Genomic DNA, 60,948 nt, shown 5'->3' on the forward strand with positions numbered 1-60,948 from the left:
AGAGTGTGAGTGTGTGGGGTCAGACGGTGAGTGTGTGGGGTCAGACTGTGAGTGTGTGGGGTCAGACGGTTGTAGTGTGGGGTCAGACGGTGAGTGTGAAGGGTCAGACTGTGAGTGTGTGGTGTCCGAGGGTGAGTGTGTGGGGTCAGATGGTGAGTGTGTGGGGTCAGATTGTGAGTGTGTGGGGTCAGGGTGTGAGTGTGTGGGGTCAGACGGTGAGTGTCTGGGGTCAGACGGTGAGTGTCTGGGGTCAGACGGTGAGTGTGTGGGGTCAGAGTGTGAGTGTGTGGGGTCAGAGTGTGAGTGTATGGGTCAGACGGTGAGTGTGTGGGGTCAGAGTGTGAGTGTGTGGGGTCAGACGGTTGGTGTGTGGGGTCAGACGGTGAGTGTGAAGGGTCAGACTGTGAGTGTGTGGGGTCAGACGGTTGGTGTGTGGGGTCAGACGGTGAGTGTGAAGGGTCAGACTGTGAGTGTGTGGTGTCCGAGGGTGAGTGTGTGGGGTCAGATGGTGAGTGTGTGGGGTCAGATTGTGAGTGTGTGGGGTCAGGGTGTGAGTGTGTGGGGTCAGACTGTGAGTGTCTGGGGTCAGACGGTGAGTGTCTGGGGTCAGACGGTGAGTGTGTGGGGTCAGAGTGTGAGTGTGTGGGGTCAGAGTGTGAGTGTGTGGGTCAGACGGTGAGTGTGTGGGGTCAGAGTGTGAGTGTGTGGGGTCAGAGTGTGAGTGTGTGAGGTCAGGGTGTGAGTGTGTGGGTCAGACGGTGAGTGTGTGGGGTCAGACGGTGAGTGTGTGAGGTCAGACTGTGAGTGTGTGGGGTCAGAGTGTGAGTGTGTGGGGTCAGAGTGTGAGTGTGTGGGGTCAGACTGTGAGTGTGTGGGGTCAGACTGTGAGTGTGTGGGGTCAGAGTGTGAGTGTGTGGGGTCAGACGGTTGGTGTGTGGGGTCAGACTGTGAGTGTGTGAGGTCAGACTGTGAGTGTGTGAGGTCAGACTGTGAGTGTGTGGGGTCAGACGGTGAGTGTGTGGGGTCAGACTTTGTGTGTGTGGGGTCAGACTGTGAGTGTGGGGGGTCAGACTGTGAGTGTGTGGGGTCAGACGGTGAGTGTGTGCGGTCAGACGGTGAGTGTGTGGGGTCAGATTGTGAGTGTGTGGGGTCAGACTGTGAGTGTGGGGGGTCAGACTGTGAGTGTGTGGGGTCAGACGGTGAGTGTATGGGGTCAGACGCTGTGCAGGTGTGCAGGTACCTGGGCCCAGAATTGTACCCAGTACTCCAGGTGTGGCTGTACCAGTGCCCAGAATTGTACACATTACTCCAGTTGTGAGGGTATGCGGGCCTAAAATTATCGCCAGTACTCCAGGTGTGTGGGTACCAAGGCCCAGAATTGTCCCCAGTTCTCCAGGTGTCGGGTTACCAAAGTCCAGAATAGTTCTGGGATCCATGTGTGGGGGTACAAGGGCCCAGAATTTTACACAGTAATCAAGATGTGGGGTACCAGTGCCCAGAATTGTACCCAGTACTTCAGATGTTGCTGTACCAGGGCCCAGAATTGTACCTAATACTACAGGTGTGCGGGTAACAGTGCCAGAGTTGTACCCAGTACTTCAGGTGTGGGAGTACCAGGGTGCAGAATTGTACTCAGTACTCCAGATGTGGCTGTACCAATGACCTGAACTGTACCCAGTAATCCAGGTGTAGGGGTACCAGGGTGCAGAATTGTACCCAGTGCTCCAGGTTTCAGGGTACCAGGGACCATAATTGTACCAGTACTCCAGGTGTGACAATGCCAAGGCCCAGGATTGTACCCAGTACTCCAGGTGTAGGGGTACCAGGGTGCAGAATTGTACCCAGTACTCCAGGTGTGTGGGTACCAGTCCCAGAATTGTACCCAGTGCTTGAAGTGTGACTGTGCAAGTTGGTGTGGGACTGGAGTCACATGTTGGCCTGTCCAGGTAATGACGGCAGGGTCCCTTCCCTAAAGGACATTGGTTAAAACCTAGTTGGGTTTTTCTGACAATCCGACTGCTTCATGGTCACTTTTACTGATCCCAGCTTTTTATTTCCTGATTTTTTTAAACTGAATTCAAATTCTCAAACAGCCAGAGTGGGATTTGAACTCTCGTTCTCTGGGTTATCAGCCCAGGCCCCTCGGTTACATATCCCTAACATTATCACATTGCCTTTACCCAGAGTGCAGGAAGGCCTGGTTCTCAACAATGGCACAGGAATGATTCGAGATCAGTCTGTGGTGGAGCCTCTTGGACAATCCACCGAGCAGTCGTCAGAGACTGTGTGGAAAATCACTGGACAGGGCCCTGAGATCTCGGTTCAAAGGTCATCCGCCATCAAACACAAACAAAAAAAACAATCTCTCAGAAACAGGAAGCTGACACTTCCTGAAGATAAGCTGGACTGTGTAAACAAGGGTGTGAGGGGAGGTGAGGCGTGTCAGGACTGTGGCTCGATGTTGTTCTGCCTTCGCTCTCTCTTCACCGTGAAGTAGTGGAAGGATTCGTGGGCTGATTAACCGTCTGACAGGCCGCGAGGTGGACACTCCTTCCATGGTCATAACCAGCTTTATTCCAACCAATAGGGTGGCTGGTCCGAAACGGTGGGGGGAGGGTTTTACTGTCTCTCCATACGATGAAGGAGGGTCACCCACACCCACCAGACTCGAGTATTCCGCTCAATGTCAACCCATAACCCCGGTCTCCACTTGTCGGGACTTCACCAAGCAGGCCAGCTTTCCAGAGTATTCCACCATGATGAGGTACCACGTCTGACAATCTCGTGGCCGCGTCACACAATCGCGTGCCCACCTGCCCGTGGTCCTCCGATGTGCGTGGGCGGCATGCAATGGATGTCACAACCCCCTCCCCAGGACTCAGAAAACCTGCCCTCGCGAGTGAGCCCAGATGCTAAGTTGTGGCCAGCTTTCGACTGTGGAAGGCAGCGCATCTCCCGTCCTCAGACTTTTCCACAGGTATCGCAGGACAACAATCAGGAGCAGGAATCCCTAGTTACTGTTTCCCTCCCAGCCTCAGGGTCACAGAAACAGAGACACACAGAACAGAGAGAAACATAGAACAGAGAGAAACACACAAAGAAACAGGAAAGCACATAAACAGACACAGAAACAGAGACACAGAAAAAGAGCGATACTCACACAGAACAGTCACACTCAAAAACAGAGAGAGACACACACAGAGAGGACAAATCGAAAAACACAGAAGCAACTAACACACAGAAAATGACAGAGAAATCTTTTCCATATATATGAGATTATAGTTAGCTGTCAGTTTCTACATTAGGTTGTGAGTGTGTGGGGTCAGAGTGTGAGTGTGGGGGGTCAGACTGTGAGTGTGTGGGTTCAAACTGTGAGTGTGGGGGGTAAGACTGTGAGTGTGGGGGGTCAGACTGTGAGTGTGTGGGTTCAAACTGTGAGTGTGGGGGGTAAGACTGTGAGTGTGGGGGGTCAGACTGTGAGTGTGTGGGGTCAGACTGTGAGTGTGTGGGGTCAGAGTGTGAGTGTGTGGGGTCAGTGTGTGAGTGTGGGGGGTCAGACTGTGAGTGTGGGGGGTCAGACTGTGAGTGTGTGGGGTCAGACTGTGAGTGTGTGGGGTCAGACTGTGAATGTGTGGGGTCAGAGTGTGAGTGTGGGGGGTCAGACTGTGAGTGTGTGGGGTCAGACTGTGAGTGTGTGGGGTCAGACTGTGAGTGTGTGGGGTCAGACGGTGAGTGTGTGGGGTCAGACGGTGAGTGTGTGGGGTCAGACGGAGAGTGTGTGGGGTCAGACGGTGAGTGTGTGGGGTCAGAGTGTGAGTGTGTGGGGTCAGACTGTGAGTGTGTGGGGTCAGACTGTGAGTGTGTGGGGTCAGATTGTGAGTGTGTGGGGTCAGACTTTGAGTGTGTGGGGTCAGACGGTGAGTGTGTGGGGTCAGACGGTGAGTGTGTGGGGTCAGACGGAGAGTGTGTGGGGTCAGACAGAGAGTGTGTGGGGTCAGACGGTGAGTGTGTGGGGTCAGACGGTGAGTGTGTGGGGTCAGACTGTGAGTGTGTGGGGTCAGACTGTGAGTGTGTGGGGTCAGACGGTGAGTGTGTGGGGTCAGACAGTGAGTGTGTGGGGTCAGACAGTGAGTGTGTGGGGTCAGATTGTGAGTGTGTGGGGTCAGACTGTGAGTGTGTGGGGTCAGATTGTGAGTGTGTTGGGTCAGACTGTGAGTGTGTGGGGTCAGACTGTGAGTGTGTGGGGTCAGATTGTGAGTGTGTGGGGTCAGACTGTGAGTGTGTGGGGTCAGACGGTGAGTGTGTGGGGTCAGACGGTGAGTGTGTGGGGTCAGACGGAGAGTGTGTGGGGTCAGACGGTGAGTGTGTGGGGTCAGACGGTGAGTGTGTGGGGTCAGACGGTGAGTGTGTGGGGTCATACAGCGAGTGTGTGGAGTCAGACTGTGAGTGTGTGGGGTCATACAGCGAGTGTGTGGGGTCAGACTGTGAGTTGCGGGGTCATACAGCGAGTGTGTGGGGTCAGACTGCGAGTGTGTGGGGTCATACAGCGAGTCTGCGGGGTCAGACTGTGAGAGTGCGGGGTCAGACGGTGAGTGTGCGGGGTCAGACGGTGAGTGTGCGGGGTCAGACGGTGAGTGTGTGGGGTCAGACGGTGAGTGTGTGGGGTCATACAGCGAGTGTGTGGGGTCAGACTGTGAGAGTGTGGGGTCAGATTTTAAGTGTGTGAGGTGAGACTGTGAGTGTGTGGGGTCAGACAGTGAGTGTGTGGGGTCAGACTGTGAGTGTGTGGGGTCAGACTGTGAGTGTGTGGGGTCAGAGTGTGAGTGTGTGGGGTCAGACTGTGAGTGTGTGGGGTCAGAGTGTGAGTGTGTGGGGTCAGAGTGTGAGTGTGTGGGGTCAGAGTGTGAGTGTGTGGGGTCAGACGGTGAGTGTGTGGGGTCAGACTGTGAGTGTGTGGGGTCAGACGGTTGGTGTGTGGGGTCAGACGGTGAGTGTGAAGGGTCAGACTGTGAGTGTGTGGTGTCAGATGGTGAGTGTGTGGGGTCAGATGGTGAGTGTGTGGGGTCAGATTGTGAGTGTGTGGGGTCAGGGTGTGAGTGTGTGGGGTCAGACGGTGAGTGTCTGGGGTCAGACGGTGAGTGTCTGGGGTCAGACGGTGAGTGTGTGGGGTCAGAGTGTGAGTGTGTGGGGTCAGAGTGTGAGTGTATGGGTCAGACGGTGAGTGTGTGGGGTCAGAGTGTGAGTGTGTGGGGTCAGACGGTTGGTGTGTGGGGTCAGACGGTGAGTGTGAAGGGTCAGACTGTGAGTGTGTGGGGTCAGACGGTTGGTGTGTGGGGTCAGACGGTGAGTGTGAAGGGTCAGACTGTGAGTGTGTGGTGTCCGAGGGTGAGTGTGTGGGGTCAGATGGTGAGTGTGTGGGGTCAGATTGTGAGTGTGTGGGGTCAGGGTGTGAGTGTGTGGGGTCAGACTGTGAGTGTCTGGGGTCAGACGGTGAGTGTCTGGGGTCAGACGGTGAGTGTGTGGGGTCAGAGTGTGAGTGTGTGGGGTCAGAGTGTGAGTGTGTGGGTCAGACGGTGAGTGTGTAGGGTCAGAGTGTGAGTGTGTGGGGTCAGAGTGTGAGTGTGTGAGGTCAGGGTGTGAGTGTGTGGGTCAGACGGTGAGTGTGGGGGGTCAGACGGTGAGTGTGTGAGGTCAGACTGTGAGTGTGTGGGGTCAGAGTGTGAGTGTGTGGGGTCAGAGTGTGAGTGTGTGGGGTCAGACTGTGAGTGTGTGGGGTCAGAGTGTGAGTGTGTGGGGTCAGAGTGTGAGTGTGTGGGGTCAGACTGTGAGTGTGTGGGGTCAGACTGTGAGTGTGTGGGGTCAGAGTGTGAGTGTGTGGGGTCAGACGGTTGGTGTGTGGGGTCAGACTGTGAGTGTGTGAGGTCAGACTGTGAGTGTGTGAGGTCAGACTGTGAGTGTGTGAGGTCAGACTGTGAGTGTGTGGGGTCAGACGGTGAGTGTGTGGGGTCAGACTGTGAGTGTGTGGGGTCAGACTGTGAGTGTGGGGGGTCAGACTGTGAGTGTGTGAGGTCAGACTGTGAGTGTGTGCGGTCAGACGGTGAGTGTGTGGGGTCAGATTGTGAGTGTGTGGGGTCAGACTGTGAGTGTGGGGGGTCAGACTGTGAGTGTGGGGGGTCAGACTGTGAGTGTGTGGGGTCAGACGGTGAGTGTGTGGGGTCAGACTGTGAGTGTGTGGGGTCAGACGGTGAGTGTATGGGGTCAGACGCTGTGCAGGTGTGCAGGTACCTGGGCCCAGAATTGTAACCAGTACTCCAGGTGTGGGGGCACAAGGGCCCAGAATTGTACCCAGTACTCCAGGTGTGGCTGTACCAGTGCCCAGAATTGTACACATTACTCCAGTTGTGAGGGTATGCGGGCCTAAAATTATCGCCAGTACTCCAGGTTTTTTGGGTACCAAGGCCCAGAATTGTCCCCAGTTCTCCAGGTGTCGGGTTACCAAAGTCCAGAATAGTTCTGGGATCCATGTGTGGGGGTACAAGGGCCCAGAATTTTACACAGTAATCAAGATGTGGGGTACCAGTGCCCAGAATTATACCCGGTACTCCAGATGTGTGGGTAACAGGGCTCAGAATTGTACCCAGTACTTCAGATGTTGCTGTACCAGGGCCCAGAATTGTACCTAATACTACAGGTGTGCGGGTAACATTGCCAGAGTTGTACCCAGCACTTCAGGTGTGGGAGTACCAGGGTGCAGAATTGTACTCAGTACTCCAGATGTGGCTGTACCAATGACCGGAACTGTACCCAGTAATCCAGGTGTAGGGGTACCAGGGTGCAGAATTGTACCCAGTGCTCCAGGTTTCAGGGTACCAGGGACCATAATTGTACCAGTACTCCAGGTGTGACAATGCCAAGGCCCAGGATTGTACCCAGTACTCCAGGTGTAGGGGTACCAGGGTGCAGAATTGTACCCAGTACTCCAGGTGTGTGGGTACCAGTCCCAGAATTGTACCCAGTGCTTGAAGTGTGACTGTGAAAGTTGGTGTGGGACTGGAGTCACATGTTGGCCTGTCCAGGTAATGACGGCAGGGTCCCTTCCCTAAAGGACATTGGTTAAAACCTAGTTGGGTTTTTCTGACAATCCGACTGCTTCATGGTCACTTTTACTGATCCCAGCTTTTTATTTCCTGATTTTTTTAAACTGAATTCAAATTCTCAAACAGCCAGAGTGGGATTTGAACTCTCGTTCTCTGGGTTATCAGCCCAGGCCCCTCGGTTACATATCCCTAACATTATCACATTGCCTTTACCCAGAGTGCAGGAAGGCCTGGTTCTCAACAATGGCACAGGAATGATTCGAGATCAGTCTGTGGTGGAGCCTCTTGGACAATCCACCGAGCAGTCGTCAGAGACTGTGTGGAAAATCACTAGACAGGGCCCTGAGATCTCGGTTCAAAGGTCGTCCGCCATCAAACACAAATAAAAAAAACAATCTCTCAGAAACAGGAAGCTGACACTTCCTGAAGATAAGCTGGACTGTGTAAACAAGGGTGTGAGGGGAGGTGAGGCGTGTCAGGACTGTGGCTCGATGTTGTTCTGCCTTCGCTCTCTCTTCACCGTAAAGTAGTGGAAGGATTCGTGGGCTGATTAACCGTCTGACAGGCCGTGGGGTGAACACTCCTTCCATGGTCATAACCAGCTTTATACCAACCGATAGGGTGGCTAGTCCGAAACGGTGGGGGGAGGGTTTTACTGTCTCTCCATACGATGAAGGAGGGTCACCCACACCCACCAGACTCGAGTATTCCGCTCAATGTCAACCCATAACCCCGGTCTCCACTCGTCGGGACTTCACCAAGCAGGCCAGCTTTCCAGAGTATTCCACCATGATGAGGTACCACGTCTGACAATCTCGTGGCCGCGTCACACAAACGCGTGCCCACCTGCCCGTGGTCCTCCGATGTGCGTGGGCGCCATGCAATGGATGTCACAACCCCCTCCCCAGGACTCAGAAAACCTGCCCTCGCGAGTGAGCCCAGATGCTAAGTTGTGGCCAGCTATTCGACTGTGGAAGGCAGCGCATCTCCCGTCCTCAGACTTTTCCACAGGTATCGCAGGACAGCAATCAGGAGCAGGAATCCCTAGTTACTGTTTCCCTCCCAGCCCCAGGGTCACAGAAACAGAGACAGGCACAGAATGGAGAGAGACACAGACAGAAACAGAGAGATACACACATAAACAGAGAGACAGAAACAGAGACACACAGAACAGAGAGAAACATAGAACAGAGAGAAACACACAAAGAAACAGGAAAGCACATAAACAGACACAGAAACAGAGACACAGAAAAAGAGCGATACTCACACAGAACAGTCACACTCAAAAACAGAGAGAGACACACACAGAGAGGACAAATCGAAAAACACAGAAGCAACGAACACACAGAAAATGACAGAGAAATCTTTTCCATATATATGAGATTATAGTTAGCTGTCAGTTTCTACATTAGGTTGTGAGTGTGTGGGGTCAGACTGTGAGTGTGGGGGGTCAGACTGTGAGTGTGGGGGGTCAGACTGTGAGTGTGGGGGGTCAGACTGTGAGTGTGAGGGGTCAGACTGTGAGTGTGGGGGGTCAGACTGTGAGTGTGGGGGGTCAGACTGTGAGTGTGGGGGGTCAGACTGTGAGTGTGGGGGGTCAGACTGTGAGTGTGAGGGGTCAGACTGTGAGTGTGTGGGGTCAGACTGTGAGTGTGTGGGGTCAGACTGTGAGTGTGTGTGGGGTCAGACAGTGAGTGTGTGGGGTCAGACAGTGAGTGTGTGGGGTCAGACTGTGAGTGTGTGGGGTCAGACAGTGAGTGTGTGGGGTCAGACAGTGAGTGTGTGGGGTCAGACAGTGAGTGTGTGGGGTCAGACAGTGAGTGTGTGGGGTCAGACAGTGAGTGTGTGGGGTCAGACTGTGAGTGTGTGGGGTCAGACAGTGAGTGCGTGGGGTCAGACTGTGAGTGTGTGGGGTCAGACGGTGAGTGTGTGCGGTCAGACTGTGAGTGTGTGGGGTCAGACGGTGAGTGTGTGGGGTCAGACGGTGAGTGTGTCGGGTCAGACTGTGAGTGTGTGGGGTCAGACAGTGAGTGTGTGGGGTCAGACAGTGAGTGTGTGGGGTCAGACAGTGAGTGTGTGGGGTCAGACTGTGAGTGTGTGGGGTCAGTGTGTGAATGTGTGGGGTCAGACGGTGAGTGTGTGGGGTCAGAACGGTGAGTGTGTGGGGTCAGACTGTGAGTGTGTGGGGTCAGACGGTGAGTGTGTGGGGTCAGACAGCGAGTGTGTGGGGTGAGGGTGTGAGTGTGTGGGGTCAGACAGTGAGTGTGTGGGGTCAGAGTGTTAGTGTGTGGGGTCAGACGGTGAGTGTGTGGGGTCAGACGGTGAGTGTGTGGGGTCAGACGGTGAGTGTGTGAGGTCAGTGTGTGAGTGTGTGGGGTCAGACGGTGAGTGTGTGGGGTCAGACTGTGAGTGTGTGGGGTCAGACAGTGAGTGTGTGGGGTCAGAGTGTGAGTGTGTTGGGTCAGACGGTGAGTGTGTGGGGTCAGACGGTGAGTGTGTGGGGTCAGACAGTGATTGTGTGGGGTCAGACAGCGAGTGTGCGCGGTCAGACGGTGAGTGTGTGGGGTCAGACGGTGAGTGTGTGGGGTCAGACTGTGAGTGTGTGGGGTCAGACTGTGAGTGTGTGGGGTCAGACTGTGAGTGTGTGGGGTTAGGTTGTGAGTGTGTGGGGTCAGAGTGTGAGTGTGTGGGGTCAGACGGTGAGTGTGTGGGGTCAGACTGTGAGTGTGAGGGGTCAGACTTCGAGTGTGTGGGGTCAGACTGTGAGTGTGAGGGGTCAGACTGTGAGTGTGTGGGGTCAGACGGTGAGTGTGTGGGGTCAGAGTGTGAGTGTGTGGGGTCAGACTGTGAGTGTGGGGGGTCAGACTGTGAGTGTGTGGGGTCAGACGGTGAGTGTGTGGGGTCAGACTTCGAGTGTGAGGGGTCAGACTGTGAGTGTGTGGGGTCAGAGTGTGAGTGTGTGGGGTCAGGGTGTGAGTGTGGGGGGTCAGACGGTGAGTGTGTGGGGTCAGACGGTGAGTGTGTGGGGTCAGACTGTGAGTGTGTGGGGTCAGACGGTGAGTGTGTGGGGTCAGACGGTGAGTGTGTGGGGTCAGACTGTGAGTGTGTGGGGTCAGACAGTGAGTGTGTGGGGTCAGACAGTGAGTGTGTGGGGTCAGACTGTGAGTGTGTGGGGTCAGACTGTGAGTGTGGGAGGTCAGACTGTGAGTGTGTGGGGTCAGACGGTGAGTGTGTGGGGTCAGAGTGTGAGTGTGTGGGGTCAGACTGTGAGTGTGGGGGGTCAGACTGTGAGTGTGTGGGGTCAGACGGTGAGTGTGTGGGGTCAGACTGTGAGTGTGTGGGGTCAGACTGTGAGTGTGGGGGGTCAGACTGTGAGTGTGTGGGGTCAGACGGTGAGTGTGTGGGGTCAGATTGTGAGTGTGTGGGGTCAGACTGTGAGTGTGGGGGGTCAGACTGTGAGTGTGTGGGGTCAGAGGGTGAGTGTGTGGGGTCAGAGTGTGAGTGTGTGGGGTCAGAGGGTGAGTATGTGGGGTCAGAGTGTGAGTGTGTGGGGTCAGAGTGTGAGTGTGTGGGGTCAGAGTGTGAGTGTGTGGGGTCAGACTGAGTGTGGGGGGTCAGAGTGTGAGTGTGGGGGGTCAGAGTGTGAGTGTGTGGGGTCAGAGTGTGAGTGTGTGGGGTCAGAGTGTGAGTGTGTGGGGTCAGAGTGTGAGTGTGGGGGGGTCAGAGTGTGAGTGTGGGGGGGTCAGAGTGTGAGTGTGTGGGGTCAGAGTGTGAGTGTGTGGGGTCAGAGTGTGAGTGTGTGGGGTCAGAGTGTGAGTGTGTATAATCCTTTTCCGTCAGACTATGAAATGTGTCTCCTGCCTCTCACACTGTGCCTCGATCTGCCAAGTCATGTTGACCCTGGGTCATTCCCTGTAACTTTTGCTGAGTCACGCTCTCTCAGCACCTTTCCAAGGCCCTCCCCCCGCTCCTGCTCAGGCTCCTCCCGGTTGCTAACACTGACATTTAATCAGGAAGCACTCCCAGGAATGAGCAGTGTGCCGGGAGTCCCCATACTGTGTTACAGCAGCCACTGCAGAACAGCTTTCCCTGGTGACTGGCCCTTACAGGTAAGCTTCACTGCTGGATTGTCTAACCTGGGGATATTGCTATCCTCTTCTCCCCCTCCACCCTGCCAGTGCTTGCCTTTCACTCGGGTCTATTCCCCTGCCCTACATACTCATTCGTCACGTGTGCCTCTGTACAGTGAATGCTTGCTGGCTATTCGACTGTGGCAGGTCTCACACTAACCTCCTCCATTGACGTCACAGGGTGGTGATCAGGAGCGGGAACTTTGGCTGATTTCCCCGCGCCCCCACCCCTAACCCTGAGGCACTGAGGCCAACTGTTTCCACCTCAAGCCCCCACTCCCCCAGCATCTGAGCTCAGCCAACTCAACACAAACCCAGGGTCCGCCCCAGACCCCACAGATCCATCTGACTCAGGACCACTGCGAAGGGGAGCGGGAGGAGTGGTTACACATGGCGATGGGGACTCTTTTAGGAAATGAAACATTCAAAAACCTTATGGGCTCATTTTCTCAGTCCCCACTCGCGGTACTGGGGGGAGGGGGTGGGGACGGAGAGTCGCTCGATGGAGCGCAGTATCAGAAACACAAGCGCGCTGTCCACCATTTTCCACTAACGGTCAGAACCGAGAAACACAGAAACAGAGAGATAGAAACAGAGAGACAGAAACAGAGAGACACAGAAACAGAGGGACAGAAACAGAGAGAGACAGAAACAGAGGGACAGAAACAGAGAGACAGAAACAGAGAGACAGAAACAGAGAGACACAGAAACAGAGGGACAGAAACAGAGAGACACAGAAACAGAGGGACAGAAACAGAGAGAGACAGAAACAGAGAGAGACAGAAACAGAGGGACACAGACACAGAGAGACAGAAACAGAGGGACAGAAACAGAGAGACACAGAAACAGAGGGACAGAAACAGAGAGAGACAGAAACAGAGGGACAGAAACAGAGAGAGACAGAAACAGAGAGACAGAAACAAAGGGACAGAAACAGAGAGACACAGAAACAGAGGGACAGAAACAGAGAGACAGAAACAGAGAGACACAGAAACAGAGGGACAGAAACAGAGAGACACAGAAACAGAGGGACAGAAACAGAGAGAGACAGAAACAGAGAGAGACAGAAACAGAGGGACACAGACACAGAGAGACAGAAACAGAGGGACAGAAACAGAGAGACACAGAAACAGAGGGACAGAAACAGAGAGAGACAGAAACAGAGGGACAGAAACAGAGAGAGACAGAAACAGAGAGAGACAGAAACAGAGGGACAGAAACAGAGAGACAGAAACAGAGAGACACAGACACAGACAGGGGCACACACACAAACAGAGACACACACAGAAACGGAGAGACACAGAAACAGAGGGACACAGACACAGAGAGACACAGAAACAGAGGGACAGAAACAGAGAGAGACAGAAACAGAGAGAGACAGAAACAGAGGGACAGAAACAGAGGGACAGAAACAGAGAGACACAGAAACAGAGAGACAGAAACAGAGAGACACAGAAACAGAGAGAGACAGAAACAGAGAGACACAGAAACAGAGAAGACAGAAACAGAGCGACTGAAACAGAGAGACACAGAAACAGAGAGACACAGAAACAGAGAGACACAGAAACAGGGAGACACAGAAACAGAGAGAGACAGAAACAGAGAGACTGAAACAGAGAGACACAGAAACAGAGAGAAACAGAGAGACTGAAACAGAGAGACACAGAAACAGAGAGAGACAGAAACAGAGAGACAGAAACAGAGAGACACAGAAACAGAGAGAGACAGAAACAGAGAGACAGAGAGACACAGAAACAGAGAAGACAGAAACAGAGAGACAGAAACAGAGAGACACAGAAACAGAGAGAGACAGAAACAGAGAGAGACAGAAACAGAGAGACACAGAAACAGAGAGAGACAGAAACAGAGAGACACAGAAACAGAGAGAGAGAAACAGAGAGACAGAAACAGAGAGACACAGAAACAGAGAGACACAGAAACAGAGAGAGACAGAAACAGAGAGACACAGAAACAGAGAGACACAGAAACAGAGAGAGAGAAACAGAGAGACAGAGACAGAGAGACAGAAACAGAGACACAGAAACAGAGAGTGTGAGTGTGTGGGGTCAGATGGTGAGTGTGTGGGGTCAGACGGTGAGTGTGTGGGGTCAGACGGTGAGTGTGTGGGGTCAGACGGTGAGTGTGTGGGGTCAGACGGTGAGTGTGTGGGGTCAGACGGTGAGTGTGTGAGATCAGTGTGTGAGTGTGTGGGGTCAGACTGTGAATGTGTGAGGTCAGTGTGTGAGTGTGTGGGGTCAGACTGTGAGTGTGTGGGGTCAGACTGTAAGTGTGTGGGGTCAGACGGTGAGTGTGTGGGGTCAGACGGTGAGTGTGTGGGGTCAGACGGTGAGTGTGTGGGGTCAGACTGTGAGTGTGTGGGGGGTCAGACGGTGAGTGTGTGGAGTCAGACGGTGAGTGTGTGGGGTCAGACGGTGAGTGTGTGGGGTCAGACGGTGAGTGTGTGAGGTCAGACTGTGAGTGTGTGGGGTCAGACTGTGAGTGTGTGGAGTCAGACGGTGAGTGTGTGGGGTCAGACGGTGAGTGTGTGGGGTCAGACGGTGAGTGTGTGAGGTCAGTGTGTGGGGTCAGAGTGTGAGTGTGTGGGGTCAGACGGTGAGTGTGTGGGGTCAGACGGAGAGTGTGTGGGGTCAGACGGTGAGTGTGTGGGGTCAGACGGTGAGTGTGTGGGGTCAGACGGTGAGTGTGTGGGGTCAGACTGTGAGTGTGTGGGGGGTCAGACGGTGAGTGTGTGGAGTCAGACGGTGAGTGTGTGGAGTCAGACGGTGAGTGTGTGAGGTCAGACTGTGAGTGTGTGGGGTCAGACTGTGAGTGTGTGGAGTCAGACGGTGAGTGTGTGGAGTCAGACGGTGAGTGTGTGGGGTCAGACGGTGAGTGTGTGAGGTCAGACAGTGAGTGTGTGGAGTCAGACGGTGAGTGTGTGGGGTCAGACTGTGAGTGTGTGAGGTCAGACAGTGAGTGTGTGGAGTCAGACGGTGAGTGTGTGGGGTCAGACTGTGAGTGTGTGGGGTCAGACTGTGAGTGTGTGGAGTCAGACGGTGAGTGTGTGGGGTCAGACTGTGAGTGTGTGGGGTCAGACTGTGAGTGTGTGGGGTCAGACTGTGAGTGTGTGGGGGGTCAGACGGTGAGTGTGTGGAGTCAGACGGTGAGTGTGTGGCGTCAGACGGTGAGTGTGTGGGGTCAGATGGTGAGTGTGTGGGGTCAGAGTGTGAGTGTGTGGGGTCAGACTGTGAGTGTGTGGGGTCAGACTGTGAGTGTGTGGGGTCAGAGTGTGAGTGTGTGGGGTCAGAGTGTGAGTGTGTGGGATCAGACGGTGAGTGTGTGGGGTCAGACTGTGAGTGTGTGGGGTCAGAGTGCGAGTGTGTGGGGTCAGAGTGTGAGTGTGTGGGGTCAGACTGTGAGTGTAGGGGGTCAGACGGTGAGTGTGTGGGGTCAGACGGTGAGTGTGTGGGGTCAGACTGTGAGTGTGTGGGGTCAGACGGTGAGTGTGTGGGGTCAGAGTGTTAGTGTGTGGGGTCAGACTGTGAGTGTGTGGGGTCAGACTGTGAGTGTGTGGGGTCAGACAGTGAGTGTGTGGGGTCAGACGGTGAGTGTGTGAGGTCAGAGTGTGAGTGTGTGGGGTCAGACTGTGAGTGTGTGGGGTCAGATTGTGAGTGTGTGGGGTCAGACGGTGAGTGTGTGGGGTCAGATTGTGAGTGTGTGGGGTCAGACGGTGAGTGTGTGGGGTCAGACGGTGAGTGTGTAAGGGCAGAGTGTGAGTGTGTGGGGTCAGACTGTGAGTGGGTGGGGTCAGATTGTGAGTGTGTGGGGTCAGACGGTGAGTGTGTGGGGTCAGACGGTGAGTGTGTGGGGTCAGACGGTGAGTGTGTGGGGTCAGATGGTGAGTGTGTGGGGTCAGAGTGTGAGTGTGTGGGGTCAGACGGTGAGTGTGTGGGGTCAGACGGTGAGTGTGTGGGGTCAGACGGTGAGTGTGTGGGGTCAGACGGCGAGTGTGTGCGGTCAGATTGTGAGTGTGTGGGGTCAGACGGTGAGTGTGTGGGGTCAGACGGTGAGTGTGTGGGGTCAGACGGCGAGTGTGTGGGGTCAGAGGGTGAGTGTGTGGGGTCAGAGGGTGAGTGTGGGGGGGTCAGAGTGTGAGTGTGTGGGGTCAGAGTGTGAGTGTGGGGGGTCAGAGTGTGAGTGTGTGGGGTCAGAGTGTGAGTGTGGGGGGGTCAGAGTGTGAGTGTGAGGGGTCAGAGTGTGAGTGTGTGGGGTCAGATTGTGAGTGTGTGGGGTCAGAGTGTGAGTGTGAGGGGTCAGAGTGTGTGGGTTCAGAGTGTGAGTGTGTGGGGTCAGAGTGTGAGTGTGTGGGGTCAGAGTGTGAGTGTGTGGGGTCAGAGTGTGAGTGTGTGGGGTCAGAGTGTGAGTGTGTATAATCCTTTTCCGTCAGACTATGAAATGTGTCTCCTGCCTCTCACACTGTGCCTCGATCTGCCAAGTCATGTTGACCCTGGGTCATTCCCTGTAACTTTTGCTGAGTCACGCTCTCTCAGCACCTTTCCAAGGCCCTCCCCCCGCTCCTGCTCAGGCTCCTCCCGGTTGCTAACACTGACATTTAATCAGGAAGCACTCCCAGGAATGAGCAGTGTGCCGGGAGTCCCCATACTGTGTTACAGCAGCCACTGCAGAACAGCTTTCCCTGGTGACTGGCCCTTACAGGTAAGCTTCACTGCTGGATTGTCTAACCTGGGGATATTGCTATCCTCTTCTCCCCCTCCACCCTGCCAGTGCTTGCCTTTCACTCGGGTCTATTCCCCTACCCTACATACTCATTCGTCACGTGTGCCTCTGTACAGTGAATGCTTGCTGGCTATTCGACTGTGGCAGGTCTCACACTAACCTCCTCCATTGACGTCACAGGGTGGTGATCAGGAGCGGGAACTTTGGCTGATTTCCCCGCGCCCCCACCCCTAACCCTGAGGCACTGAGGCCAACTGTTTCCACCTCAAGCCCCCACTCCCCCAGCATCTGAGCTCAGCCAACTCAACACAAACCCAGGGTCCCGCCCCGGGCCCCACAGATCCGTCTGACTCAGGACCACTGCGAAGGGGAGCGGGAGGAGTGGTTACACACGGCGATGGGGACACTTTTAGGAAATGAAACATTCAAAAACCTTATGGGCTCATTTTCTCAGTCCCCACTCCCGGTACTGGGGGGAGGGGGTGGGGACGGAGAGTCGCTCGATGGAGCGCAGTATCAGAAACACAAGCGCGCTGTCCACCATTTTCCACTAACGGTCAGAACCGAGAAACACAGAAACAGAGAGATAGAAACAGAGAGACAGAAACAGAGAGACACAGAAACAGAGAGATAGAAACAGAGAGACAGAAACAGAGAGACAGAAACAGAGAGACACAGAAACAGAGAGACAGAAACAAAGAGACACAGAAACAGAGAGATAGAAAAGAGAGACAGAAACAAAGAGACACAGAAACAGAGAGATAGAAACAGAGAGACAGAAACAGAGAGACACAGAAACAGAGGGACAGAAACAGAGAGATTGAAACAGAGAGACAGAAACAGAGGGACAGAAACAGAGAGATAGAAACAGAGAGACACAGAAACAGAGAGATAGAAACAGAGGGACAGAAACAGAGTGACAGAAAGAGAGACACAGACACAGAGAGACACGGAAACAGAGGGACAGAAAGAGAGACACAGACACAGAGAGACACGGAAACAGAGGGACAGAAACAGAGAGAGACAGAAACAGAGAGAGACAGAAACAGAGAGAGACAGAAACAGAGGGACAGAGACAGAGAGACAGAAACAGAGAGACACAGACACAGACAGGGGCACACACATAAACAGAGACACACACAGAAATGGAGACACACAGAAACAGAGGAACACAGACACAGAGAGACACAGAAACAGAGGGACAGAAACAGAGAGACACAGAAACAGAGAGACAGAAAGAGAGACACAGACACAGAGAGACACAGAAACAGAGGGACAGAAACAGAGAGAGACAGAAACAGAGAGAGACAGAAACAGAGGGACAGAGACAGGGAGACACAGAAACAGAGTGACAGAAACAGAGAGACGCAGAAACAGAGTGACAAAAACAGAGAGACACAGAAACAGAGGGACAGAAACAGAGAGACTGAAACAGAGACACAGAAACAGAGAGACACAGAAACAGAGAAAGACAGAAACAGAGAGACAGAAACAGAGAGACTGAAACAGAGAGACTGAAACAGAGAGACACAGAAACAGAGAAAGACAGAAACAGAGAGAGACAGAAACAGAGAGAGAGAAACAGAGAGAGACAGAAACAGAGTGACAGAAACAGAGAGAGACAGAGACAGAGAGAGACAGAGACAGAGAGACACAGAGACAGAGAGACAGAAACAGAGAGACAGAAACAGAGGGACAGAAACAGAGGGACAGAGACAGAGGGACAGAGACAGAGAGACGGAGACAGAAACAGAGGGACACAGAAACAGAGGGACAGAAACAGAGAGACACAGAAACAGAGAGACACAGAAACAGAGAGACTGAAACAGAGAGACACAGAAACAGAGAGACACAGAAACAGAGATGACAGAAACAGAGAGACACAGAAACAGAGTGACAAAAACAGAGAGACACAGAAACAGAGAGACACAGAAACAGAGAAGACAGAAACAGAGAGACAGAAACAGAGAGACACAGAAACAGAGTGACAAAAACAGAGAGACACAGAAACAGAGAAGACAGAAACAGAGAGACAGAAACAGAGAGACACAGAAACAGAGAGACACAGAAACAGAGAAGACAGAAACAGAGAGACAGAAACAGAGAGACACAGAAACAGAGAGACACAGAAACAGAGAAGACAGAAACAGAGAGACAGAAACAGAGAGACTGAAACAGAGAGACAGAAACAGACAGACACCGAAACAGAGAAGACAGAAACAGAGAGACACAGAAACAGAGAGACACAGAAACAGAGAAGACAGAAACAGAGAGACAGAAACAGAGAGACTGAAACAGAGAGACACAGAAACAGAGAGACACAGAAACAGAGGGACAGAAACAGAGACACAGAAACAGAGAGACACAGAAACAGAGAAGACTGAAACAGAGAGACACAGAAACAGAGTGACACAGAAACAGAGTGACACAGAAACAGAGACACAGAAACAGAGACACAGAAACAGAGAGAGACTGAAACAGAGAGACAGAAACAGAGAGACACAGAAACAGAGAGACTGAAACAGAGAGACACAGAAACAGAGAGACACAGAAACAGAGAGAAACAGAAACAGAGAGACACAGAAACAGAGAGACAGAAACAGAGAGACAGAGACAGAGAGACACAGAGACAGAGAGACAGAAACAGAGGGACAGAGACAGAGAGACAGAGACAGAGACAGAGGGACACAGAAACAGAGGGACAGAAACAGAGAGACACAGAAACAGAGAGACACAGAAACAGACAGACTGAAACAGAGAGACACAGAAACAGAGAGACACAGAAACAGAGAGAGACAGAAACAGAGAGAGACAGAAACAGAGAGACAAAAACAGAGACACAGAAACAGAGAGACACAGAAACAGAGAAGACAGAAACAGAGAGACAGAAACAGAGAGACTGAAACAGAGAGACACAGAAACAGAGAAGACAGAAACAGAGAGACAGAAACAGAGAGACTGAAACAGAGAGACAGAAACAGAGAGACACAGAAACAGAGAGACACAGAAACAGAGAAGACAGAAACAGAGAGAGACAGAAACAGAGAGACACAGAAACAGAGAGACACAGAAACAGAGAAGACAGAAACAGAGAGACTGAAACAGAGAGACTGAAACAGAGAGACACAGAAACAGAGAGACACAGAAACAGAGGGACAGAAACAGAGAGACACAGAAACAGAGTGACAAAAACAGAGAGACACAGAAACAGAGCGACAGAAACAGAGAGACAGAAACAGAGAGACACAGAAACAGAGAGACAGAAACAGAGAGACACAGAAACAGAGTGACAGAAACAGAGTGACAGAAACAGAGAGACAGAAACAGAGGGACAGAAACAGAGACACAGAAACAGAGAGACCAGAAACAGAGAGACTGAAACAGAGAGACACAGAAACAGAGAGACACAGAAACAGAGAGACACAGAAACAGAGAAAGACAGAAACACAGAGAGACAGAAACAGAGAGACAGAAACAGAGAGACGGAGACAGAGAGACAGAAACAGAGAGAGAAACAGAGAGACAGAAACAGAGAGAAAGAGACAGAGAGACAGAAACAGAGGGACACAGAAACAGAGAGACAGAGACAGAGAGACAGAAACAGAGGGACAGAAACAGAGAGACAGAAACAGAGGGACAGAGACAGAGAGACAGAAACAGAGGGACAGAAACAGAGAGAGACAGAGACAGAGAGACAGAAACAGAGGGACAGAAACAGAGACAGAGACACAGAAACAGAGACACAGAAACAGAGGGACAGAAACAGAGAGACAGAAACAGAGGGACAGAAACAGAGAGACAGAAACAGAGACAGAGGGACACAGAAACAGAGAGACAGAAACAGAGAGACAGAAACAGAGGGACAGAAACAGAGAGACAGAAACAGAGACAGAGGGACACAGAAACAGAGAGACAGAAACAGAGGGACAGAGACTGAGAGACAGAAACAGAGGGACAGAAACAGAGACAGAGACACAGAAACAGAGGGACAGAAACAGAGAGACAGAAACAGAGACAGAGGGACACAAAAACAGAGAGACAGAAACAGAGGGACAGAGACAGAGAGACAGAAACAGAGGGACAGAAACAGAGACAGAGACACAGAAACAGAGGGACAGAAACAGAGACACAGAAACAGAGAGACAGAAACAGAGGGACAGAAACAGAGACAGAAACGGAGAGAGACAGAAACAGAGAGAGACAGAAACAGAGATAGAAAGAGAGACACAGAAACAGAGGGACACAGAAACAGAGAGACAGAGAGACAGAAAAAGAGGGACAGAAACAGAGGGACAGAAACAGAGAGACAGAAACAGAGACAGAAACAGAGAGACAGAAACAGAGAGACAGAAACAGAGGGACAGAAACAGAGGGACAGAAACAGAGAGAATGAAACAGAGAGACACAGAAACAGAGAGACACAGAAACAGAGAAGACAGAAACAGAGAGATAGAAACAGAGAGACTGAAACAGAGAGACAGAAACAGAGAGAGACAGAAACAGAGAGACACAGAAACAGAGTGACAAAAACAGAGAGACACAGAAACAGAGAGAGACAGAAACAGAGAGACACAGAAACAGAGTGACAAAAACAGAGAGACACAGAAACAGAGAGACACAGAAACAGAGTGACAAAAACAGAGAGACACAGAAACAGAGACACAGAAACAGAGAAGACAGAAACAGAGAGACTGAAACAGAGAGACACAGAAACAGAGAGACTGAAACAGAGAGACACAGAAACAGAGAGACACAGAAACAGAGAGACACAGAAACAGAGAGACTGAAACAGAGAGAGGCAGAAACAGAGAGACAGAAACAGAGGGACTCAGAAACAGAGAGACAGAAACAGAGGGACAGAAACAGAGAGACAGAAACAGAGAGAGACAGAAACAGAGAGAGACAGAAACAGAGAGAAACAGAAACAGAGAGACAAAGAAACAGAGAGACACAGAAACAGAGGGACAGAAACAGAGACACAGAAACAGAGAGACACAGAAACAGAGAAGACTGAAACAGAGAGAGACAGAAACAGAGAGAAACAGAAACAGAGAGACAAAGAAACAGAGAGACACAGAAACAGAGGGACAGAAACAGAGACACAGAAACAGAGAGACACAGAAACAGAGAAGACTGAAACAGAGAGACACAGAAACATAGTGACACAGAAACAGAGTGACACAGAAACAGAGACACAGAAACAGAGACACAGAAACAGAGAGAGACTGAAACAGAGAGACAGAAACAGAGAGACACAGAAACAGAGACACAGAAACAGAGAGACACAGAAACAGAGAGACACAGAAACAGAGAGACACAGAAACAGAGAGACAGAAACAGAGAGACAGAAACAGAGAGACACAGAGACAGAGAGACAGAAACAGAGGGACAGAGACAGAGAGACAGAGACAGAGACAGAGGGACACAGAAACAGAGGGACAGAAACAGAGAGACACAGAAACAGAGAGACACAGAAACAGACAGACTGAAACAGAGAGACACAGAAACAGAGAGACACAGAAACAGAGAGAGACAGAAACAGAGAGAGACAGAAACAGAGTGACAAAAACAGAGACACAGAAACAGAGAGACACAGAAACAGAGAAGACAGAAACAGAGAGACAGAAACAGAGAGACTGAAACAGAGAGACACAGAAACAGAGAAGACAGAAACAGAGAGACAGAAACAGAGAGACTGAAACAGAGAGACAGAAACAGAGAGACACAGAAACAGAGAGACACAGAAACAGAGAAGACAGAAACAGAGAGAGACAGAAACAGAGAGAGACAGAAACAGAGTGACAAAAACAGAGAGACACAGAAACAGAGAAGACAGAAACAGAGAGACTGAAACAGAGAGACTGAAACAGAGAGACACAGAAACAGAGAGACACAGAAACAGAGGGACAGAAACAGAGAGACACAGAAACAGAGTGACAAAAACAGAGAGACACAGAAACAGAGCGACAGAAACAGAGAGACAGAAACAGAGAGACACAGAAACAGAGTGACAGAAACAGAGTGACAGAAACAGAGAGACAGAAACAGAGGGACAGAAACAGAGAGACACAGAAACAGAGAGACTGAAACAGAGAGACACAGAAACAGAGAGACACAGAAACAGAGAGACACAGAAACAGAGAAAGACAGAAACACAGAGAGACAGAAACAGAGAGACAGAAACAGAGAGACGGAGACAGAGAGACAGAAACAGAGAGAGAAACAGAGAGACAGAAACAGAGAGACGGAGACAGAGAGACAGAAACAGAGAGAGAAACAGAGAGACAGAAACAGAGAGACAGATACAGAGAGACAGAAACAGAGGGACACAGAAACAGAGAGACAGAGACAGAGAGACAGAAACAGAGGGACAGAAACAGAGAGACAGAAACAGAGGGACAGAGACAGAGAGACAGAAACAGAGGGACAGAAACAGAGAGAGACAGAGACAGAGAGACAGAAACAGAGGGACAGAAACAGAGACAGAGACACAGAAACAGAGACACAGAAACAGAGGGACAGAAACAGAGACAGAGACACAGAAACAGAGGGACAGAAACAGAGAGACAGAAACAGAGACAGAGGGACACAAAAACAGAGAGACAGAAACAGAGGGACAGAGACAGAGAGACAGAAACAGAGGGACAGAAACAGAGACAGAGACACAGAAACAGAGGGACAGAAATAGAGACACAGAAACAGAGAGACAGAAACAGAGGGACAGAAACAGAGACAGAAACGGAGAGAGACAGAAACAGAGAGAGACAGAAACAGAGAGAGACAGAAACAGAGATAGAAAGAGAGACACAGAAACAGAGAGACTGAAACAGAGAGACACAGAAACAGAGTGACAGAAACAGAGTGACAGAAACAGAGAGACAGAAACAGAGGGACAGAAACAGAGAGACACAGAAACAGAGAGACTGAAACAGAGAGACACAGAAACAGAGAGACACAGAAACAGAGAGACACAGAAACAGAGAAAGACAGAAACACAGAGAGACAGAAACAGAGAGACAGAAACAGAGAGACGGAGACAGAGAGACAGAAACAGAGAGAGAAACAGAGAGACAGAAACAGAGAGACAGATACAGAGAGACAGAAACAGAGGGACACAGAAACAGAGAGACAGAGACAGAGAGACAGAAACAGAGGGACAGAAACAGAGAGACAGAAACAGAGGGACAGAGACAGAGAGACAGAAACAGAGGGACAGAAACAGAAACAGAGACACAGAAACAGAGACACAGAAACAGAGGGACAGAAACAGAGAGACAGAAACAGAGGGACAGAAACAGAGAGACAGAAACAGAGACAGAGGGACACAGAAACAGAGAGACAGAAACAGAGAGACAGAAACAGAGGGACAGAAACAGAGGGACAGAAACAGAGGGACAGAAACAGAGACAGAGACACAGAAACAGAGGGACAGAAACAGAGAGACAGAAACAGAGACAGAGGGACACAAAAACAGAGAGACAGAAACAGAGGGACAGAGACAGAGAGACAGAAACAGAGGGACAGAAACAGAGACAGAGACACAGAAACAGAGGGACAGAAATAGAGACACAGAAACAGAGAGACAGAAACAGAGGGACAGAAACAGAGACAGAAACGGAGAGAGACAGAAACAGAGAGAGACAGAAACAGAGATAGAAAGAGAGACACAGAAACAGAGGGACACAGAAACAGAGAGACAGAGACAGAGAGACAGAAACAGAGGGACAGAAACAGAGGGACAGAAACAGAGGGACAGAAACAGAGGGACAGAAACAGAGACAGAGGGACACAGAAACAGAGAGACAGAAACAGAGAGACAGAAACAGAGAGACAGAAACAGAGGGACAGAAACAGAGGGACAGAAACAGAGAGACAGAAACAGAGAGAATGAAACAGAGAGACACAGAAACAGAGAGACACAGAAACAGAGAAGACAGAAACAGAGAGACAGAAACAGAGAGACAGAAACAGAGAGACAGAAACAGAGAGACACAGAAACAGAGAAGACAGAAACAGAGAGAGACAGAAACAGAGAGACACAGAAACAGAGTGACAAAAACAGAGAGACACAGAAACAGAGAGAGACAGAAACAGAGAGACACAGAAACAGAGTGACAAAAACAGAGAGACACAGAAACAGAGAGAGACAGAAACAGAGAGAGACAGAAACAGAGAGAAACAGAAACAGAGAGACACAGAAACAGAGAGACACAGAAACAGAGAGACACAGCAACAGAGAGACACAGCAACAGAGAGACAGAAACAGAGAGACAGAAACAGAGAGAGACAGAGACAGAGAGAGACAGAGAGACAGAAACAGAGGGACAGAGACAGAGAGACAGAGACAGAGACAGAGGGACACAGAAACAGAGGGACAAAAACAGAGAGACACAGAAACAGAGAGACACAGAAACAGAGAGACACAGAAACAGAGAAGACATAAACAGAGAGACAGAAACAGAGAGACACAGAAACAGAGAGACACAGAAACAGAGAAGACAGAAACAGAGAGAGACAGAAACAGAGAGACACAGAAACAGAGTGACAAAAACAGAGAGACACAGAAACAGAGAGACACAGAAACAGAGAAGACAGAAACAGAGAGACTGAAACAGAGAGACACAGAAACAGAGGGACAGAAACAGAGAGACACAGAAACAGAGAGACACAGAAACAGAGAGACACAGAAACAGAGAAGACTGAAACAGAAAGACACAGAAACAGAGAGACAGAAACAGAGAGACACAGAAACAGAGACACAGAAACAGAGAGACACAGAAACAGAGTGACAAATACAGAGAGACACAGAAACAGAGAGACACAGAAACAGAGAAGACAGAAACAGAGAGACAGAAACAGAGAGACACAGAAACAGAGAGACAGAAACAGAGAGACACAGAAACAGAGGGACAGAAACAGAGAGACACAGAAACAGAGAGATAGAAACAGAGGGACAGAAACAGAGTGACAGAAAGAGAGACACAGACACAGAGAGACACGGAAACAGAGGGACAGAAAGAGAGACACAGACACAGAGAGACACGGAAACAGAGGGACAGAAACAGAGAGAGACAGAAACAGAGAGAGACAGAAACAGAGAGAGACAGAAACAGAGGGACAGAGACAGAGAGACAGAAACAGAGAGACACAGAAACAGAGAGACTGAAACAGAGAGACACAGAAACAGAGAGACACAGAAACAGAGAGAGACAGAAACAGAGAGACAGAAACAGAGGGACAGAAACAGAGGGACAGAAACAGAGAGAGACAGAAACAGAGAGAGACAGAAACAGAGGGACAGAAACAGAGAGATTGAAACAGAGAGACAGAAACAGAGGGACAGAAACAGAGAAATAGAAACAGAGAGACATAGAAACAGAGAGATAGAAACAGAGGGACAGAAACAGAGTGACAGAAAGAGAGACACAGACACAGAGAGACACGGAAACAGAGGGACAGAAAGAGAGACACAGACACAGAGAGACACGGAAACAGAGGGACAGAAACAGAGAGAGACGGAAACAGAGGGACAGAGACAGAGAGACAGAAACAGAGAGACACAGACACAGACAGGGGCACACACATAAACAGAGACACACACAGAAATGGAGACACACAGAAACAGAGGAACACAGACACAGAGAGACACAGAAACAGAGGGACAGAAACAGAGAGACACAGAAACAGAGAGACACAGAAACAGAGAGACACAGAAACAGAGAAGACATAAACAGAGAGACAGAAACAGAGAGACACAGAAACAGAGAGACACAGAAACAGAGAGACACAGAAACAGAGAAGACAGAAACAGAGAGAGACAGAAACAGAGAGACACAGAAACAGAGTGACAAAAACAGAGAGACACAGAAACAGAGAGACACAGAAACAGAGAAGACAGAAACAGAGAGACTGAAACAGAGAGACACAGAAACAGAGGGACAGAAACAGAGAGACACAGAAACAGAGAGACACAGAAACAGAGAAGACTGAAACAGAAAGACACAGAAACAGAGAGACAGAAACAGAGAGACACAGAAACAGAGAGACACAGAAACAGAGAGACTGAAACAGAGAGACACAGAAACAGAGAGACTGAAACAGAGAGACACAGAAACAGAGAGACACAGAAACAGAGAGACACAGAAACAGAGTGACAAATACAGAGAGACACAGAAACAGAGAGACACAGAAACAGAGAAGACAGAAACAGAGAGACAGAAACAGAGAGACACAGAAACAGAGAGACAGAAACAGAGAGACACAGAAACAGAGGGACAGAAACAGAGAGATTGAAACAGAGAGACAGAAACAGAGGGACAGAAACAGAGAGATAGAAACAGAGAGACACAGAAACAGAGAGATAGAAACAGAGGGACAGAAACAGAGTGACAGAAAGAGAGACACAGACACAGAGAGACACGGAAACAGAGGGACAGAAAGAGAGACACAGACACAGAGAGACACGGAAACAGAGGGACAGAAACAGAGAGAGACAGAAACAGAGAGAGACAGAAACAGAGAGAGACAGAAACAGAGGGACAGAGACAGAGAGACAGAAACAGAGAGACACAGAAACAGAGAGACTGAAACAGAGAGACACAGAAACAGAGAGACACAGAAACAGAGAGAGACAGAAACAGAGAGACAGAAACAGAGGGACAGAAACAGAGGGACAGAAACAGAGAGAGACAGAAACAGAGAGAGACAGAAACAGAGGGACAGAAACAGAGAGATTGAAACAGAGAGACAGAAACAGAGGGACAGAAACAGAGAGATAGAAACAGAGAGACATAGAAACAGAGAGATAGAAACAGAGGGACAGAAACAGAGTGACAGAAAGAGAGACACAGACACAGAGAGACACGGAAACAGAGGGACAGAAAGAGAGACACAGACACAGAGAGACACGGAAACAGAGGGACAGAAACAGAGAGAGACGGAAACAGAGAGAGACAGAAACAGAGAGAGACAGAAACAGAGGGACAGAGACAGAGAGACAGAAACAGAGAGACACAGACACAGACAGGGGCACACACATAAACAGAGACACACACAGAAATGGAGACACACAGAAACAGAGGAACACAGACACAGAGAGACACAGAAACAGAGGGACAGAAACAGAGAGACACAGAAACAGAGAGACAGAAAGAGAGACACAGACACAGAGAGACACAGAAACAGAGGGACAGAAACAGAGAGAGACAGAAACAGAGAGAGACAGAAACAGAGGGACAGAGACAGGGAGACACAGAAACAGAGTGACAGAAACAGAGAGACGCAGAAACAGAGTGACAAAAACAGAGAGACACAGAAACAGAGGGACAGAAACAGAGAGACTGAAACAGAGACACAGAAACAGAGAGACACAGAAACAGAGAAAGACAGAAACAGAGAGACAGAAACAGAGAGACTGAAACAGAGAGACTGAAACAGAGAGACACAGAAACAGAGAAAGACAGAAACAGAGAGAGACAGAAACAGAGAGAGAGAAACAGAGAGACACAGAAACAGAGAGAGACAGAAACAGAGAGAGACAGAAACAGAGAGACACAGAAACAGAGAGAGACAGAAACAGAGAGAGAGAAACAGAGAGACACAGAAACAGAGAGACACAGAAACAGAGAGACACAGAAACAGAGAAAGACAGAAACAGAGAGAGACAGAAACAGAGAGACAGAAACAGAGAGACACAGAAACAGAGAAAGACAGAAACAGAGAGAGACAGAAACAGAGAGAGACAGAAACAGAGAGAGACAGAAACAGAGAGACTGAAACAGAGAGACACAGAAACAGAGAGACACAGAAACAGAGAAAGACAGAAACAGAGAGACACAGAAACAGAGAAGACTGAAACAGAGAGACACAGAAACAGAGAGACAGAAACAGAGAGACACAGAAACAGAGAGACAGAAACAGAGAGACACAGAAACAGAGAGACAGAAACAGAGTGACAAAAACAGAGAGACACAGAAACAGAGAGACTGAAACAGAGTGACAAAAACAGAGAGACACAGAAACAGAGGGACAGAAACAGAGAGACAGAAACAGACAGACACAGAAACAGAGAGACAGAAACAGAGTGACAAAAACAGAGAGACACAGAAACAGAGAGACACAGAAACAGAGAGACACAGAAACAGAGAGACAGAAACAGAGACACAGAAACAGAGTGAAAAAAACAGTGAGACAAAAACAGAGAGACAGAAACAGAGAGACAGAAACAGAGATGACAGAAACAGAGAGACTGAAACAGAGAGACACAGAAACAGAGAGGGACAGAAACAGAGAGACAGAAACAGAGAGACACAGAAACAGATAAGACAGAAACAGAGAGACTGAAACAGAGAGACACAGAAACAGAGAGACACAGAAACAGAGAGACACAGAAACAGAGAAAGACAGAAACAGAGAGAGACAGAAACAGAGAGACAGAAACAGAGAGACAGAAACAGAGGGACAGAAACAGAGAGACAGAAACAGAGAGACAGAGACAGAGAGACAGAAACAGAGGGACAAAAACAGAGGGACAAAAACAGAGGGACAGAAACAGAGAGACAGAAACAGAGAGACAGAAACAGAGAGACAGAAAAAGAGAGACAGAAACAGAGGGACAGAGACAGAGAGACAGAGACAGAGAGAGAGAAACAGAGGGACACAGAAACAGAGAGACAGAAGCAGAGAGACAGAAACAGAGAGACACAGAAACAGAGAGACACAGAAACAGAGAGACAGAAGCAGAGAGACAGAAACAGAGAGACACAGAAACAGAGAGACACAGAAACAGAGAGACAGAAACAGAGACACAGAAACAGAGACACAGAAACAGAGAGACACAGAAACAGAGAGACAGAAACAGAGAGACAGAAACAGAGAGAGACAGAAACAGAGAGACACAGAAACAGAGAGAGACAGAAACAGAGAGAGACAGAAACAGAGAGACAGAAACAGAGAGACACAGAAACAGAGAGACACAGAAACAGAGAGACAGAAACAGAGACACAGAAACAGAGAGACACAGAAACAGAGAGACACAGAAACAGAGAGACAGAGACAGAGAGACAGAAACAGAGTGAGAGACACACACAGAAAACAGAGAAAGACACAGACAGAAACAGAGCCCCATTCACCCATCACCCCTGTGCTCGCTGACCTGCATTGGCTCCCGGTCCGGCAATGCCTCGATTTCAAAATTCCCATCTTTGTTTTCAAATCCGTCCATAGCCTCGCCCCTCCCTATCTCTGTAACCTCCTCCAGCCCTACAATCCGTCTATGGCCTCGCCCTTCCCTATCTCTGTAACCTCCTCCAGCCCTACAATCCGTCTATGGCCTCGTCCCTCTCTATCTCTGTAACCTCCTCCAGCCCTACAATCCATCTATGGCCTCGTCCCTCCCTATCTCTGTAACCTCCTCCAGCCCTACAATCCGTCTATGGCCTCGCCCTTCCCTATCTCTGTAACCTCCTCCAGCCCTACAATCCGTCTATGGCCTCGTCCCTCCCTATCTCTGTAACCTCCTCCAGCCCTACAATCCGTCTATGGCCTCGTCCCTCCCTATCTCTGTAACCTCCTCCAGCCCTACAATACATCTATGGCCTCGCCCTTCCCTATCTCTGTAACCTCCTCCAGCCCTACAATCCGTCTATGGCCTCGTCCCTCCCTATCTCTGTAACCTCCTCCAGCCCTACAATCCGTCTATGGCCTCGTCCCTCCCTATCTCTGTAACCTCCTCCAGCCCTACAATACATCTATGGCCTCGCCCTTCCCTATCTCTGTAACCTCCTCCAGCCCTACAATCCATCTATGGCCTCGTCCCTCTCTATCTCTGTAACCTCCTCCAGCCCTACAATCCGTCTATGGCCTCGCCCTTCCCTATCTCTGTAACCTCCTCCAGCCCTACAATCCGTCCATAGCCTCCCCCCTCCCTATCTCTGTAACCTCCTCCAGCCCTACAATCCGTCCATAGCCTCGCCCCTCCCTATCTCTGTAACCTCCTCCAGCCCTACAATCCGTCTATGACCTCCCCCCTCCCTATCTCTGTAACATCCTCCAGCCCTACAATCCGTCTATGGCCTCCCCCCTCCCTATCTCTGTAACCTCCTCCAGCCCTACAATCCTGTAGATCTCTGCGTTCCTCCAACCCTGGGCTCTTGTCCATCTCCCACTTGCTTCACCCCACCATTGGTGGCCGTGCCTTCAGTTCTCTAGGCCCTAAGCTCTGGAATTCCCTTGGATGTTTTACTACATTAAAGACACTTTTTAAATGCAAGTTTTTGTTGAACGGGGGGAGGGACATGGTGAATATGAAATCCAACAGTCAAGCAAACAAAGGCCGAGTTTGGGTTGTTCGCTGCATGAACTGCCCTGTGGCGATAACATAAGAACATAAGAAATAGGAGCAGGAGTAGGCCATACGACCCCTCGAGCCTGCTCCGCCATTCAATCAGATCATGGCTGATCTTCAACCTCAACTCCACTTTCCCGCCCAATCCCCATATCCCTCGATTCCCCTAGAGTCCAGAAATCTATGTATCTCAGTCTTGAATATACTCAATGACTGAGCATCCACAGCCCTCTGGGGTAGAGAATTCCAAAGATTCACAACACTCTGAGTGAAGAAATTCCTCCTCATCTCAGTCTTGAATGGCCGACCCCTTATCCTGAGACTATGCCCCCTAGTTCTAGACTCTCCAGCCAGGGGAAACAACCTCTCAGCATCTACCCTGTCAAACCCCCTCAGAATCTTATGAGTTTCAATGAGATCACCTCTCATTCTTCTAAACTCCAGAGAGTATAGGCCCATTCTACTCAATCTCTCCTCATAGGACAACCCTCTCATCCCAGGAATTAATCTAGTGAACCTCCATTGCACCGCCTCTAAGGCAAGTATATCCTTCCTTAGATAAGGAGATCAGATCTGTACACAGTACTCCAGGTCTGGTCTCACCAAGGCCCTGTACGATTGTAGTAAGACTTCCTTACTCTTGTACTCCAACCCCCTTGCAATAAAGGCCAACATGCCATTTGCCTTCCTAATTGCCTGCTGTACCTGCACGCTAACTTTCTGTGTTCCTTGTATCAGGACACCAAATCTCTCTGAACACCAACATTTAACAGTTTCTCACCATTTGAAAAATATTCTATTTTTCTATTCTTCCTACCAAAGTGAATAACCTCACATTTCCCCACATTATACTCCATCTGCCACCTTCTTGCCCACTCACTTAACCTGTCTATATCCCTTTGCAGACTCTTTGTGTCCTCCTTGCTGCTTACTTTCCTACCTAGCTTTGTATCATCAGCAAACTTGGATACATTGCACTCGGTCCCTTCATCTAAGTCATTAATATAGATTGTAAATAGCTGAGGCCCAAGCACTGATCCCTGCGGCAACCCACTAGTTACAGCCTGAAAATGACCCGTTTATCCCTACTCTTTGTTTTCTGTCCATTAACCAATCCTCAATCCACACTAATATATTACCCCCAACCCAAGAGCCCTTATCTTGTTGTTACAATCTTTTATTTGGCACCTTATCGAATGCCTTTTGAAAATCCAAACATACTACATCCACTGGTTCCCCTTTATCTACCCTGCTAGTTACATTCTCAAAAAACTCTAATAAATTCGTCCAACACAATTTCCCTTTCATAAAACCATGTTGACTGTGCCGAATCATATTATGATGTTCTAAGTGCCCTGTTACCACTTCCTTAATGATGGATTTCAGCATTTTCCCAATGACTGATGTCAGGCTAACTGGCCTGTAGTTCCCTGTTTTCTCTCTCCCTCCTTTCTTGAATAGTGGGGTCACATTTTCTACCTTCCAATCCACTGGGACCGTTCTAGAATCTAGAGAGTTTTGGAAGATCACAACCAATGCATCCACTATCTCTGCAGCCACCTCTTTTAGAACCCTCAGATGTCGGTCATCAGGTCCAGGGGATTTATCGGCTTTTAGTCCCATTAGTTTCTCAAGTACTTTTTCTCGACTGATAATAATTACTTTAAGTTCCTCATTCTCATTAGCCCCTTTGGTTCCCCACTATTTTTGATATGCTTTTTATGTCTTCTACTGTGAAGACAGATACAAAATATTTGTTTAACGCATCTGCCATTTCCTGATTCCCCATGATCATTTCTCCTGTCTCAGCCCCAGGAGATCAACGTTTACTTTTGCTTCTCTAACCCTCTACGATAATCTACATTTTCCCTGGCACAGCCCTTCTGATATCCTGGCACAGAATCTTTGTGCCCTCAGGGCAGCACACCAGCCTCTAGGGGCAGTCTGCATTACTGGCATCTCTCATTCACTGCCTCTTATATTGGCAGTGAGTTGTCAGATTGTTCTCTCCTTCAACTGAAATCAGACATTTACAACATATCCTATCACTCTCCTGGGAACAATGTATCCGGGATGGATTTATCCGAGAGGAACGTAACCAGGATGTGCGTATCTGGGATGTACGTATTCAGGATGTGCGTATCCGGGATGTGCGTATCCGGGATGTGCGTATCCGGGATGTGCATATCCGTGATGTGCGTATCCGGGATGTGCGTATCCGGGATGTGCGTATCCGTGATGTACGTATCCGGGATGTACGTATCCGGGATGTACGTATCCGGGATGTACGTATCCGGGATGTGCGTATCCGTGATGTACGTATCCGGGATGTACGTATCCGGGATGTGCGTATCCGTGATGTACGTATCCGGGATGTACGTATCCGGGATGTGCGTATCCGTGATGTACGAATCCGTGATGTACGTATCCGTGATGTACATATCCGGGATGTGCGTATCCGTGATGTACGAATCCGTGATGTACGTATCCGTGATGTACATATCCGGGATGTGCGTATCCGTGATGTACGAATCCGTGATGTACGTATCCGTGATGTACGAATCCGTGATGTACGTATCCGTGATGTACGAATCCGGGATGTACGTATCCGTGATGTACGAATCCGTGATGTACGAATCCGGGATGTACGTATCCGTGATGTACATATCCGGGATGTGCGTATCCGTGATGTACATATCCGTGATGTACGTATCCGTGATGTACATATCCGGGATGTGCGTATCCGGGATGTGCGTATCCGTGATGTACGTATCCGTGATGTACGTATCCGTGATGTACGAATCCGGGATGTGCGTATCCGGGATGTGCGTATCCGTGATGTACGAATCCGTGATGTACGTATCCGTGATGTACGAATCCGGGATGTGCGTATCCGGGATGTGCGTATCCGGGATGTACATATCCGTGATGTACGTATCCGTGATGTACGTATCCGGGATGTGCGTATCCGGGATGTGCGTATCCGTGATGTACGTATCTGGGATGTACATATCCGTGATGTACGTATCCGGGATGTGCGTATCCGTGATGTACGTATCCGGGATGTACGTATCCGGGATGTGCGTATCCGTGATGTACGAATCCGTGATGTACGTATCCGGGATGTACGTATCCGGGATGTACGTATCCGGGATGTGCGTATCCGTGATGTACGTATCCGGGATGTACGTATCCGGGATGTGCGTATCCGGGATGTGCGTATCCGTGATGTACGTATCCGGGATGTACATATCCGTGATGTACGTATCCGGGATGTACGTATCCGGGATGTGCGTATCCGTGATGTACGAATCCGTGATGTACGTATCCGTGATGTACGAATCCGTGATGTACGTATCCGGGATGTACATATCCGGGATGTACGTATCCGGGATGTGCGTATCCGGGATGTACGTATCCGGGATGTGCGTATCCGTGATGTACGAATCCGTGATGTACGTATCTGGGATGTACGTATCCGGGATGTACGTATCCGGGATGTGCGTATCCGTGATGTACGAATCCGTGATGTACGTATCCGGGATGTACGAATCCGTGATGTACGTATCCGGGATGTACGTATCCGGGATGTGCGTATCCGTGATGTACGAATCCGTGATGTACGTATCCGGGATGTACGAATCCGTGATGTGCGTATCCGTGATGTACGTATCCGGGATGTACATATCCGGGATGTGCGTATCCGGGATGTGCGTATCCGGGATGTACGTATCCGGGATGTGCGTATCCGTGATGTACGTATCCGGGATGTGCGTATCCGTGATGTACGTATCCGGGATGTGCGTATCCGGGATGTGCGTATCCGTGATGTACGTATCCGGGATGTGCGTATCCGTGATGTACGTATCCGGGATGTGCGTATCCGGGATGTACGTATCCGGGATGTGCGTATCCGGGATGTGCGTATCCGGTATGTGCGTATCCGTGATGTACGTATCCGGGATGTACGTATCCGGGATGTGCGTATCCGGGATGTACGTATCCGGGATGTACGTATCCGTGATGTACGTATCCGGGATGTGCGTATCCGGGATGTACGTATCCGGGATGTACGTATCCGGGATGTGCGTATCCGGTATGTGCGTACCCAGGATGTACGTATCCGGGATGTACGTATCCGGGATGTACGTATCCGGGATGTACGTATCCGGGATGTACGTATCCGGGATATACGTATCCGGGATGTACGTATCTGGGATGTACACATTCTGTCTGTCAGCCTCACTGATTGTGAGATGCTCATGTGCTGTTGGCTTGTGATGTAACACCAGTGCCCATGTGTTTCCTGAGTGAATTCTGCAGTGTCACTACTTGTCAAGGTCAGAATATGGTCATACAACCAATGTCAACATCTCTAACTTACAAAGAGTATCACGGACATTATCAGCTAGAACCCAGTCATTGAACCCAGAGAGGCCCCAAGAACAGTGTCTCATCGCTGGGCCCATTTACTCGCAGTCCACATTTACTCTCAGTCCCCATTTACTCTCAGTCCCCATTTACTCTCAGTCCCCATTTACTCCCAGTCCCCATTTACTCTCAGTCCCCATTTACTCTCAGTCCCCATTTACTCTCAGTTCTCGTATAGTCTCAGTTCCCTTTTACTCTTTGAATTTTATTGAATTGGAACAGAACAGGCTGTAAAAACCCAGGATCGAGCCAGGGATCTGTAGAATTTCAATTTATGCTTCACAAATTGAGCTATTTACCCTGGGACACCCTGGGTACAGTGAGGAGTCAATCAGACACTGGTACAGTGAGGGGTTAATCAGACACTGGGTACAGTGAGGGGTTAATGAGACACTGGGTTCAGTGAGGAGTTAATCAGACACTGGGTACAGTGAGGGGTTAATCAGACACTGGGTACAATGAGGGGTTAATCAGACACTGGGTACAATGAGGGGTTAATCAGACACTGGGTACAGTGAGGGGTTAATCAGACACTGGGTACAATGAGGGGTTAATCAGACACTGGGTACAATGAGGGGTTAATCAGACACTGGGTACAATGAGGGGTTAATCAGACACTGGGTACAATGAGGGATTAATCAGACACTGGGTACAATGAGGGGTTAATCAGACACTGGGTACAATGAGGGGTTAATCAGACACTGCGTACAATGAGGGGTTAATCAGACACTGGGTACAGTGAGGGGTTAATCAGACACTGGGTACAATGAGGGGTTAATCAGACACTGGGTACAATGAGGGATTAATCAGACACTGGGTACAATGAGGGGTTAATCAGACACTGGGTACAATGAGGGGTTAATCAGACACTGCGTACAATGAGGGGTTAATCAGACACTGGGTACAATGAGGGGTTAATCAGACACTGCGTACAATGAGGGGTTAATCAGACACTGGGTACAATGAGGGGTTAATCAGACACTGGGTACAATGAGGGGTTAATGAGACACTGGGTTCAGTGAGGAGTTAATCAGACACTGGGTACAGTGAGGGGTTAATCAGACACTGGGTACAGTGAGGGGTTAATCAGACACTGGGTACAGTGAGGGGTTAATCAGACACTGGGTACAATGAGGGGTTAATCAGACACTGGGTACAATGAGGGATTAACCAGACACTGGGTACAGTGAGGGGTTAATCAGACACTGGGTACAATGAGGGGTTAACCAGACAGTCTGTTGTCTCAGGATGATCCTGCTGATGCCATTTAACCCTTGCTGTTCCTGTTTCGGCAGATTTCGAGTGGTGGAATCTTTCGGAGATGGCAGTGACTACAAGTGAGTTTGTGAGGGAAATGGCTGAGACTGGACCAGCACCAATGAAGAGAGTCACTCCCCTCCCCGTCATTGTAATCGGTAAGATAATTCCGCAAACCAATCTCCTGAATCACTCCTGCCGATCCAGCGCACTCCTCCTTCTCCCTGTATCCTCCCTGTGTTGGAGTCAAGACTCATTGCAACACTTCCTACTCAAACACATTCTCTCTCAGAGCCTCAAATCTGTGGATCTCCTCACCTCCATCGATCCTCCCTTCCTCCTACAATCTTCAAGCTTTTAAATCCAATCTTGGCATCCGGTGAGCATTACTCTCCAACTACCCTGCCTTCTCTCCTACTCTTTTCAACCTTCCTGGGGCCCTGTATTGTGGGCCTCAGGCCTTTACCCAAGTGCCTCCTCTGTGAAGTTGCAGGTGGGTGTATTGACTCGATGGGACCGCAGTGCAGCTCACGATTTGCTGAAAATTACGGCTCGTTCAACTTTGAGGAATTTTTCCTGGGATTTATTCGCACAGCTGACTGGAGGAGGCAAGGCCTCGGCCTAGCAGGAAGTGATTCAAAGGGACCAGTTTCAAATACAGAACGGAATAGTCAGCTGCCTGTGTTCCTGCCTCAGAATCTCCTCTATAGTTAGGAGGCATTTATTTAAATCCACCAACCACAGTGATGCTTAAATATTTTTTTAAAATTTTTTTTTGCCAATTTTCTCTAGAAGGTTGGAGCAGTCCAAGGCACCGAGGCCAGACCACAAGATAGTAACGGATGAGAAAAGGCCATTCGGTCCATTTTGATTGGCCCATCCTTGGAGATCCTAAAGCTCCCCCAACCCTCGCCCCCCCCGCTCCCCCATATAACCTCCAATTGTTTCTTAAATGATTCCAAGGTCTCAGCCTCCAGTACTCTATCTGCGAGTTTCCTCGAGGAGAACGTCCTGATATCAGTCCTAATAATACCCTTCATACGTTTAAACCCGTAGTTCTACTCGCACAGTTTAAATTAAAGTAATATCCTGGGTTAATTTTTTCTGTACCCTTAACAATCTTATATCCCTCCATAAGATCACCCCGTGGGTGCCGCCTTTCCAGGTTGAAGAGCCCAAGTCGCTCCAGTCATTCTTTAGAATTCTAAACGCTGACTGGATTGGCTGCTTGCCCCCACTGTCACTCCAGCTGAGACCAGCTAGCTCGAGGCAGGCTGGGACCCAAGACTTCCACTGGTGACAGCACTTCACCCAGTTCTTCATGGGATAAGCTTTGCGAGATTCTGCCTGTTGGGGCGCCTCATGCAGGGAGCGCGGATCAGAGATTTACAGACATACTGCCTGTGATCTTCTGTCCACTGTGTCGCAGAATTAGTGCGAGCTAGGATAGTGAGTGTTGACACCCTATTCGACTCTGTGGGGCATCACGTAGCACACACTGGTCCTCTCAGTGGCATCGGGGTAAACGCACTGCCAAATGTGCCATGCAGCCGTATAGACCAGAAGGCAACGGTGCTGAGTTAGTCAATCTCAGCTGGGATAGCTGGAGGGACGAGTCCAACTGGCCTCAGTGCCCCTGAGCTACAGATGGGGAAAGTAACCAGTCAGTGTCCCCGCACCTGAATGCTACCCACTTACCACCCCCTTCCCCCCCACACCACTTTTATAAGCACACATGTCTGGATGTAGGGAGAGAATTTATTGGACTTGGTGGTGATGCCTTCTGTGGTGGAATAGCCCACTGGCACTCTTTGCTAGGCTCAACGCTCGGCAGAGGTGCAAGCAGCGTCCATAGAAGAGCTGGAGACAGGGCTTTGGAGGAAATGGGGGGGGGTGGAAATTGGAGGAGGGAGCAAAGAAATATCCTGTGGGGTAGGATAATGGTCAGCTTCACACTCACTCCTGGTGTTGGCAGCTTCTACTGAGCTCAGCACCCGACAGGGGACAGGATAGACCTATTGGTAATATCAATTGGCCGCCTGTTATTCTCTCCGTCCATTTTCCTTCCCTTTGAAATCATCCATCTCTGATGAGATATTGCAAAATACTAAAATTACCCCCGGGGAGTGGGGTCGAGACTGTGGCCTGTGTTCTAAGATGAAAATTCAAAAACCCTAAACCCGCTCAACAAATGACACTTTCACACACAAGACACAAAACTTCCAATAGACTTTGAGTCAGAAATTCGTGGGTTGAAATCCCACTCCAGAGACTTGAGCCCATAATTCAGGGTGACACTCCAGTAAAGGACTGAGGGAGGGCTGCACTGCTGGAGGTTCCTTCTTTGAGATGAGACATTAAACCGAGGCCCCGTCTGCCCCCTCAGGTGGGTGTAAAAGATCGCAGGGCACTATTTCAAAGAAGAGATGGGGAGTTCTCCCCAGTGTCCTGGACAATATTTATCCCTCAACCAAAACCTCAGAACAGATTACCTGGTCATTATCACATTGTTGTTTGTGGGATCTTGCTGTGCGTAAATTGGCTGCCACATTTCCGACATTACAACAGTGACTACACTTTGAAAGTACTTCATTGCTTTGGGACATCCTGAGGATGTGAATGGGGTGATACAAATGCAAATTCTTTCTTTCTGTATTAGAAACAAACTTTTGAGGGTTGCTTTGCGTTCTGGAACTCTCCGTACGAGCAATCAAAAAACAGCCAAGTGGTCACCCCACCTGCTACTTCAAGGTTAACTATAAATGACTTTGAGGAAATGAAACATTAAATGGAGACATGTTAAACATTATCCCCCTGGTTAAACTTTCCATTTCTTGACCCTGTTCTGCAGCCGAACCTTTCAAAATCACAAAGCCTTAATCTGGTCTCTGTGCTGTTGCTTAGCAACTCCACTTGCCCTCAGAAATGTTGGGGGAAAAACTCGATCGGGCAGATTATAGGACACGAACCGCGTCCCGCCTCAGTGCTCACCCCCAAGCAGTGTTCAAATCCAGGCCTTGCACCTCCATTCAATGCAATTCACACTTTCCACCAGCAGGGGGAGCCCCAATCTCTTAAAGGGAGGAGGTTACAGAGAAATCTCTTAAAGGTAGCTGGTACCTGTTATTTGCTAAAAATAACAGTCTGTTGTCTGCACAGAGTCTGAACTGAGATCAAACATCACTCAAATAAAACACAGAAGCAGGTCCCAACACTATGGTTTACACACTGATGAGTTATGTTAAAACATTGAATAAAGGTTACGCACTACTAAATCCCACATCCTCCAATCTGCATACCAGACTTCACCAATCTGCCAATCTGAATTTGTACCAGACCTGCGAGAGTGCGTGCACCAAGGTTCTCTGATGATGCACTGGAGGCTTGGTGCAAGAGGTGGACAGAAGGAGGGACATCGTATGTCCGCAGGGGAAGGGGGGACACGTAAGAGGTTGCTCCAGACATATGCCCAAAAGGCAGTGGGAGGCAGCAGGGGATGAAGTCAATGCCAGGCGCACAGCACCACGAACATGGGTGAACTGCAGGAAGAAGATCAATGCTTTGACATGAGTGGTCAAGGTGAGTGAGGTCAACTGTCAAATGGCGTCACCTACTAACTGCACCACACACTACACCCCCATCACCCACATACCAACAAACTCTTTCTATCAGTACTCAACTCTTCCTCTCACCCTCACACATTACCACTGTTGCAAGCCACCCACCCACAATTCACAGGCCACACACACTGACAGCTATTCAACCATGACAGGTACATCACCCAGATGCACGTCCCGCTTTCTTGCAGGAGAAGGTGGCGCATATCAAGAGGCAGCAAGTGGCAGTGGCGTTTACCCCTCGAGCCTGTTTCACCATTCAATGAGATCATGGTGGACCTGTGACCTAACTCCATATACCCGCCTTAGCCCTATATACCTTAATACCCTTGGTTCACAGAAATCTATCAATCTCAGATTTAGAATTCACAATTGAGCTAGCATCAACTGCCGTCTGCAGATGAGCGTTCCAAACTTCTCCCACCCTTTGCGTGTAGAAGCGTTTCCCAAATTCACTCCTGCTCGTCCTGGCTCTAAATGTTGGGCTATGTCCCCGTGTCCTGGTATTCAAGTATAGGAGACCGCCAACAAAAAGTTACAAATATCTCGGCAGCCAGAAGCAATAATCCATCACTAACCTGTAAATCCTGCGTGGTCCCTTTAAACATAGAAACATAGAAAATAGGAGCAGGAGTCGGCCTTTCAGCCCTTCGAGCCTGCTCCGCTATTCAATATGATCATGGCTGATCCTCTATCTCAATACCATATTCCCGCTCTCTCCCCATTCCCTTTGACGCCTTTTGTCTCTAGAAATCTATCTAGCTCCTTCTTAAATATATTCAGTGACTTGGCCTCCACTGCCTTCTGTGGTAGAGAATTCCACAGGTTCACCACCCTCTGAGTGAATAAATTTCTCCTCATCTCAGTCCTAAATGTCCTACCCCGTATCCTGAGACTGTGACCCCTCGTTCTGGACCCCCAGCCAGGGGAAACATCCTCCCTGCATCCAGTCTGTCTCACCCTGTCAGAATTTTATATGTTTCAATGAGATCCCCTCTCATTCTTCTAAACTATACAGGTCGAGTCGACCCAATCTCTCCTCATACAACAGCGCTGGTGGGGGGTCCTCCAGGCACCCAACGACATGGTCAGATGGTCGGGGTTAAGACTGTGCGCTGAGTTGAGTGTTCAGTGCCAAAATAGTGTCTATCACTTTAAATCAGCGTTGCACACTGATTGTATCCATTTTCTCCTTACTTTACATGCAGCCGACGTTAGGTATTTGCACATGCGCTAACTCCTATACCAAGATGGCGTCTGGCGCACGTCTTGGCATCTCGAGAGGCCGCGTAGCGCCGAAACAACGGGCGCTCCACAGCCCAATTTAGTGCCTGTTATCTCTTATCCTCCGTCGGCCTGATAACATTCATTGTTCAAAGTCTAAGTAAGGGCCGCTGGCCAGTGGTGTCAGCCGCTGTGACTGGGAAAGGGAGCTCTGCAAATTTGATCACTGCCCAGTGATCCCCCCGCTCTGCTGGAAAGTGCTCATATATATGGACAGGATCAGGCTCAGAAGTGATGCCCCAGGTGGTGGAACAGCCTGCTGCCCCACACTGTCCAGGATGATGATGGTCGCCTGCAGTTTTCACCACCCCTCTCCCTCCTCCCCTCACGCTACCCCATGCAAGAGACCATTCTTCACCTGTGGGCCTGGACTCGCCCATATCCTAACCCGCACCAAGTCCCATTCACACATGGCCCTGTGCTTGCTGACCTACATTCGCTCCCGATCCAGCAATGCCACAATTTTAAAATTCTCATCCTCATGTTCAAATCCCTCCATTGCCTTACCCCTCTCTATTTCTGTAAACTTCTCCATCCCTACTACCCTCCGATATCTCTGCACTCGTGCAATTCTGGCCTTACGAGTACCTCTGATTTTAATCGCTCCACATTGGCGGCCGTGCCTTCAGCTGCCTAGGCCCTAAGCTCTGGAATTCCCTCCCTAAAACTCTCTGCCTCTCTACCTCTCTCTCCTCCTTTAAGACGCTCCTTAAAACCTGCCTCTTTGACCAAGTTTTTGGTCACCTGTCCCAATATCTCCTTATGTGGCTCAGTATCAAATGTTGTCTGATTTCACTCCAGTGAAAAGCCTTGGGACATTTTACAAGTTGTTGTTCTATGGTTCTATGATTCTAAGTGGCCCAGCAAGCCACCCAGTCATGGCGTCTAGAGATGGGCAATAAATGCCACCTTACCAAGGTCACCACATCCCGAGGATGAATAATTAGTAAAAAATGATTGTCACTTTGAACTTGGAACCTTTCCAAACCTGAGTGGGGATTTTAACCCTTTCCGCCCAAAATCCTGCTGCCACTTTCTCGTCACTGATTTCTTGGGCAGCTGAGGCATTGCCTGACTCAGGCGCAAACCTCCTGGATTTATGAGTGAAGTGGGCCCCGATCACTTAGACCGGAGCCCGACGCCATTTTTAGAGCCGACTGAGAGAGGGACCATCTGCCGCGGACACTCTGCTCAGTGGCAGCGGTCGAAGCAGAGGAGGAGGCCCCAAAAGGGAAGTGTCTCCATGGGGCCAGGAGGAGCGGGAATGGCTCCCTGCTGTGCTGGGGTCCCTTGCCCGCTTCCTTCCTCACTGCAGGTTCCCCCTCTCTTCCCATCCCCCTCCTCCCTCTCTCCCTTTCCTCACCACTTGCTGCCAGTACCCTCCGTCTCCCCTCCCAACCCCTCCTCCCTTGCTTCCTGTAACCTCCCCCTCCCCTCCTTCCTTGCTTCCTGTACCCTCCATCTCCCTTCCCCCTCCCCTTCTCCCTCGCTTCTTGTACCTTCCCCCTCCCGTCCCTCTTTCCTCTGGATTTACCAGACTGCAGGCTGGGCAGGCTCTGGGCCTGGAACCCGACGAGCTGCTCCTGGACACCTGATTCAGGCAGGCAGCTCGGCGGCTGAATTTAAAATGAGGCCCGGTTGTTAAAATGGCGATGGGCCGTGGGTACCATTGACCTTCCGCCTGGGATCCCCCTCTGAAGGACCTCCTTGTTGCTCTTTTTCCGGGATTTCTATTTGAATCCAGCCCTGAGTGACGATCTCTCAGGTGACTCCGGTCCTTTCTCCAGTGTCCAGTTGGAATTCCACCCAGTCAACAGACGGATGTCCGAATCAAATCCAGACCATAATTTGGTCAGTGCACATTTTTTAATGACTTCCGCTGGGATCCTTGCAAGATGAATGAGTTAAAGGGATGCGGGAGCCACTGGCAAGGCTGGCATTTATTGCCCATCTCTGGTTACCTTCGAGAAGGTGGTGATGGGCCTTCTTCTTAAACCGCTGCAGTCCATGTGGTGAAGGTGCTCCCACAGTGCTGTTAGGCAGGGTGTTCCAGAATTTTGCCCCAGTGATAATGAAGGAACGGCCGATATGTGTCCAAATCGAGATGGTGTTGACTTGGAGGGGACCTTGGAGGTGATGATGTTCTCATGCATCTGCTGTCCTTGTCCTTATAGGTGGTGGAAGTCGTGGGTTTGGGAGGTGCTGTTAAAGAAGCCTTGGTCAGTTGCTGCAGTGCATCCTGTAGATGGTACACACTGCAGCCACAGTGCGCCGATGGTGGAGGGAGTGAATGTTTAAAGTGGTGGATGGGGTGCTGATGAAGTGGACTGATTTGTACTGGATGATATAATTAATACACAGGAAGCTCCAGATACTTTACAAACCCCTCACTGTAAAGTGTCACTATGTAGTTGAACAGAGTTTTGGTCTGGAATGTGCAGAATTTGTCTTATTTCACGCTTCCCAATCGACTAAATTAACAAACGGCCCCAATCTCAATCTGGTGACTGATGTCGAATCACAATTAAAGTTAAAAAGAGCAGAGTGAATTCACAACAGTTGATCATTTTTGTTTTAAACAGGGAATGGACCCTCAGGCATTTGTCTATCCTACTTCCTGTCTGGATATAGGCCTTACTTTAAGGAATCTTCAATCCATCCTAATCCCATTCTTCAACGGAAATTGGAGGAGAATCTGGGAATATCCATCATAGAACAGGTAACAATAAGCAGAACTGTTTGAGTTGGAGAGTGGATGTCAGGAAATCTCTCCCTCTCTCCCTCTCTCCCCTCTCTCTCTCTTCTCCCCCTTTCTCGTCCCTCTCTCCTCTCCTCTCTCCTCTCTCTCTCTCTCCTCTTTCTCCTCCCTCTCTCCTCTCCCTCTCTCTCTCTCTCCTCTCTCTCCTCTCCTCTCCTCTCTCCTCTCTCTCTCTCTCTCCTCTCTCTCCTCCCTCTCTCCTCTCCTCTCTCTTCTCCCTCTCTGCTCTCCCTCTTCCCATCTGAAGAATGGGGACATTAGGTGCCTCAGTGGGCCTTTCAGGCTGAATTTCTCCTCTGGCTGTAGGGGTCCTATGAGTTTGGACCGTCTCAAACCAGTTCCTACTGGATATGGTTTACAGCAGAAAACTGGTTCAGGATGGCTGGTATGGGGAAAGGGCAAATATCACACTGCAGTAGGGCTGGATCTGAGACATGTTGTTGGGGCATTGTGGAGGGAGCTTTACTCCACATCTGTCTGTGCTCGACCTAACCTGAGAGTGTTTGATGCTGACACTCCAGTCATTAACAACCCTTACTAGTTTGGGTAGGCTATCCTAGATTAGGTATTGTGCAATGAGAAGGGGTTAATTAATAATCTTGTTGTGCGGGGTCCTTTAGGGAAGAGTGACCATAACATGAAAGAATTCTTCATTAAGATGGAAAGTGAAGTAGTCCAATTCGAAACTAGGGTCCTAAATCTAAACAAAGGAAACTACGAAGGTATGAGGTGTGAGTTGGCTATGATAGATTGGGACTCTTCATTAAAAGGCATGACGGTGGATAGGCAATGGCTAACATTTAAGGAACGAATGCATGAATTGCAACAATTATACATTCCTTTCTGGCGCAAAAATACAAAAGGAAAAGCGGCCCAACCATGGCTAACAAAGGAAATTAAGGATAGTATTAGATCCAAAGAGGAGTCATATAAAGTTGCCAGAAAAAGTAGCAAGCCTGAGGATTAGGAGCAGTTTAGAATTCAGCAAAAAAGGACCAAGAGATTGATTAAGAGGGGAAAAATAGAGTATGAGAGTAAACTTGCAAGGATCAAAAAGTGGACTGTAAAAGCTTCTACAAGTATGTAAAAAGAAAAAGATTAGTGAAGACAAATCAGTCAGAAACGGGAGAATTTATAATGGGGAACAAGGAAATGGCAGAGCAATTAAACAAATACTTTAGTTCTGTCTTTACGGAAGAGGACACAAATAATTTCCCAGAAATGCTAGGGAACCAAGGGACAAGTGAGAAGGAGGAATTAAAGGAAATTAGTATTCGTAAAAAAATAGTGCTGGAGAAATTAATGGGACTGAAAGACGATAAATCCCCAGGGCCTGATAATCTGCATCCCAGAGTACTAAAAGAGGTAGCCATGGAAATAGTGGATGCATTGGTTGTCATCTTCCAAAATTCTACAGATTATGGAACAGTTCCTACAGATTGGAGGGTGGCAAATGTAACCCCACTATTTAAAAAAGGAGGGAGAGAAAACAGGGAACTACAGACCGGTTAGCCTAACATCAGTAGTAGGGAAAATGCTAGAGTCTATTATAAAGGATGTGATAACAGGACACTTAGAAAATATCAACGGGATTAGACAAAGTCAACATGGATTTATGAAAGGGAAATCATGTTTGACAAACCTACTGGAGTTTTTTGAGGATGTAACTGGTAGAATAGATAAGGGAGAACCAGTGGATGTGGTTTATTTGGATTTTCAGAAGGCCTTTGATAAAGTCCCACATAAGAGGTTAGTGTGCAAAATTTAAGCACGTGGGATTGGTGGTAATATACTGGCATGGATTGAAAATTGGCTAACAGACAGGAAACAGAAAGTAGGAATAAATGGGTCTTTTTCAGGGTGGCAGACAGTGACTAGTGGGGTACCGCAGGGATCAGTGCTTGGGCCCCAGCTATTCACAATATATATCAATGATTTGGATGAGGGAACCAAATGTAATATTTCCAAGTTTGCTGACGACAAAAAAACTAGGTGGGATTGTGAGTTGTGAGGAGGATGCAAAGAGGCTTCAAGGCGATTTAGACAAGTTGAGTGAGTGGGCAAATACATGGCATATGCAGTATAATGTTGATAAATGTGATGTTATCCACTTCGGAAGGAAAATCAGAAAGGCAGAGTATTATTTAAATAGTGAAAGATTGGGGAATGTTGATGTACAAAGGGATCTGGGTTTCCTTGTACACCAGTCACTGAAAGCAAACATGCAGGTGCAGCAAACAGTTAGGAAAGCAAATGGTATGTTGGCCTTCATTGCAAGAGGATTTGAGTACAGGAGCAAGGACGTCTTACTGCAGTTATACAGGGCCTTGGTGAGACCACACCTGGAGTATTGTGTGCAGTTTTGGTCTCCTTACCTAAGAAAGGATATACTTGGCATAGAGGGAGTGCAGTGAAGGTTCACCAGACTGATCCCTGGGATGGCAAGTCTGTCGTGTGAGGAGAGATTGGGTCGACTCGGCCTGTATTACCTCGAGTTTAGAAGAACGAGAGGGGATCTCATTAAAAAATATAAAATTCTGACAGGGCTCGACAGACTGGATGTAGGGAGGATGTTTCCCCTGGCTGGGGGGTCCAGAACGAGGGGTCACAATCTCAGGATATGGGTAGGACATTTAGGACTGAAATGAGGAGAAATTTATTCACTCAGAGGGTGTTGAACCTGTGGAATTCTCTACCACAGAAGGCTGTGGAGGCCAAGTCACTGAATATATTTAAGAAGGAGCTGGATAGATTTCTAGACTCAAAAGGCAACAAGGGGTATGGGGAGAGAGTGGGAATATGGTATTGAGATAGAGGATCAGCCATGATCACATTGAATGACGGAGCAGGCTCGAAGGGGCGAATGGCCTACTCCTGCTCCTATTTTCTATGTTTCTATGTTACCCCGATGAGCACTCAATATATATCCAAGTCAAGGCTCCATTGTCCAAACAAGGAGAGTGAAGGCCTCATGAGAGCTTTTCATGCCACAGTCAGCCATTCGGTGCCACACAGTGATAGGGCACAAGTTTCTCACCCGCTAAATTGGGCTTGGTATTTTCTCCAAGTGGAAATTGGGAAGATAATCGTTTCGCTTCATCACCTGTTCTAGAACAGACCAAACAGGTGACTAACTTCAGGTCAGGTACTTGCCTGTTTAGTTTGGGATTTAGGGGAGTATTTATTGCCCACTCTGAGTTGGCCCAAGGGCGTAAGAGTCAACCACATAGTGTGGGCTGGAGGTCAGACTGGGTAAAGACGGCAGGTTCCCTTCCCTGAAGGACATTAGTGAACCAGTTGGGTTTTTGCAATAATCCAACCGCTTTCATGGTCATTTTGTTCTGGTGCCAGCCCATAACTGACCAGAGTCATTGAATCCAGTCTTACAATTTTACCACAGTGGAATTTGAACTCATAACCTCTGGGTTGTTAAACTAGGACAATAAGGTCCAGGGTACCAGGTCCATGGGCGAGGGATGATGCATGGAGCAGGAGAGCAAAAATATTAATGGTGTACAGGAAACCAGCACCAATTCTATTTTAGTTGCCTAGACACTGGGTTTGGACTTTCCCACTGCGGGGGTGGGGGTCACACCATTTGTTTTTCATACTCAGGATGTGGGTGTCGCTGGCAAGTTGCTCAGAGAAGGTGATGAATTTGTTTCTAACGGTTTTGGTACAATTGAAGGTCTTGCTCGGCCACTTCAGAATGCAGTTAAGAGTCAAAAACATTGATGTGGGAATGGAGTCACATAGAGGTCTGACCAGGAAAGGACGGCAGGTTTCCTTCCCTAAAGAACATTAGTGAACCAACTGGGTTTTTATGACAATCCAACAGCTTCATGGTCATTCTTACTGATTCCAGCTTTTTATTTCCAGATTCTTTAAACTGAATTCAAATTCTCAAACTGCCCTGGTGGGATTTGAACTCACGTTCTCTGGATTATTTGTCCGGGCCACTAGTCCAGTAATATAGCCACGACACTACCATACCCATGTGTAATTATATTTTTTAGCTGTACAGGTACCTCAGGTTGACTGTCATCGCTCTACCAATATATTTCCAGTTTTCCCCAACCCACCCTTGGCCTGTTGGAAGCTGGACTTGGGGGTTGGGTTTCCTATTACCAGTTTACCCCCTTCATCTCCTTAAAGTATTGACTCTTGATAGGTACAGTTCCACAGGACCAATCTCAAATGACCATTCATCATACGTGAGCCCAAACCATGAGTTTCGGTTAATTATTCAACTCTGGGGGCATCACAGCTGAGCCTGTCGTCACGAATGTTCACACTCATTTTCCAGCAGGTCATCAGCAGGAGTCGTGGCTGATTTCCCCATCCGTAGGCTGGACATGTTGATGTCAATCTAGCATTACTTTGAAAGCTCCCCAGCTCATGTTAGCTGATTCATCACACACGAGGATCAAACCTGGGACCTCATGACCTGCGTGGCTCAGTACCACATTTACCCTCTGAACCATCCAGTATCCCGTACCAGGATGGTGAGTGGCCTATCTATTGGTTTGGATTCTTTTTCATTCAGAAACCTAGGACAAGGACTAATGGTACAAGGCACCACCAAACTTGACGAGAGTCAGAGAGAAGAAAAAGCAAAACAAATAGGAGCACTTGGTTAACACTAATCTTGGGTTTTGAAAACTGTAAACTGTAAGAGGAGGGAAAAATCGAGGGACATGAGGAGTATGGACAGTTTTGGGAATCCTGGAAAGGAATGAATTAGAGTAGGACACAATCCCACGAGTTGTGATTTCAACACCAGGAGGAGGAAGAGTGTGTGGGACCGGATATTTGGAGCTTAGTGTTGATAAAGGAGAGGGGGACAAGAGAAGTTGGGATGGAAAGGTTAGAGGCTCTGAATTGGAGAGCCAGGTATCTGTTGGACTCCATGTAGGAGGGATTGGAGATATAAATTGGTATTGATAGGTTGGTAGCTTTCTCATTACACATTGGTCCATGGATATTCCTCACACCCGTCTTTGTCTGCCCTGGTCATCTCAGGATTTGGAGTTCCTGTCTGAAGGGCTGGAGGGACGATCCCACAATCCGGTCGCCGTTCTGTTTGATTCCCTCCTGCGTCCCAATGCCGATTTTGGTGTATCCATGGATTCAGTGATAAGCTGGAGGCGAGAACACGACCATTACATTCCTCATCTGGTCCTGGGCAAGGGACCATTGGGAGGGGTTTGGCATGTAAGTATCAAAATATTTATCAAGACAATTCACTTGTATGTTGCTTGCAATACCTCTTTCTCCGTGTACCTGTGTCTGTTTGTATTGGTGGGATAGGCATGTATTTATATAGCACCATATCACACCCTTCACTGAAATACATAGAAGTTACAACACAGAATCAGGCCATTTGGCCCAACCATTCCGTGTCAGCATTTACCCTCCACACAATCAAATAGTTTGAATCATATTTACCTGCCCTGTTCCCATATCCCTTCATCCCCTTTTCCTTCATCCACCCATTCAGTCGTATCTTGAATGTTGACAAAGTTTCTGCCTCAACCACTAATCCTGGAAGTGAATTCCACAGCCTCACAACTCTCTGTGTGACGAACTTTCTCCTGCCCTCGGTTCTAAATCTCTTACATTTAATTTTGCATCTATAGCTCCTCATTCTTGACCCTTCTACTATTAGTAACAGTCTGCTTCTATCTACCCTATCCAATCCTTTTATAATTTTAAACACTTCTATCATATCGTCCCACAATCTGCGTTCTGACCAAAAGTGACCCAACTTTTCAAGTCTTTCTTCATATATGTTTTCCTCGTACCAGACAGCATCCTAGTGAATCTGTGTTGTTCCCTCTCGAAAGCCTCAATATTCTTCCTATGGTGTGGACCCCAATAATGCACGCGGCACTTTAACTGACGTCTTATTAAGGTTTATATAGGCTCCTCATTACCTCTTGGATTTTATATTCTATACATCTTGTGTTATAACCTAGAATTCCATTAGTATTTTTTTACTGCTTTATCAACCTGAGGTGCTGCCATTAATGTCCTGTGAACCTGTCCCCCCAAACCCCTCTGCTCTTCCTCAGCATTGAGTCCACTTCAGATACACCTGAAAACAGCTCACGTGTAATGAGTCACTTTGAATTACTCTGCTGCCCGTATCCTAACTCGCACCAAGTCCAGTTCACCCATCACCCCGTGCTCATTGACCTACACTGGCTCCCAGTCCGGCATCGCCTCGATTTTAAAACTCTCATCCTTGTTTCCTTGATGAGGGTTGAGTTGTTGTTGTTGTTGTTTGAAAGGCATTGACTGTTATATAGGCAATGTGGCAGCCATTTTGTATGCAGCGAGTCCGCAGCAGCTGTGGGATGAATGGCCAGTTTTAGTTGAGCGGGTAATATTGGCCAGCATAACCAGCAAGATACCATCACCAGATCTATCTGTTCAACATCACAACAGAAACACATCACCTCTGACAGTGCAGCACCCCCTCAGTACTGGACTGAATGTCAACCTGGGTAATGTCCTCAAGTCCCAAACTTGGGCCTTAAACCCACAACCATCTGACTCAGGGGATGAGTGATACCTACAGAGCCAAGCTAGCACTGATATAGGTGTCAATCAATGAACTATGAGATGGATATACGAATATAAGGATAAGTTCAGTGCTCCCACCATCCCATTGGGGAGCCATGTTATGAAGAAGAAGACTTGGAGATAGTGTTACAATACCTAGTGCACCCAGGGCAGGTACAGCACGGGTTAGATACAGAGTAAAGCTCCCTCTACACTGTCCCATCAAACACTCCCAGGGCAGGTACAGCACGGATTAGATACAGAGTAAAGCTCCCTCTACACTGTCCCATCAAACACTCCCGGGGCAGGTACAGCACGGGTTAGATACAGAGTAAATCTCCCTCTACACTGTCCCATCAAACACTCCCAGGGCAGGTACAGCACGGATTAGATACAGAGTAAAGCTCCCTCTACGCTGTCCCATCAAACACTCCCAGGGCAGGTACAGCACGGGTTAGATACAGAGTAAAGCTCCCTCTACGCTGTCCCATCAAACACTCCCAGGGCAGGTACAGCATGGGTTTGATTCAGTTCTTTGATGAAGTAACGGAGAGGGTTGATGAGGGTGGTGCAGTTGATGTTGTGTATATGGTCTTAAAACAGTTGTTTTACAGACTGGAGGGAAGTATACAGTGATGTTCCCCAGGGGTTAGTATTAGAACGACTGCTCTTTTTGAAATATATTAATGACCTGGACTTGGGTATAGAGGGTATAATTTCAAAGTTTGCAGATGGAACGAAACTCGGAAATGTAGTAAACAATATGAAGGATAGTAACAGACTTCAGAAGGACATAGACTGGTGAAATGGGCAGACACATGGCAGATGACATTTAATGCAGATAACTGTGAAGTGATGAATTTTGGTGGGAAGAATGAGGAGAGGCAATATAAACTAAATGGTACAATTTTAAAGGGGGTGCAGGAACAGCGATATCTGGGGGTGCCCAAACACAAATCTTTGAAGGTGGCAGGACAAGTTGAGAAGGCTGTCAAAAAGCATATGGGATTCTGGGCTTTATTAATAGAGGCGTAGAGTACAAAAGCAAGGAAGTTATATTGAACCTTTATAAAACACTGGTTAGGCCTCAGCTGGAGTATTGTGTTCAATTCTGGGCACCACACTTTAGGAAGGATGTCAAGGCCTTAGACAGGGTGCAGAAGAGATTTACCAGTGATGAGGGACTTCAGTTATGTGGGGAGATTGGAGAAGCTGGGATTGTTCTCCTTAGAACAGAAAAGGTTAAGGGGAGATTTGATAGAGGTGTTCAAAATCATGAACGGTTTTGACAGAGTAAATAATGAGAAATTGTTTCCAGTGGCAGAAGGGTCGGTAACCAGAGGACACAGATTTAAGGTGATCGGCAAAAGAGCCAGAGGCGACATGAGGAAACATTTTTTTACGCAGCGAATTGTTATGATCTGGAATGTGCTGCCTGAAAGGGTGTTGGGAGCAGATTCAATAACTTTCAAAAAGGAATTGGATAAATACTTGAAGGGAAAAATTTACAGGGCCATGGGGAAAGAGCAGGGGAGTGGGACTAATTGGATAGCTCTTCCAAAGAGCCGGTACGGGCAAGATGGGCTGAATGGCCTCCATCTGTGCTGTACCTACTATGATACTATGATATGATACAGAGTAAAGGTCCCTCTACACTGTCCCATCAAACACACCCAGGGCAGGTACAGCATGGGTTAGATACAGAGTAAAGCTCCCTCTACACTGTCTCATCAAACACTCCCAGGGCAGGTACAGCACAGGTTAGATACAGAGTAAAGCTCCCTCTATATTATCCCAACCTCTGAGCTGCACGCTGTGATATTCCATGTCCCACACCAGTCATCATGTGGCCTTACTAAGTGAGATTGCCAATTTATTGCCAATTTATGCCAGTTTGGTGATGTGTTCCATGCTCAGTAGGAGGTTGCTTGAGTCTGTCCCAAACTCATTGCTCACTGAACCCTTACAGCCAACTGTGAGAAGATGTTGGCCTGGGATGAATCTGAACCCAGATCCTAAAACCAGTGACAAACTCACTGCACAAATTCATAATGAGTTTGACCATGGAAATACCTGCTCTGACATCATCCACTTAACAACAAAGGATGGGCAATTGTGACCTTTTGTGTCTCTCCCTTTTTGTACATTAAAAGAAGGATATCAATGGACTTGCAGGTGTTTCTGTCACCATCTTATCCGGAGTTATCTTTAAAATTGCCAGCTTTAGAACTGCCATTTTGCACAGAACTTCTCCCCTGTGACATCATGAAATGCCAACCTGTGACATCATGAAATGCCAACCTGTGACATCATGAAATGCCAACCTGTGACATCATGACTGGTGACCATGGGTTGAGGGTACAATTCATCCTTCGTAATATCCCAGCAAGGGGAAGTCTGCACATAATGTGAATGGCGGGGGTCGGGGGAGGGGGAGCTGCCCGACTTGGACAACCTCAGGACAAATCATCCCAAGTTGAAATTTGTTCAAGGTGACCTGGTCCAGATGGAAGGCCAAGGAGAATATCTATTGGGGGTGATAATTATAGTTGTTTCAGTAGTGTCTGTTTATGAAGCAACTGGTTAACCCCTAACTCCGCACTCGTCACGAGTTGGGTTGGACCCAACCAATTTAGTCCAAACCGCTGAGAAGTTAAGCACATTCCTTCACTGTGGGCCCTTTTACCTCATGGGTTTTGTTTGGCTCCCAACAGACCCAAGTTAAAAGGGACGTACTGCACCACATAGTGATTGGTCACTGCTGAAGTGTAAGGTTAATTGATCCATGTGTAGATGTGTTCAGTAACTCTACGGCAGGTTGAGTAGGCTGTGAGTAAAGTGGCTTTACTTTCATTTAGGAAAAGCATAGACGGTGTTCAGGACTAACCTTCCAGTGTTCTTGTCCCCATGACAGTCTATTGAGGGATCCATGGTCACCCTCAGTCTTGGTGACTGGATGCAGCTTCCTGATCTTCCCTTCAGGGACTGGATGAGAGCCAAGAGAAGGTAAAGGCTTTTCTATGTTTTAAACGATAGCCCAGCCACACTATATTTGCTCGATTTTCTCCCCTCCTCTTCTGAAGGCGCTGACTCCTTGCTGATCTGCAATATCTCAGTACTTCTCCCAAGTAGCCACTGAGCCTGGACATGGATTAGTGGAGGAGCAGGAATCCTGGCTAATTGTAGGGCCCCTAGAGACCTTGTACCACCAGTGATCAAACCTGGGACCCCTTGCTTGGTCTGTGTCGCTCACTGAGAGACGAACTAAGAATTCTTGAGGCACTGGGCACCAAAAACATTTGCGGTCACTCCCTACCCCCGCACAACAACTGTGGGCCCGGAGGAGTAGAAATCCTATCCCCAGGTCCAACAAGCCTAACTGCAGTGACCCCCTAATGATTGCGGACCCCCAACCCTGATCCCCGACCCCCATCCCCAATGATCGCAGACCCCTGCGATGACCCCCGATCCCGTCACCATCCCCGTGACTGACCCCCGATCCCTCCCCCCATGACTGACTCCCCCTGTGACCCCGTGCCAACCCATGCCCTGTGCTAACCAATGCCCCCCGTGTCAACCCATACTCCCGTGCCCACATATGCCCCCCGCCAACCCATGCCCCCATGCTCCCCATGCCCACCCGTGTCCCTCATGCACCCCCGCCCCCATCCATACAAATAAAGACTTACCTGAAGATTTACCTGAAGACGTCCTCTCCCTGGCTGCTGTTAACAGGCAGTCGGATGGGAAACTGACAAAAGAAAAATAAAAGACTTCAAAACCATAAGGACAATCGGGAAAAACCAACCGCAATATGACCCCCCCCCACCCCGCCCCCTTCCCAGCTCGGAATCAAAATCATGCCCCATGAGTTCAAATCCCACCCTGGGGCTGTTTGAGAATTTGAATTTAGTTTAAAGAATCTGGCCATAAAAAGCTGTTATCGGTAAAAGTGACCATGAAGCGGTCAGATTATCATAAATACCCAATAGGTTAACTAATGCCCCTTTAGTGAAGGAAACCTGTTGTCCTTACCCGGTCTGGCCTATTTGTGACTCCAGTCCCACACCAACCTGGTTATCTCATAACTGCCCTCTCAAGTGACCCAGCAAGTCACTCAGTATCAAACTAAACAGGGATGAACTAGGGAAGGATAACAAATGCTGGTCTTGCCAGTGACGCCCACATCCTGAGAATAATTTTTAAAAATCTCTGCCAAAGTTCACAGTGTGTTACAGAAGATGTTGGAGTGCGTCACCAATCAATGAATCACAGCCTCTGAGTGACCAACCCGCTTGGAACGATTCTGTCGCATCATTTTCAGGCTCTGGTCTCAATGTCGAAGCCTAACAGCACGATTAGATTACTCAGCAGATTAACCTGTCTATGAAGCAGCAGTCTCTGGAATTAGAGATCACCGTGTAAATCTGTGCTCATTGGGACAATAGGATCAGTGTCGGCAAGGTGGACACTAAATGGACTCACCTGTCGGTAATCCAATAAGGGCTTGCAATTATTTATTGTGTATCGGGCTCCATTCGAATAGGCAAAACATATGGAATAGCACAGAGTGAGAGTGTTTCCAAAGTAGCAATCTAACTGAGGGGTTTAGATGGTCTACATATAGATTATGATTAATGGACACCTGGGATTGAGTTTTACAGTCTGTGTCTGGCACTGATCCACACACAAGTCATACAGTGCCAGTTGGGAGAGACTGTTAACTGTTGAGCGTTTAGCTGGTCTGAGCTGTTTGACCATGTCGTCCTCATACACTGAGATCGCAGGTTTCACTTAGCTGCAAGCCTTCCTTGACTGAATGTTCAATGGTTTGTTTTATCTCTCTCAGCCTCTGACAGTGCTTTGGATTGTTTTACAGATGCCTGAGGAACGACAGGGCCATGACAGCAGACATTGCCCACTATTACCAGCATTACACCAAAGCCAAGGGTTTGCAGGAGAACTTTGCGTGCGGCACCGTCGTGACCTCGGTGAGAAGGGTCAGCCCGAGTCCCGATGAGGAAAAGCAAACATGTGTGTCCATGGACAATATGGCCGGAGCTCAGGCCTCTCGCCAATCCCACCGCACAAGCCTGTTTGAGGTGAAAGGTTACAGCGAAAGGAAAGATGGTTCAGAGATGCCTTTCTGCATCAATGCAGAAAACGTTGTCTTGGCAACAGGGACTTATGACAGCCCTGCTTGGCTTGAGGTCGAAGGTGAAGACCTTCCATTTGTTCACCACACAACTTCGGAACTAGAAGAAGCCCTCAAGGCGCAGGAGACGGGGGTGAACTTTGACCCCATTCTGATTGTGGGGGGCGGCCTGACCGCCGCAGACGCTGTCATCTCTGCTCACCACAGCAACGCCCCCGTGATCCACGTCTTCCGCAGAGGGGTCAACGACCCTGACCTGATCTTCAACCAGCTTCCCAAGGTGATGTGCCCCGAGTATCACAAAGTTCACCAGATGATGGCTCAACAGTCCTGCACTGCCACGGGGCCCTACGAAGGATACCTCAGCCTCCCCAAACACACAGTGTTGTGCTTCACCCCGGACAGGAAGTGCATCCTTCAGGATATGACATCAGGAGAAAGAAGGACATTCAACATCTCTGTAGCTCTCGTCCTGATTGGCTCGAACCCCAATTTGACATTTCTGCCCGATCAGGGAAGGTCATTGGCAGTGAACACGGAGCTCCCAGTTAACTGCAAGCGTAATCCTGTAGACGTGGACTGCTATACGTACGAGTGTGGGCAGGAGCGGGGACTCTATGCTCTTGGCCCCTTGGTGGGAGATAACTTTGTGCGCTTTCTGCAGGGAGGGGCTCTGGCTGTCACCAGCGCTCTGCTGAAGGATAGGCATGGAGCTCAACATAAAATCCACAGCCGGCCGCTGTTCAGCTGATGGTTACAGCGTAGGGTCACTGCCAGGAAATCCAATCATTCTTTACTGGGTTATAAGGTCTACAGGACAGATAGGGAAAATGGAAGAGGAGGAGGAGTAGCCTTAGTGACTAGAGATGAAATCACTTCAATGATAAAGGAGGATATAATGAAGTGTAAGCAGCCAACAGAGACCTCATGGGTTGAATTGAGAAATAGGAAAGGATCTAAGACTATAGTGGGAGTTGTGTATAGGACCCCTGGCAGCAGCTCTGAAGTGCTGGATTGTATAAATGCAGAGATTAGACAAGCGTGTAACAAAGGCATAGTGGTTTTAATGGGGGACTTCAACCTTCACATAGATTGGGGAAAGCAGACTCGCAACTGTCAGAAAGGTAGTGAATTTCTTGAGTGTGTCCGGGATAGATTTATACAGCAGTATGTCCTAGAGGCAACAAGGGGGCAAGCCATACTAGATTTAGTAATGAGTAATGAACCAGATTTAGTTAACGGCTTAACTGTGCGTGAACATCTATCCAATAGTGATTATAACATGATCGAGTTCAATGTAGTGTTTGAAAGGGAAAAAAGTGAATCAGCTGCTAAGATTCTAGACTTGGGCAAGGCCGACTTTAATGGGATGAGACAGAGACTGTCCACAGTAAACTGGGCAAATCTGTTAATGGGTAAAATGACTGATGATCAGTGGGCAATGTTTAAAGAAACATTTAACGTGATACAGAATTGGTTTATACCCCTGAGGGGCAAGAACTCTATTTGCCAAAAAAAACAGCCATGGACAACTAAAGAGGTAAGGGACAGTATAAGACATAAGGAAAGGGCATACAAAAAGGCAAAAAATGACACAGATCCTGGCGAATGGGAAAGATACAAAGATCAACAAAGGGTCACAAAACAGATAGTAAGAGCTACAAAAAGAGAGTATGAAAAGAAACTTGCAAGGGATATCAAAACCAATAAGAAGAACTTTTATAGTTATATTAGGAAAAAGATGGTGGTCAGGAGCAGTGTTGGCCCCTTAAAAACTGAAAGTGGGGATATTGTCATTGACAATGGGGAAATGACGGACATGTTGAATAATTACTTTGCGTCAGTATTTACAGTAGAAAAAGAGGATAGCATGCCGGAAATCCCAAGAAAACTAATATTGATTTGGGAACAGGGACTCAATAAAATTAACATAAAGCAACAGTAATGAAGAAAATAATAGCACTAAAGAGTGACAAATCCCCAGGACCAGATGGTTTCCATCCCAGGGTTTTAAAGGAAGTAGGTGAGCACATTGCGGATGCCCTAACTATAATCTTTCAAAGTTCTTTAAATTCAGGAACTGTCCCTCTAGATTGGAAAATTGCACATGTCACTCCATTTTTGAAGAAAGGAGAGAGAGGGAAACCAGGGAATTATAGACCAGTTAGCCTAACATCTGTTGTGGGGGAATTGCTGGAGTCTATAATTAACGATAGGGTGACTGAACACCTCGAGAATTTTCAGTTAATCAGGGAGAGCCAGCATGGATTTGTGAAAGGTAGGTCATGCCTGACAAACCTGATTGAATTTTTTGAAGAGGTGACTAAAGTAGTGGACAGGGGAATGTCAATGGATGTTATTTATATGGACTTCCAGAAGGCATTTGATAAAGTCCCACATAAGAGACTGTTAGCTGAGATAGAAGCCCATGGAATTGAGGGAAATGTACGGACTTGGTTAGGAAGTTGGCTGAGCGAAAGGCGACAGAGAGTAGGGATAATGGGGAGGGACTCACATTGGCAGGATGTGACTAGTGGAGTCCTGCAGGGATCTGTCTTGGGGCCTTAATTATTCACAATATTTATTAACGACTTAGATGAAGGCATAGAAAGTCTCATATCTAAGTTTGCCGATGACACAAAGATTGGTGGCATTGTAAGCAGTGTAGATGAAAACATAAAATTACAAAGCGATATTGATAGATTAGGTGAATGGGCAAAACTGTGGCAAATGGAATTCAATGTAGACAAATGTGAGGTCATCCACTTTGGATCAAAAAAGGATAGAACAAGGTACTTTCTAAATGGTAAAAAGTTAAAAACAGTGGCTGTCCAAAGGGACTTAGGGATTCAGGTACATAGATCATTGAAGTGTCATGAACAGGTGCAGAAAATAATCAATAAGGCTAATGGAATGCTGGCCTTTATATTTGGAGGACTAGAGTACAAGGGGGCAGAAGTTATGCTACAGCTGTACAAAACCCTGGTTAGACCGCACCTGGAGTACTGTGAGCAGTTCTGGGCACCGCACCTTCGGAAGGACATATTGGCCTTGGAGGGAGTGCAGCGTAGGTTTATTAGAATGATACCCGGACTTCAAGGGTTAAGTTACGAGGAGAGATTACACAAATTGGGGTTGTATTCTCTGGAGTTTCGAAGGTTAAGGGGTGATCTGATCGAAGTTTATAAGATATTAAGGGGAACAGATAGGGTGGATAGAGAGAAACTATTTCCGTTGGTTGGGGATTTTAGGAGTAGGGGGCACAGTCTAAAAATTAGAGCCAGACCTTTCAGGAGTGAGATCAGAAATCACTTCTACACACAAAGGGTGGTAGAAGTTTGGAACTCTCTTCTGCAAATGACAATTGATACTAGCTCAATTGCTAAATTTAAATCTGAGATAGATAGCTTTTTGGTAACCAAAGGTATTAAGGGATATGGGCCAAAGGCAGGTATATGGAGTTAGATCACAGATCAGCCATGATCTTATCAAATGGCGGAGCAGGCACGAGGGGCTGAATGGCCTACTCCTGTTCCTATGTTCCTATATTCCTATGTTCCTTCATTCTCCCCTCCTCTATGGTCCCTTCCAGACCATGGGTTTAGGCCAAACCTGCTTCCAGCTCCGGGCTGGTGCTAATCTTTGGCTAACTACAGGGAGTGTCGTAGGGGAGACAGGCAGCTCAACTACAGTGCATGCTCCCTCTAAGGAAACGCCCAGCCAGCACTGCGTGTCTGGCTGCGGTCAGAGAAATGGGTGGTGGGGCAAAAGCCAATGGCATGGATATGTTCAAGAGTCATGAGTCAATATCTCCATCACTGTGCGTACCCAATCCAAAACTGATTTAAAGCTCATAATACTCAATGTTTTTTAAGGGGATCATTAAACTTTTCACACTCAACAGCATCCCAAGATAATGGTTGACACAAGGAACAGAGATCCAGCTCAATACTGCTCTGTGTCTGTGGAACCCCTTACAGCCGGCCACCCTGGGAACCCGTTACAGCCGGCCACCCGGGGAATCTCCTACAGGCACACTGCAAACCCCAGACAGACACCCTAGGAACCCCAGACAGACACCATAGGAACCCCAGACACCCTGGAAACTCCAGACAGACATCCTAGGAGCCTCCTACAGACACCCTGGGAACCTCAGCCAGACACACTGGGAATCTCCTTCAGACACCCAGGGAATTCCAGACAAACGCCCTGGGAATCCAAACAGACATGTTGGGATCGCAAGACAAACACCCTGAGCACCTCCTGCAGACACCCTGGGAACCCCCAGACTGATGGTTGAGATCCAGGACGACACACAGTGGCTGAGGGTCTCCATGAACACTGTGTTTTTCTTGTCGTGTCCCGGTGTGTATTATTGAGACTGTGGGACCCCATTCAGTACCACAGACTTTGGCTCAAACGAATCCCGGTCTCGGAGACACCCTATTGTTGGCCAGCCAAACAAGTAAGAATGTCAGAAAATGCTGGAAATACTCAGCAAGTCAGGCAGCATCTGTGGAGAAAGAAACAGAATTAACATTTCAGCTCAATGGCCTTTAATCAGAACTGGAAGAAGTTGAAGATTAAAACAGGCGTTTTCTTATTTACCAGGGGTGGTGTTCATACAGCTACTTATCCTGAGTGTGGAATGTAAGCTCCTATTCATTGTTGGATATTTTTATTTTTTATAACATTTACAGTTTGTGAAGACTAAAATTATTCTAATAAAGTGGTGTTTTACAATGAAGCCTGCAGCCAATCAACTTCAGGTTTGTCTCGAAAAAGATGATGTTGTGATTTGGAAGAAATATTATGACAGTAGTGTTTCTGGGGAATTATTTCTGCCCAGCAAGGTCATGGGGGTCATTTTGACTTTGGACGACAGTGTAAAATGGGCGATATCGGCTCGGCAACCTGTTAAACACCTTTCCTGATTGTCAATGGGAGAGGCATTTCATGGGGGGGAGAGGCGTTTAACGGGGGGAGAGGTGTTTAACGGGGGGAGAGGTGTTTAATGGGGGGGGTTTAACGAGTGGGAGAGACTTAACGGGGGGGAGAGGCGTTTAACGGGGGGAGAGGCATTTAACGGGGGGGAGAGGTGTTTAGCGGGGGGAGAGGTGTTTAATGGGGGGAGGGGCGTTTAATGAGGGGGGGGGGTTTAACCAGTGGGAGAGACTTAACGGGTGGGAGAGGTGTTTAACGGGGGGGAGAGGTGTTTAACGGGGGGGAGAGGTGTTTAACGGGGGGAGAGGTGTTTAACGGGGGGAGAGGTGTTTAACGGGGGGAGAGGTGTTTAACGGGGGGGAGAGGTGTTTAACGGGGGGGAGAGGTGTTTAACGGGGGGAGAGGTGTTTAACGGGGGGAGAGGTGTTTAACGGGGGGGAGAGGTGTTTAACGGGGGGAGAGGTGTTTAACGGGGGGAGAGGTGTTTAACGGGGGGGAGAGGTGTTTAACGGGGGGGAGAGGTGTTTAACGGGGGGAGAGGTGTTTAACGGGGGGAGAGGTGTTTAACGGGGGGGAGAGGCGTTTAACGGGGGGAGAGGCATTTAACAGGTGGAAGAGGCGTTTAAC

General features: G+C 48.7%; 1 protein-coding gene across 2 annotated transcripts; it reads left to right on the forward strand.

The window, feature by feature from the left end:
• The first annotated feature begins 15,609 nt into the window (after positions 1-15,609).
• On the forward strand, positions 15,610-60,124 carry LOC137333460 (oxidative stress-induced growth inhibitor 1-like). Of its 2 annotated transcripts, XM_067997610.1 has the most exons (6): positions 15,610-15,943; positions 36,035-36,154; positions 43,480-43,616; positions 48,678-48,869; positions 53,137-53,228; positions 55,102-60,124. In XM_067997610.1, the coding sequence occupies exons 2-6, from the start codon at positions 36,061-36,063 to the stop codon at positions 56,126-56,128; spliced, it is 1,542 nt and encodes a 513-aa protein (XP_067853711.1). In that variant the 5' UTR covers positions 15,610-15,943; positions 36,035-36,060; the 3' UTR covers positions 56,129-60,124. The 2 variants fall into 2 exon arrangements, with proteins under 2 accessions (XP_067853711.1, XP_067853712.1); XM_067997611.1 differs by lacking the exons at positions 15,610-15,943; positions 36,035-36,154 and adding an exon at positions 47,962-48,160 and having other exon boundaries at positions 43,529-43,616.
• The last annotated feature ends 824 nt before the right edge of the window (positions 60,125-60,948 follow it).

Source organism: Heptranchias perlo, chromosome 16, assembly GCF_035084215.1.
Source record: "Heptranchias perlo isolate sHepPer1 chromosome 16, sHepPer1.hap1, whole genome shotgun sequence".
Lineage (NCBI taxonomy): Eukaryota > Metazoa > Chordata > Chondrichthyes > Hexanchiformes > Hexanchidae > Heptranchias > Heptranchias perlo.

Coding starts and splice junctions, on each gene's coding strand:
- LOC137333460 (XM_067997610.1), top strand. CDS start 36,061: ATGGCAGTGACTACAAGTGAGTTTGTGAGGGAAATGGCTGAGACTGGA. Junction 43,617..48,677: donor GAATATCCATCATAGAACAG/GTAACAATAAGC, acceptor TGGTCATCTCAG/GATTTGGAGTTCCTGTCTGA. Junction 48,870..53,136: donor CATTGGGAGGGGTTTGGCAT/GTAAGTATCAAA, acceptor TCCCCATGACAG/TCTATTGAGGGATCCATGGT.